This window comes from Sus scrofa, chromosome 10 (genome assembly GCF_054392235.1).
Source record: "Sus scrofa isolate SSC_HxYL_T2T_F1_AM1 chromosome 10, Sscrofa_HxYL_maternal_Yorkshire_Landrace_v2.0, whole genome shotgun sequence".
Classification (NCBI taxonomy): domain Eukaryota; kingdom Metazoa; phylum Chordata; class Mammalia; order Artiodactyla; family Suidae; genus Sus; species Sus scrofa.
This window is the reverse complement of record NC_139392.1, coordinates 67015803-67087891: the sequence shown is the minus strand read 5'-3', so window position 1 is coordinate 67087891 and position 72089 is coordinate 67015803. Positions and strand designations below refer to the sequence as shown.

The 72089-nt window shown below is 43.3% G+C and overlaps 1 long non-coding RNA gene across 2 annotated transcripts; it reads right to left on the bottom strand.

Moving 5' to 3' along the window:
* Positions 1-16082: 16082 nt before the first annotated feature.
* LOC110255682 (uncharacterized) lies at positions 16083-64892 on the bottom strand. Of its 2 annotated transcripts, none has more exons than XR_014818347.1 (3): positions 64441-64892; positions 23681-23836; positions 16083-23022 (listed from the first exon to the last, which is right to left on the bottom strand). It is a non-coding gene; the product is annotated as an uncharacterized LOC110255682 (long non-coding RNA). The 2 variants fall into 2 exon arrangements; XR_014818348.1 differs by having other exon boundaries at positions 20930-23019.
* Positions 64893-72089: the final 7197 nt, after the last annotated feature.

The window sequence follows — 72089 nt, the reverse complement described above, 5'->3', positions numbered from 1 at the left end:
GAAGCTGCAGCCACAGTGGCTGCAGCTCTGCTCTGAGACCAGGGCCCTGCAACCAATTCTGGATCCAACTCTGTGCTGGGCGGCCAGCCTGACTCTCCAAACATCCAATCCCAGTGTTCTGCCGTCAGAGACATCCTGAACCTGTCGCAGCATGCAGACGCATAGGAAACCACATGAAAAGAAGCTCCCTTTACCCGGGTGAGGCTGGGCTGTCTTATTTGTTTGTTTTGTGTGTTGTTTTCTTTTAATGCTTTTCAGGATCAAAGCCTTTTGCTGGATTTTTTTTTTTTTTTCCTTGCAGTGGTGAGAAATGTAGTCTCCAAGCAAAGGTCATTGGACCAGACTTTTGGATTTAGTGACAGCGGAGGCTATAATTTCTCTTTCTTGGCAGCCTTGGGCCACTGGAGAAAATTATAAAAGAGACATTGTGCCTCCCTGGTGCATAGGCTGACAGCAAGGAGATAGAATGAATAGGAAGTGAGGCTGAGCTTACTTGGAGTCAGAGCTGTTTGCCCAAAAGAGGGCAAAACAACTTCCAAGGCCAAAGAGGATGATCGAGCCATGAATCAACGGTGCTGGAATTTTTCACCATATTCATAGAATGTTTTCTCATATCTGAATGCTAAAAATCCCTCCTATGTTCATGTTTTACATGCAAATGTGTTTCAGGAGTTCCCACTGTGGCTCAGCAGTAATGAACCTGACTAGTATCCATGAGGACGTGGGTTCGATCCCTGGCCTCGCTCAGTGGGTTAAGGATCTGGCATTGCTGTGAGCTGTGGTGTAGGTTACAGACGTGACTCAGATCCTGTGTTGCTGTAACTGTGGCATAGGCTGGCAGCAGTAGCTCTGATTCAACTCCTAGCCTGGGAACCTCCATGTACCATGAGCGCAGCCCTAAAAAAGAAAAAAAAAAATTTCCTGGGAGATCACCACTGCGCTTCCAGGGTCCATCCTGGCTTCCTGCCTTCCTGCCTTCTCCCTTGGGCGCTGGTGGGAGCCTAGAAAGAAACAGGCAGAAGCCCTGCCAGACAACCTAAGAAACAAAGAGCATACTTTGTCATTGAGCATCCTTTGTCATTGAGCATCCTTAGGATGGGATATCGTGCACTGGGCCACCCAAGACTCAGCAGTGTCAGCTCTTTCCGTAGAAGACAATGCTTAGGGTCTGCTGCCACCTGATTTATAAGTTATAAACAGATCTGGTGCCATGGGGACTAGCGAAACTCCTTTCACACTTGCTACCCAGCATCCACAGAGGCATGGAAGCTTCTCCAGCAACAGCTGGGAAGGACTTTCAAAGGCTGCAAGCCATCACTGGAGCCTCTCCTGGGTGCCCAGGAGGATAAAATTGCTTTCTTTCTTGATGGAGCGCTGCTTTACCTCCCATTACCAATGCAGTGTTGATGCTAGCTTCCTGATGATGAAACACAAGCCGTGGGAACTTCACACCCTCGAGCAGTCGTGCCAGTGATGCTTTACATTGGGCTGGAAAGACATCCTGGCCCTGGTCTTGGCCACAAAGCCAGAACTTGGCTCCACAGAACTTTGAGTGTGTGCCTTCACCTTGCTGGGCTGGCAGGTGACCCTGAACCCCAAGGAGCTGGTGGATGGGCTGCAGGCTCCATGTCACATCTGGTAATGACAGTGAAGGGAGGGGCTCAGGTTGACTGTATAGGAGTCTGGGCTCACACCGCTTACTCTCAGGAATGCTGGTCCCACCTGGTCCATGAACATGGTGGGGATTTTGTGTTTGCTTTGGCTCAAGGGCCATGATGTGGGACTCAGATGAGATACCATGTTCTCCAACTCCAAATGGGAATCCTCCTGAGATTATTGTTACTAGTAATAGTAACATTCACCTTGGACCATGGGTCCCGGAAGACTGGGCTTCTGCATATGCCTAGGAGTTCCCCATTGTCACAACCTGCTGTTCCCATTGTTGGAGTGAGTGGTCACAGCTCCCCCTTTCCCTCCCAGGGTGCTGAGGCTTGTTCAACAAGAAGGGTGATAAAAACAGCCACGCTTCTTGACTCTTGATGGAAAATGTGCGCTTTAACCCTCCTTTGCCCTCTGGGTTATTTATATCATCCAACAGCCTTATTTGACGAGCACAAAACAAACACCCTGAGATTTGTCCAAGGCCAAGCTTTGGGGAACCCCAGGTCTGAGGCCAACTGCCTGTCTTCTGGTTCACAGCTCTTTCTCCTCCCGACCCCCCACATCCACTCATCACCAGAGGCTTTGCCTATAGAACATCAAACATACAGACTTTCCCAAATGCCCAGAAGATGGAAGAGATTTTTCACTTTTTTGTTTCCCCACTCACATCTTTCATGCTAGGAACCCACAGCCAGAAACTGAGTATCATGAAACAGTCTGTTTCTCTTCCCAAACTTATATGTTTGTGCATGTGTGATGGGAAATTTACTCTTAAGTTCAAAATTGAATCATCTCCTGGACTATATTATTGCTAGATCTTTCCTTTTTCCTTTTTCAGCCACACGCACAGCATATGGAAATTTCTGGGGCAAGGGGTCGAATCCAAGCTGCAGCTGTAACCTATGCCACAGCTGAGGCAATGCCAGATGCTTAACCCACCACACTAGAACTGGTGCCTCCACAGAGACAAGCCAGATCATTGACCCACTGAACCACAGCAGGAACTCCCAATAATAGGTCCTAGATTCTGGTATTCTGCCCTTATGGTTACAGACCTCTTGCTTCCCTAATTAGACACATTTAAAAATTAAGAAGTGGGAGTTCCTATTGTGGTTCAATGGTAACAAACCCGACTAGTATCCATGAGGATGTGGGTTCGATCCCAGGCCTTGCTCAGTGGGTCAGGGATCTGTTGTTACCATGAGTTGTGGTGCAGGTCACAGACACAGCTCAGATCCCCTGTTGCTGTGGCTATGGTGGAGGCTGGCAGCTGTTAGCTCTAATTCAACCCTAGCCTGCAAATTTTCATATACCACAGGTTTAGGCCTGACAGCAAAAAAAAAAAAAAAAAAAAAAAAATCCAGAATAAACAAAATAAGTCAGTAATCCAGTATGAATACCATTTAAAGGGATAAATAGGAAAGAATATGTATTTTGAGGAGTTTGATGTCACCATCTATGGAAGTACGAGGTGCTCACCATAGCAGCAGGGTGGTGACACAGGCCACCAGTGTCACACGATGATGACTGCAGGTGTTGCCTGAACCTCACCCAGACTCCAGGAGCAGAAGTGGCTCCCTTCTGCCTCCCATTTTTTGGAAGAGCATCCAAAGACCATACACACAAGGGTTACCATTCTTCTAGTTTATTTCCAGAGCTTTAGGTAGAGAAAAGAAGAAAAGACTTTTATGCATAAATCGCTCTATGACATCCAGAGTCTGGCCTAATAGATGCAACTGGATGTGTCTGATCCCTGTCCATCTGCGGGTATAAATCCCTCACTGTCTCCAGAGCAGGACGGACAAAGAGAAGCGAGAATGTATTTCACTCTGTAGGAAGACGTGCACTCTTAAAGTTTCTATTCAGCTTGTCACAACCCAATCCCATTTTCCTGAACGGCTTGTTTAACTTTCGGAGGGTATCAGATGTGCTGTGGTGTAAATAATATTTGCACAAGAGGGAGATTATTAAGTTGCCAACAAAAAAGGCACTTTACAGATACCCCCATTACCCTGTTTAAATACCCCGAGCATTAGGGCGCTTGGAAACCTCTTCATATTAAGTAATCATTTTAAAACAACACACATTGTTCAGCGGGAGGCACTCAATTCCAACTCGACAGTTAGCACTTAAAGGAGTTTAGAGCTTCCAGACGGCCTTATCAACTCGCAGACAGGGGCACTAAACGTCAGGTGGGCAGCCTCTGCCTAGAAACCACAGGCTGCAGCTGGGATGAACACAGGCTCCAGTTAAGTGCTTAAAGTATTAAGAGAATCTGAAAACAAAGTGCGCGCCATTAGCCAAATTGGTGCTGGCTTTTGATGATCTACAATGTGTATTTGCGGCTGGGTCTTTGTCAACGTTTCTTTAAAAGCAAAGGGGTTGGGGATGGAAATGATGTGACATGCTTATAACTCATCCACGGGATACAATGGGATAAGAAGCTCCCATTCATGAGGGAGGCCCAGTGGGCATTTCTAAACATCTGAGTTTCCCCCTCAAAAACCATTCATCATAAGAAGCCACCAGAAGGAAAAAAAAAAAAAAAGCAAAAACAAAAAGCAGCTTTAATGCAAAGAAATGGCTGGCATGTATTCATTAGACAATCAGAAAATGAAAATCAAAAAAGCACTAGATGCCGTGGGTGTGGCCCTAAAAAAGAAAAAAAAAAAAGCATTAGATGAGAAAGTGACTTTTGTTCACATTTAAAACTGTAGAAGCCAACCTTTGATCTGTAAGAACAATAGAGGGAAATGTAATTATGTTTGTCTTCCCTTAGAAAATTATTTTATTTTATTTTATTTTATCTTATTTGTGTATTTATTTATTTTATGTTTTGCCTTTTTGTCTTTTGTAGAGCCACTCTTGCTGCATGTGGAGGTTCCCAGGCTAGGGGTCTAATCGGAGCTGTAGCCGCCGGCCTACATCAGAGCCACAGCAACACCAGATTCGAGCTGCATCTGCGACCTACACCACAGCTCAAGGCAATGTTGGATCCTTAACTCACTGAGCAAGGCCAGGGATTGAACCCACATCCTCACAGACATTACATTAGGTTCTTAACCCCTGAGCCACCATGGGAATTCATGTTCCTACTGTCTTAATTTGAGCTGGGAACTGGGTATAATTGTGCCCATTTTACAGGTTGAAAAATAAAGAGAAACTAAATCTGCAATGCTCTCTGGATGCTCCATTTCAAATTTGGTTTTTGGGGGGATAGCACAGTAAGAACTAGATCTGGAATGAAAATACATGCCACTTGGCTCCTAGTAGAACTTCAGAAATTCAAATCCAAACCAAAGCAAACATCTGAGATGGTCTATGAAGATTCTCTTTTCCTTGGTGACCTCCAACACCCAGGAAAGAGGGCCACTTTTTAGGGCTTTGTCCCAAATTCAAGTCAAAGGTCTGTAATCAGAGAACCATCACTTCACCCCCAAGAGACCTTCGACAGGTGGCAATGACCCTGAGTGTTGCCCTTGCGAAGTCCTCTATGCCTGGTCGTGAAGATTAATTATGATATGGGGGTGAAGTGATGATTCTCTGATTACAGACCTTTGACTTGAATTTGGGACAAAGCCCTAAAAAGATATATGTGTGTATCTATATATGTATATATACCCATATATATATATGTATGTATGTATGTATGTATATTCTTCTTTTCAGATTATTTCCATTATAAGTTATTACAAGATATTGAATATAGTTCCCTGTGCTATAGCGTAGGTCTCTGTTTATCTCTTTTATATATGGTAGTATGTATCAGTCAATCCCAGGCTCTTAATTTATCACCCCCTCACCTCCTCTTCCCCTTTGACAACTAAAAGTTTGTTTTCTTTGAGTCTATTTTTGTCTTACATAATCAGTTCATTTGTACAATTGTTTTAGATTCCACATGCGAATGATAGCCTATTATATTTGTCTTTGTCTGATTTACTTCCCTTAGCATGATAATCTCTAGGTCCATCCATGTTGCTGTAAAAGGCATTATTTCATTCTTTTTGATGACTGAGTGGTATTCCATTGTATATATGTACCACATCTTCTTTATCCATTCCTCTGTCCATGAACATGGAGGTGGCTTCCACGTCTTGGCCATTGTGAAGAGTGCTGCTGTGAACATTGGGGTGCATGTGTCTTTTTGAATTAGAACAACAGAAGTCTGATCTCTTACTTGGGTGGGGTGGGTATGTACCACAGTCATGCCACACCCCTCCTTTCTGACTGGTACCCCGCATGGCCTGGGTTCAGTCTGCACTTTCCCTAGATGCCTGTGACCTTTCTAAAGGCTCCACTTCCATCCGTAAGACATAATATGAGGACTTCACCCCCCACATTAGCCCTATATTCCAAACTATCAAATTTCAAATTTAAAAAATGTGCTATACTGAGGTTTCACCCCTTGTGGCTGATTCGATCTGCTCCTGAGTTTAGAAGTTAGTTTATCTAGTACTTTTCATGTTCAGTTTTCAAATCATGCTATGATGGAGGCACGTTTTTTTGTGTCCCTCCACAAAGAGTCAGCCCCATTTGGACCAGTAACTCAACAAATATTTAGTGGGCACCTATCATGTATGGAGCAGGTGTTCTGCTCAGTATTGAGAAGAACACTCTGAACAAGACTGCCTGCAATTCCTGTTTTCAGAGGGTCTTCTTACATTCTAGAGTGGGAACCAATTAAGGAGACAAATGAAATAAATACAGGCTCTGATCTGCAATGACAAAAAAGCATCAGGTTGAAAGAGAACTAGTTAAAATGTTACGAGCGGTACCATATCCCAAACAGTCGGCTTCTGATAAAGCCCCCTTAATCCAGAGAGGATCTGACTATTATTTCATCTTGTTACACACATGTGCACAGACCCTTTAAGTACACACTATTTCAGGAGTTCCCACTGTGGCTCAGTGGGTTAAGAACTCAACATAGTGTGGGATGGAAATCCTGTGAAATTGGATTGTGATGGTCATTATACAACTACAGATGTGATAAATTTATTGAATATTAATAAAAAAAAGAACCCGATACAGTATCTGTGAGGATGTAGTTCACTCCCTGGCCTCATTCAATGGGTTAAGGATTCAGCATTGCCACAAGCTGCAGCATCGCCCTCAGATGTGCTCAGAGACCACGTTGCCGTGGCTGTGGTGAAGACCCCAGCTGTAACTCGGATTCAACCCCTAGCCTGGGAACTTCCAGAGGCTGCAGGTATGGCCCTAAAAAGAAAAAAAAAAAAAAAAAAAAACAACCTCTATTTCTCTGTGAAGTAATGAAATGGTGTGACTATGAGAAAATATTTCATAATGCAAGTCAAATGTTGGTTAGGACCCAAGACTGCTGAAGCTCCAATCTTTCCAAAAAGCCCTTTCTGGAAAATGAAAACCATCCCATTCGCTTTGATGATGCATGCTAACATGGCAAATGTTCATTCTTTACCTCATGGTCAATAATTCTCAGAAGCATCTTCACCGCCCTTAGATCTTCTATGAGTCTGGGGAGAGTCTTAAGAGACTCTGGAAAGTGCCCTAAATCACGGAGATGCTCCTTTCCTGCTCAAAAAGGATTTGTCAGGGATTTTCCCCCAGATGGATGGGCCAGAGAGCGAGAATCTCCCGGCTCCCTGTGGTTCCCAGCATGGAGCCACAAGGCAGTCCTCTAGAAGCTGTTTCCCTCTATAGGACACTGTCTAACTAGACTGACTGCACTGGGGAGGGGGTATCCTCAGGTTACAGATAAGACCACAGAGCCGACTCTGTCAAACAGAGGTTTTCACCAGGAGCTGTGCTGTGAGATCCAGCAGATAGCTGTCTATCGAGGCCGTGAGCAAAGAGCCAATAAAAATTATATCACCAGGGCGTCTCCTTTCCCTGTTGCATTGCTATTCATTCATTTAGCCCATGGAAAGTGTTAACTTTGGGGAGATTGTGCACACACCCTAACAGGATGATGGCCACACCTATGGATGAAATATTATCCCCTTATACGCATGCTTTGAAAAGACCAGCCAAGTTTGTGGAAGGCTCTTGCGTACGAAGAAACCGATAGCTTTGGGAATTAAAAGAAAAAAAAATCCCTTGACTCTTCCATAGGGAAAAGAGAAGCTTGACTTCCGTGCTTGTCTGAAAGGAAAAGATACAGCTAATTTTATGGCTCTATTAGATTATCGGGGGATTGTTTATTTTCCATGGCTTCTCTGACGAGTCCAAAAGGATCTGGAATCCTGGTTTGCATCCAGTGTGTCCGTTTTCAATCCTGAGGCTCTCCGTCGTATGTGAATGGTGTCTTTGCAGAAGGGTGCATGGGAAGCGGTGGTGTATGTTGCCTTAAATGCACTCAGGACATTCCAAACGAGGATTGCGATCTTTCCCAGGACTGTTTTTGGGGGGATTTGGTGCTTGTGACGTCATCAATGACCTGAGCATTTCACTTGATCCTCCTCACTCTCTCTGGCCCCAAAATACCCATTCCAGTTCTTGACAATGCACAGGGAGAGTCAAGTTTTAACGGGCTTGTCCCGGTGCCATATCTAAGCCTGGAATCAAGTGTGACATTCAAAACAAAGTTTAAGTCACCCTAACCCCCTATAGAAGGACTAAGACCATTAAAAGCTGCACCAGGATTTCTGTCGCCACAAAGGGCAGGCAGGGTTTTTCGGTCTCTCTCTTTTTTTTTTTTTTTTTTCCAGACAACACACTGGTCTCATGGTAACTGGAACATGGTTTGCTTGGCCAGAGATGGTCATCCCTTCAAAGAAAAAAAAAAAAAAAAACCCTGAGGAAAGGCTGGTACCAGGAACCTGACACTTGGTGGCTTTTTAACACTGGAGTTATGTCTGCTTAGACCTCGAAGGCAAATTTCCCGTGGGGACATGCACAGCTCCACATCTCCCATGATGCCAAATCGCCGTGGGGGTTATGTGGTGGCAGGGATTTGATCAAAGCCGAGATGATCCCTCGAGGAATCAGACAGTGTTTGAGGTTGGGAAGCTGAGCAATTCGTTATTCTCTTTTTCTCTGGATCTTGGCAGCCTCCTGTGTACATTCGAGATGATAAAAACGCCTGCACAGGTAGGTGGCAATCGTTAGATCAGATCCTTCCAATTAGTGGATCCTTTTCTCCCCTTCCTCCCTCTCTGCCTCCCCCCTCCTTTCCTGACCCCTCCCTCCCTCCCTTCTTCGCCCCCTCCCCCCTTCCTTCTTCCCTCCCCACCCCCCACCCCCCAACCCCACTAGCCGTTTGCATGTCTTCCGGCCTCTGGAACTCCTCACAAGGGTGATGTAACTGTTTCCCATGACTCTTCAGTTCTCTGAATAACCTGCTACAGCTATAATTGTCTTTGAGGACTTCAAAATGGTAAGATGTTTAGAAAATGTTTGGCTACCAGTACGCCAGAAATTTCCTACTCCCAGACCAGGTGATAGGTAGCTCGTTGGGTCCTGGGCATAATGAGCATTTTCTGCTAATGCTGTCTTCTTACATGAAAAAAAGGAGTATGAACTGTGATCAGACCGTCTATAAAAATCTTGTCTTTTCAATCCTTTGGGTCCCTTCTTTGAAATGTCATGAAGTGGCCATTGGTGGAGCAGATGGTCTTGTTGTTTGAACCCTGTGTGGACAGGCCACACTTCCTACACTCTTGTACATATTTAGGCAAGGTTCAGAAGCTGGAAAATGAGTAAAGTGAGAGTTGGCATTCTGGGTCGCATAAAACAACCCTCTATCCCCATTGCAGGCAGAGATCCATGGACATTATGTGTGTAGGTAAATATTCTCTTAGTTTGCAAACAGATTGTCCCTTAGAATTAACAATTGTCCAGAAGAAAGGAGTGTATATATGCATGTTTATTCCAACACTTTAACCATTAGGATTCTTTTGTTTCTAAGTGACAGAAACCACTCTTTCCCATTGAAACTGTATTAAGAAGAAAAAAAAAGGGTATTTGCTTGTGTTACTTTATAACTCATAAGTATCCTGACTTTGTAGTTCCTGCTGTGGCTCAGCGGTGACAGACCGGACTAGTATCCATGAGAACTCGGGTTTGATCCCTGGTCCCGCTCAGTGGGTTAAGGATCTGGGGTTGCTGTGGCTGTGGTGTAGGACAGCAGCTGCAGCTCTGATTCGCCTCTTAGCCTGGAAACTTCCCTACACTGTAGGTGCGGCCCTTAAAAGAAGAAAAACAAAAGGTATTCTGGCTTCAGGAGCAGCTTGCTCCAGAATTCACATGAAGCCATCAGCGCCATGTTTCTCTCTTCCTTTCTTGACCCTACTTCACTGTTGGAAATACCAAGTAATCTCTGAGTATAATTGTTGTGATCAGATGCCCACCTCTTAACCAAGCACTGTGGCCAAAGATGTTGAGTTACATGCTCCCGCAGACCACGTGATCTGAGTTAGGTTCTAGTGAACATTAGAGCCTTCCCTGGAAGAAGAGCAATGCGTAGAATAATGCAAGGAGTAGCTACATAAAGGGACAACAATGAGTGATCAGAAAAGATGTGGAGATGGGGAAGCTTCAACAGGAATTGGACTTGAGGAACCCAAAGTACTCTGGACTAGCAGGCTTCCACTCCTCTGGCCTTATTGTGGAACAAAAGTTTTAGCCTTTGATAAAGGTGAGCCATTTTGTCTCATGATTTTGTTGCCAGATAGAAGTAAGTGGGTAATATATGACCCAGCAATCCCACTTCTAGGCATCCAACCAGAGAAAACCATAATTTGAAAAGATCTATGCACCCCCATGTGCATTGCAGCACTATTTATAATAGCCATGACATGGAAACAACCTCACTGTCCACTGACAGAGGATTTGATAACCAAGATGTGAGATATATACATATGATGGAATACTACGCAGGCATAAAAAGGAATGAAGTGATGGCATATGCAGCAACATGGATGGACCTAGAGATTATCATACTAAGTGAAGTCAGACAGTGAAAGACAAATATCACATGATATCACTTATACGTGCAATTAAAAAAAAAAGATAGAAATGAACTTATTTGCAGAACAGAGGCAGATTCACAGACTTTGAAAACAAACTTATGACCAAAGGGGACAGGTTGGGGGTGGGGAGGGATGGACACATGCACAGTGAGGTATATGGAATGACTGGGTAACGGGGACCTGCTATAGAGTGCAGAGAACTCTACCCGTATTCTGTGATAATCTACATGGGAAAAGAATCTGAAAAAGAATGGATGCGTGTACATGTATAACTGAATCACTTTGTTGTGCAGCAGACATTATCACAACCTTGTAAATCAACTCTACCTCAATAAAACTAAGAGAAAAAAAAAAGAAAGCATTCCCGTCGTAGCTCAGTGGTTAACGAATCTGACTAGGAACCATGAGGATGTGGCTTTGATCCCTGGTCTTGCTCAGTGGGTTGAGTATCCGGCATTACCATGAGCCATAGCATAGATCGAAGATGTGGCTTGGATCCAGCGTTGCTGTGGCTGTGGTGTAGGCTGGAGGCTACAGCTCCAATTAGACCCCTAGCCTGGGAGCCTCTGTATGCTGGGGGTGTGGCCCTAGAAAAGACAAAAAAAAAAAAAAAAGGAAAGAAAGAAATGTAAGTGGCTAAGCAGTGAAGGCCACATTTCATGGCCTTATCTTTATAGAGTTAGGATCTGCAAAGCAGATTTCCTCTTGCCACTTCTATCTTAGGCAGTGAGATAACGTTCCCTGCTCTCTTAACATCGTTTTCTCAAGGAAGATCAGATTTGTGTTGTCCTTTTTCCTTGGTTACAGCCCTGATCATGAGATCCTACCACTTCCTTAGCTTGTGACCTTCATGAAGTCATTTAAACTTTCTGGACCTCAGATTGCTTGCCTGTAAAATGAAGAAGTTGGTTAAGTGGTCTGAAGGTCTCCTGCTAAGTAAATAAATGTAGCGGGAATCCCAGCGTCAGCTTAAATGGCATTCACTCTTGGGATTCAGACGTGACCAGCCACGGCTGGGAAACTAGGAAAACCAGCCCTGGAGAATCCTAAGGGAAGAGAGAGCTTGCCAGAATCAGCCAGAATCATGGTCTCTGTCACCCAGACTTCCTCTCAGACCCCAGCTTCCAGGGACACATCTGAGCATCTTTGGAAACAGAGAGCGATATGAAACAAAAGAGACGCCTCACTAAATATCTATGAAAACGTCTCACTCAGGATGGAGGGGGGTCTTTCTTCTTTCCCGCTCTAACACACATGCTCCTGGGGACACTGAAGGCTCTGGAACATCTGATCCAACTAGGCATGCAAATGGACACAGGGAAATCCCTTTCACCGAAGGCAAGCAGCCTCGTCCGAACAACATCTCAAAAATCTTAAGATGCGGGAGTTCCCGTCATGGCTCAGTGGTTAACGAATCCGACTAGGAACCATGAAGTTGCGGGTTCAATCCCTGGTCTTACTCAGTGGGTTAAGGATCTGACGTTGCCATGAGCTGTGGTGTAGGTTGCAGATGCTGCTCGGATCCCACGTTGCTGAGGCTCTGGCATAGGCAGGCAGCTACAGCTCCGATTAGACCCCTAGCCTGGGAACCTCCATATGCCATGGGTGCGGCCCAAGAAAATACAAAAAGACAAAAAAAAAAAATCTTAAGATGTGAATGTCCGGTTATACATAATGGATTGAAAAGTACACATGTAACTCTGCTCCCCCTCCCACAGACACCACTAAAATGTCAGGAAGGAATTTTCTAAAAGGCCCACAGGGAAAAAAAAAAAAAAAACGAATGGAAATGACAATAACAACTGGGTTTTGCAAGCTGGAAAGTAAAGAAACGACTTGGTCACTGACGTAGAAAATTGAAGAACCCAGAACTCTGAGCTCCCACTGAGCAAAGACAAAACTAACCACATTTGCACCAAGGGGCTCCAACAACTCAGATAATGAGGGCAGGTAGTGCCCCTGCAAGTGGGATAAAGGTGAGACTGAATGCTTTGTGCTTGGCATTTGCTTCCATCCCCTGGATATACCATAACTTATTTATTTATTTATTTTTATTAAAGTATAGTTGATTTACAATGTTGTGCTAGTGTCTGCTGTACAACATAGTGACCCAGTCATTCGCATATATTTTATTCTTTTTCTCCTACTATCTTCCATCATGTTCTATCCCAGGAGATTAGATAGAGTCTCCTGTGCTATACAGCAGGACCTCATGGCTCATCCATTCTAGTTGGCATCTACCAACCCCAAACTCCTTGTGTATTATTTATTTTATATGATTTATTCAATATTTTAACCTTATGCAGTTAGGGATTCCATTCTTTTAATGTTCTCCTAGATATACAAATAACTCATACAACTCAACAACAAAAAAACAAAGAACCCAGTTGAAAAACAGGCAGATGGCCAACAGGCACATGAAAAGATGCTCAACATCACTAATTATTAGAGAAATGCAAATCAAAACTACAGTGAGGTACCACCTCACACTGGTCAGAATGCCCGTCAGTAACAAGTCAACAAACAACAAAGGCTGCAGAGGGCATGGAGAAAAGGGAACCCTCCTACACTATTAGTGGAATGTAAATTGGTAGACCCTCCATGGAAAACAGTATGGCGGTTCCTCAGCAAACTAGCTATAGAACTACTATATGATCCAGCAATCCCACTCCTGGGCATCTATCCAGACAAAACATTCATTCGAAAAGATACATGTACCCCTATGTTCATCACAGCACTATTCACAAAAGCCAAGACATAGAAACAGCCTAAATGTCCATTGGTAGATGAATGGATTAAGAAGATGGGATATATAATATATATATATATATATATATATATATATATATATGTATATATAATGGAATATTACTCAGCTATAAAAAAGACAAACTAATGCCATTTGCAGCAACATGGATGGAAATAGAGTTTCTCATACTCAGTGAGGTAAGCCAGAAAGAAAAAGATAATACCATGTAGTATCAGTTACATGTGGAGTCTAAAATGTGGCACAAATGAACCTATCTACAAAACAGAAATAGACTCACAGACTTGGAGAACAGACATCTGGCTGCCAAGGGGGAAGGGGGAGAGAATGGAATGGATGGGGAGTTTGGGGGTTTTGGATACAAACTGTTACATTTGGAATGGATGGGCAATGGGGTCCTACTGTACAGCACAGGGACCCCTGTGTGACTGGGTCACCTTGCTGTACAACAGAAATTGAGGAAACATTGTAAATCAACTATACCTTAATTTTAAAAAAGGATACAGGAGAGGGAGTTCCCTGGTGGCTCGGTGGGTTAAGGAGCTAGTGTTATCATTACTATGACTGCGGTCACTACTGTAGCATGGGGTTGATCCATCGCCCAAGAACTTCCACATGCTGTGGGAGAGGCCAAAAATAGTAGGATACAGGAGAGCTGAAGGCCTCTGATCTTGATGACAGTGTTGAGACATCCAGACTTTGAGTTATGTGAAGAGAAATGTCCTTATAATTTAAGATATATTCCTTTAGGCTTCCTATTACTTTCAGCTGCAAATATCCTGCTACCGTTAGTGTTTAATTTAGACCTTGGCAGTAGATAGACTCCTCATCTATTTTAAATGTTCATTTGCAGCAGAAAAGAAGTTATTCGAGTGTATCCTTGAACATAATGAGGTTTTCAGTGATCTAATTAACAACAGAAAACAGTTCAGTGCCTGTTTCTAATCAGACAGTCCCTTCATTTCGGAGGAGCGCAATTTATTCTCTTTTGCATGTGGAGTCCAAATTTACATGTTAGTTTCATTTTTAACTCTGAAGTTGTTAGGACATTGGGATCTAGCATTGCTAGACTGACCCAGCTGATTAAAAAATATTGGGAAAATATTAGCAACATCTGACATATTCATCACATATGTAAGAACTATTTCAGAAATGAGACTTCATTATTGGTCAAAGCGTTTCCACATGGAATTCACATCATCATCTTTCTATGAACAACCCATGAATATCCACATTAGTAATTAGATTGAGCCATATGATTATTATTGAAAATAGTCATAGGTCTTCAATTTCATGTGAGTTATGAAATCATCAACCTACAAAAGCTGGAACTGCTCCTCTCTTCCTCTCATTAGAGATCACTCTGAAAAATCTGAAGGCTAAAGATCAGGCCTTAATAAAATTGATCATTTCTGCAGCATTAGTCGACAGTTTCCAACGTATCAACAAATAACCAGAGAAGCTCATTGTGTTCACTGGTTATCAAAGCCAATATTCCTGTGTGATTTTTTTTTTTCCCAACAACGTTTGGGGGCTGCCAATATAAAAGCTACCTTTTCTGCCTACATTTGTAATGTTTTACAAGTCATACAAACTTTAACAAACCTCAAAAGACTTTCCGTGGCGGATGCCAGCTGTTTTACAATGTGATAATTTGCTCATATTTGCCTGACTGACCATGTCATAAGTAATACACAATAATATCCCCAACTTTTATTCTCTCAAACAGACTCATTATCTCAGGCTTTGAATACATTTATCAAGGGTGTTTCTTGTTCGTTCTCAGCGTCTTCTCTGAACTGTATTTTCGGAAGAGTATGAATTATCTTTTCAACAGACACTGAACAAATTTAATGATCCTTCCCCAGGTAGTAGGTAGCCTGTACCCTTGTAAAGATGCAATGTACATCCTGCTTCAGGAACATTGAACCCATCAGACTTAAATGTGGCTTGCCAAAACATCTTTCAAGAAGACAGCAAGCTCTGTGTGGTTCTCTTCTGAGGCAATGTTTTTCACTAGGTTGTGTCTGTGAAACCCAGCACAGGGCTTGACCCCAGTGTGGAGAGTCTATAAATATTTATTAAAATCAAAACAATGGTAACTTAAAAATCACTGGTCCGTTCAACCCATTTTTTTCATCTTAAGTTGAACCATATGAAATTTCTGCTTTTGTAAGACCAAAGAACTGAACACTGCTATTTCATATGGTTCGACGTAATAAGAAATAGAGACCCAGAAAGTTTAAGGCTATAAGTTTACAAATATATTACATTATTACCAACTGCATTCCCCAAGCTGAACAAATCTTTATATAGCGACGGATGGTAACTAGACTTATGTGGTCATTTTTTAAAAATGTTTTTGCTTTTTAGGGCTGTACCTGCGGCACATGGAAGTTCCCAGGCTAGGGGTTAAATCAGAGATGTAGCTTCCAGCCTACACCACAGTCACAACAACACAAGATCCAAGCCATGCCTGCAACCTACACTGCAGCTCACGGCAACGCCGGATCCTTAACCCACTGACCAAGGCCAGGGGTCGGACCCGCGTCCTCATGGATAGTAGTTGGGTTGGTTACACTGAGCCACGACGGGAACTCCTCTTTTATTTTGTATCTATGTGAGATGACTGATGGTCACAAAATTTATTGTGACAATCATTTCTTGATGTTTGTAAGTCAAATCATGATGCTGTACAGCTTAAATTTATATAGAGTGCTTTATTAGGTCCATTATCTCTCAATACTGGAAGGAAAAATAAAGATTCTAGGTTCTCAAAGCTGAAATTGAGATCCATGCTTCTTCCAAGTGGCCTATATACCAAGAAAGTTGAACCCTGCCGTTGCCATGACAGCCCACAGGTGACCATCTACATGCACAGGACAGCGTGCAAGACGGCAGGACAGGAAATCAACAGTCCAACCCTGGCTCCCCAAGGAACAGGCCATGTGACTTTCAGGGAGGGGCCAACTCACTGCCTTTGCTCAGCATGGCTGGAGGCCACTGTCCAACTTGAGTGTTGAGAAAACCCTGGCAGAGCAGGCATTGTAAGTGCTGCCTGGGGTTCTGAAGGCCGTCCTTCTCAAGCCTTCCTCTTGAAGATGGAGACTTTGAACTTGGAGAGATGAAGCAGTTTGCTCGAGCACATGCAGCTGCCTCAAGGTCACAAGACTTGCTTACCCAGGGGTAGCAACACCAGGCAATGGCCCGTTTGGCTGAGGAACTCAGATTCTTCACAAATTGTTCAGGATGTGGGTTTCCAGAGGCCAGAAGTGATAGCAGATGTGGTGCCTGTCCAGCCTGTGGGCACTTTCTCGTGACCTGGACCTTCCCCGTCAGACCCTTCCCCGGCCCAGCCCTCTGGGTGTAGGGAGGGAAGCCTAGTCCTGCTATTCTGGGCGGTTCCCCTGTTTGCTTGTCGTGGACCTCCAGCTTCTGTGCATCACCTGTGGGTCTCCTGGCACCTGACTGCCAGGTCTGGGTCGCCCCACTCACTCTCCCATCTGACAAGTGGCCACAGGTCTTTTCCCACCTGCCCGGCTGCTGTCCAGTTTCTTTTTCTGATTGACGTTCCTCATCTTTGCCCCAGGTCTGAGTTGGCATCTCCCTCTTGCCCCATGCCTGTGGAACCTGGCAAGCTGTGCTTCTGTTTCCTGTCTCTATATCCATAGCAATCTATACATCCCTGACACACCAGCTTTACCGCTCACAGGAATGCCTGTTTTAGAGATTATCTTGAGTCCTCCTTCTGGGTTGTAAGCCAGCCCCACATAGACACATGGTAAAATCTAGGTGGGGGGGTGGGGTTGATGATGACGAGCAATGCCTTACATTATACTCTCTAGTTTATGAAGCACTTCATATATAAATATACATTTTCTAGGACATGCTTCATATATGTATATATATGAATCATAGAAGCTGGGGAATGTTCCTAGATCTATAGTCCTTAAGGCTGGAGAACAGATTAGTAGTGGTTTTGAAGTCATTGGAACAAATATTCCAATTTATTTCTACCATCTTAAAATCTGAGTCAGTAGTTCTTTAGGCTACAAGAATCAGATTTCTAGTACTCCATGCCGTTCTGATGAATGGAAGGTTTAGAAACCACAGATACAATCTACCTTTATCTCAGAAGAATTAACTTCCACGTATAATTGATATCATAGGATATTTGTCTTTCTCTGAGTTACTTCAGGTAGCGTGAGAATCTCTAGTTGCTGCCATGTTGCTGCAAATGGAATTATTTCAGTCTTTTTTATGGCTGAGTAATATTCCATTGTGTATATGTGCCACATCTTCTTTATCCAGTCCTCTGTTGATGGACATTTTGCCTCCATGTCTTGGCTATTGTGAAGAGTGCTACAATGAACATTTGGGTGCATGTATCTATTTGAATTACGGTTTCCTCTGGATAGATGTCTAGGAGTGGGATTGCTGGGTCATATGGTAGTTTTATATTTAGTTTTTTAAGGAACATCCATACTGTTTTCCATAGTGGTTGCACCAATTTGCTTTCCCATCAACAGTGTAGGAGGGTTCCTTTTTCTCTGTACATTCTCCAAAGCCTGTATTTCTGGACTTTTTGATGATGGCCATTCTGACTGGTGTAAGACGGTACCTCATGGTAGTTTCGACTTGCATTTCTCTAATAATTAGTGATGTCGAGCATCTTTTCGTGCATTTTTGGGCCATCTACCTGTCCTCTTTGGAGAAATGTCTATTTAGATCTTCTAATAAAAATGATACAAATGAACTTATTTATAAAACAGAAACAAACTCACAGATTACAAAACCAATCTTATGGTTACCGCAGGGGAAGCTGGTAGCAGGAGGGAAGCAGTGGAAGAGTGGAAATAACAGGCACGCACTACTGTATAAAGTAGATGATTAACAAGAACCTACTACTGTATAAGACAGGAAAATCTACTCAATAGTTAGTAATAACCTATATGGGAAAAGAAGAATGGATATATTTGTATGTATGACTGAGTCACTTTGCTGTACACCTGAAACTAATACAACACTGTAAGCCAACTATACTCCAATAAAATTTTAAAAAGAAAAAAAAAGAAACATACAAAAAGGAAAAATTGTTAGCCAGCTTCCAAGTAAGATCACCCAAGTAAAAAAGCCTCCTGTTTGAAAGACTACAGCTATACTGTGTTGAGGCTCTCTCCTTATTGGGATGGTTATCTTGGTCTGAATCAAAGCAAAATTGGAGCTATCAGGTTATAAATAGAATCCAAGTAAATGTAAGATTAAACAGTAGGACAGTCCCGTGCTCTTGTCAGTACCTTGGAAAATCTCAGCAAATGTCAGTGGTTCTTTCCTGGAGGAAAAATCATATTTTTATCCTCTGGGGAAATTCTAATACTATAACTAATCAGAAGACAATAAGTCTGTAAGTTTATTATTTGTCTCCGGCAAGAAAACTCATGATGGTTGGAAATGGGACATGAGGAGATGTTTCTGAGACTTACTGTTTTTGATTCTTCTTCTCTTTTTGCCTTAAGATGCATGACTTTAGAGGAGCTCCCTGGCAGCTCAATGGGTTAAGGATCAGGCATGGTCACTGCTGTGGTGCGGGTTTGATCCAGGTCTGGGAAATTTCACTTGTCATCGGTGCAGCCACACACAAAAAAGACTAAGGGATTTAGAGATAACAGTGGCTTCATTCACTGAATGGAGGGAATCACTGTTTCCACAAAGCCTAAACCCAGTTGACTTCACTGGAAAGAAATGTTCAATGGGGTGCATTTTGATCATGTTCTAAAGCCATCCGATTGGAAGGCCCTCAGCCAGACAGCTGAGTGTCATCTATTCCTGAGGTCACAATGGGTTAGAAATTCATGCAGACCCAATTGTTCACATACAATCAGATTTTTCATAGCAAAAGACATTGAGACAAGACCAACACTTTGCAGGCAACATGGGGCTTCTAACACCTTTATATAAATAAACAAAGGGGGGAAAATTGGAAACTACACAGGCAAATGCACTGACTGATATGGAAGCCACTACTTTTTCTTCTAGTAAAGCTTCTGTAGAAGTTCCCATGGTGGCTCACTGAGTTAAGAACACAACGTTGCCCCTGTGAAGATGCAAGTTGGATCCCTGGTCTCGCTCAGTGGGTGAAGGATCCAGCATTGCTGCCAGCTGTAGTGTGGGTCAAAGATGCAGCTGGGATCTGGGGTTGCCTTGGCTGTGGGGGAGGCTGGCCACTCTGATTCGACCCCTAGCCTGGGAACTTCCATATGCCACAGTGTGACCATAAAAACAAAAAACAAAACAAAACAAAATAAAATCTTCAGTGGAACAGTTGTCCAGGAGAAGATAGTCTTGAAGAACAGAGGCTGAAGCACACCTTCCCTGTCACAGAATGTGGTAATTTGCAGTAACAAGGTCAATTGTGCTCCAGGTGCCAACTTTTTCCATATCTGCAGCCTCTGCTAACCCTCTGCGCCACCCCAGACATTCCTGTGCCCAACACAAGCAGCCCTATTGCCACCTTGACAGTTGTTCAACCTTTGGTGACTCAGAAATGACCTCTAGATCTTTAAAGCATGGCCCATGACCCTCCACCTGGAACATCAGATGGGCCTTGCAGTGTGGAAGGGCTCATCAGAGCAACACAGTGATTTTTAGTGAACACCCCAAGTCCCAAAGCACTGCTAAATTCTAGTATTTCCAAGAGGTCCTTAACCAGCTGAGCCACAGCAGAAACTCCTTGCTTGTTTGATAATAATGCAAAGGCCCAGGTCAGAGGGGGTGCCTGGACAGAGTTTTTTGTTGCTGTTGTTTTTCAAGTTATACTAATGTGAGGTCAGACCTAGGCAACCACACATCAAGGGAAGCTGCGTATGACACAACTCGACACCCAGTGGAGTCCACAAGTGTGAACAGCCCGGCCTCTTCCTCCAGCTGCCACTTCTGCATCCACACCCCATCAGTTCCTCTCCAGTTTACTGTGCACCTGTTCTGTGTGACACGGACTTAGGCGCTGCAGGGTACGCAGACCCAGAAGGGACACAACTTGGGATTGGTCCAGGAATGCTGAGCCCAACAAAAATGGTCTATAAGAGAGAAAGCGATAAATGCCAGGAGGGTTTTGTGCAAGTTCAAATGTAGACACACACACACAGACACACGCACACAAACTTTTTTTTTCCTATAGGGAGGGAGCAAGAAGATTCATGGAGGTTCTTGTTTTAATCACAAATCAAAGAATATATAGGATCTGGACAGGTGGAGATGGGGAAATAGTTGCTCAGCACATCAACTAAAGATGAAAACAATAATAAACTCCTGACAGTCAAGGGTTCTTCACCTCAAAGTCCTCTGTGAGTTTTTCTTTTTTTTTTATTTTCTTTACACATACACACACACACACACACACACACACACACACGCGCGCACACACACATGCACACACATGCATGTGCATGTGCACATATATACATACACACATATATATACACATATGTAGTATATATAAATATTTATGTATTTATAGATATAATTTATATCTATATAGTATGCATAATAGTCATTTTTCATTTTTTGAATTTTTCATTAAGGCATAATTGATTTACAATGTTGTGCCAATTTTTGCTATACAGCAAACTGACTCAGTCATACATACACATTTTATATATATATATATATTCTTTTTTTATGTTATTTTTCATCATGGTCTATCCCAGGCGATTGGATAGAGTTCCCTGCGCTGTACAGCAGGACCTCATTGCCTATCCATTCTAAATGGAATAGTTTGCATCTACTAACCCCAAACTCCACTCCCTCCCACCCATGGCAACCACAAGTCTGTTCTCTATGTCTCTGAGTCTGATTCTGTTTTGTAGATAGATTCATCTGTGCTATATTTTAGATTTCACACATAAGTGACTTTATATATTTGTATATAATTCAATGATAAATATAAAAAAGTGATGTATAATTTATGCATACATAAATTTACATACAATATACAAATCTGCAATATTGAAGATGCTGACAGTGTAGAAAGGATAGTTTTCTTGTCTCTCCCGGACAGTGGGAAATGATGTGCATTCAGGCTCCCTTTCTGAGCCTGGCTGCCTCTTGTGCCAGAAATTTATTGAATAGGATCGAATTGTCAGCCCTCCACCCATCGTGACTCCAGCAGAATAGTCAATAGTGAGCTGGCAGTTAGATGCTACCCCAGGCAAACCTGTTTCGACCCAGCGATTTCCTGACGAGAGGACAGGATCAATGTGAAATCAAATGTATTCACTTAAGCCACAAAGGTTGGGATGTACAGGAAAGATTCGCCTTGTCAGGTGTCCCTTGAAAGAAGGCATGATGGAACACAGGAAAGGAAGAAGCCTCGTGTCCCCCAGAGGAGGAAAAAGTTTGAAGGAGCCAAGCCATCTCCTGCTACCCCAGAGCCCATGGCAGCCCTAAACGTGGGTGAAACCAGAGCGAACCGAGCTTGTCTCAGACACAGGAAGTCAGGATGGTTCGCAGCCCTTCAAAGGCAATTTCTGAAGCAGTCTGGCCCCAAGCCCTTGTGTTTCCTGTGCGGGTTGGAATTTGGAAGGGCAAGGAGTTTCAAAAGTAAGAGAACAAAGTTTTAAGTAGGTCACTCCGAGTCCCGGACCTTGAGTCATTCTGGCTGCTGGCTGGAGCCAGAGGCCACATCACGCTGCACTGGATCTGAATCGGGTTGTCTTTCTGTCTCATCAATGAAGCGATGGCAGGGGTTCACCCTCTGACACAGACAGAAGCATCACCCAAGTGCTCCATTCAGCCGTCTACACTCGCCAGCAAAGATGGGATCACAGCTGGCTCAAGCACCAGGTTTCCAATCCGATTTGCAGTAACTATACACATGCTTTTTAAATTTTTCAGTTGAGGGTATAAATACAGCTCAGACCTATTTTCCAAGTCTCTTTTCCCGTCGCTTCTCACAGCAGGAGTGCTACACCAGCTTCAATGGAATCAGTTCCCAGGTGGGATGTGCGGAATGGGATGGGAGGCAGGTACTTGGTAGCTTGTTTTCCTAAGAAGGGAGAGACCCACCTCTCCCCATCACAGTCAGCACCCATCCTATGTAATCCCTCCTTTTTCTCACAGGCTACATTTGCTATAATTCAACCTTCAGATTTATTGACTCTTTAGGTTCCAATCTGTTCCGCCCTTCAACAGTAATTGACTTCCGCAGTAATTGACTTCTTTTTGCACCCCTGCCTCCTGGGTGAACTTTGAGGAAAAGTGAGATGAAGTGGCTTGGAAAATGAAAAGTCATGGTAGAGGCAGTTACAGGTAGAGACTGTGATTTTCCCCCCCCAGGGCTACACTCAAGGCATATGGAGGTTCCCAGGCTAGGGGTTGGATCCCTTGTTGCTATGGCCGTGGCGTAGGCCGGTAGCGACAGCTCTGATTGCAGCCACTAGCCATAGCCACAGCCACGCCAGATCTGAGCTATGTCTGCAACCTACACCACAGCCCCCGGCAATGCCAGATTCTTAACCTACTGTGCGAGGCCAGGGATCGAACCCTCATCCTCAGAGACATTGCGTCGGGTTCTTAACCCACTGAGCCACAAAATGAACGTAGCATCTCCTTGCGCTGCTTCCTGGGGCACCTCAACGAGGGTACCTGCTAAGAAGGAACAATAAAATAGTTAATATTTATTGAGCTTTTTGTATTAAGATACAGGATAAAGGGTCCCGTACCAGGGGCTTTACAAACATGTCATTTAATGTTAACAACTGAGTCCTGTGAGGCCGTCATTATGATTTTCCTCTATGTACAGGGGAGGAAAAGGAACACAGAAATCTGGAGTTCCCGTCCTGGTGCAGTGGTTAACGAATCCGACTAGGAACCATGAGGTTGCAGTTTCGATCCCTGGCCTTACTCAGTGGGTTAAGGATCCAGCGTTGCCATGAGCTGTGGTGTGGGTTGCAGACGCGGCTCAGATTCCTCGTTGCTGTGGCCGTGGTGTAGGCCGGCGGCGACAGCTCCGATTGGACCCCTGGCCTGGGAACTTCCACATGCCACAGGAGCGGCCCCAGAAAAGGCAAAAAAAAAAAAGGGGGGGGGGGGAGACACAGAAAGCTTAATTCATTTCTCCAAAGTAACACAGCTAAGAAATGGTAGTGCTGGGGTTTTAAGGGACTTTGTACTATTCATTGATTCCAAGCTCCTGTGGGAAACTCAGTGCTGAGGCTCAGATTCCACTCCCCATTTGAAAAGAATAGGAAAAATGATCTCCAATCTATGGTAATATGGGGAAGCCATTTACATTTTCTATACTTGCCTTTACATCTCCATCTTTCCAAGTTTTCAAATAGTCCTGAAACTGCAGTGACATGAAGACATGTTGAATGCATGTTGGCCCCCATCTTTGGGACACTCTCATGGGCAAAGCAGTTTCACCGTTGCCAGTTGTTAGGCCCCTGTTATCTTTTATGTCCTAAAAAGAAAAGATTCTTTTTCAGGCATCACTTGGCTTCTCGCATTCTGGTTAGCCAAACGGTATTGTTATTCTATGAGTTGTGAGTGAACTGAAAGAGTTCTAATAAAAGAACAAAAAAAAGCCCCCCAAAGCCACATGTATACACTGATAGGGTCTGAGACCAAGGAAAGCTCTCAGCGTCATTCACCGTGTTGCCTGAGAGCAGGGTCTTGGCTCTCCCTGACGAAGCCCCATCAAAGAAACATAACCACGCAGATAAGCTGTCCCTCTGCCTGTGCCGACACCCAAAGTCAATGAAAGAGTAGCAGGCCTGCTCTCTGGCACTGGTGGGAAAGGAAAAAACGCACCCTAGATTATCATGAAATTATACTTGAGGCTGCTCACATGCCCCCCTGAGCCAAGTGATGCAGCGAACAAAGAGGATTTGTTCAGCTGGGACCTGTGCCATCCGTCTGGGTTTAGAATAATTTTGAGAAGTCGGTGGGGTGTGGTGGACCTGGCAGGAATGTTTGCAGAGGCGAAAGAATGAAGAAGTGTTATGTTCCTTGCAGCTTTCCATCATATTCTGGATGGGTTTGAATACTCTTTTTTGTTTGTTTTGGTTGGGTTTTTGGTCTTTTTATAGTGGCATATGGAAGTTCCCAGGCCAGGGGTCAAATTGGAACTAGAGCTCCACAGCCTACACCACAGCCACAGCAACACCAAATCTGAGCCGCCTCTTTGACCTACACTACAGCTCACGGCAATGTTAGATCCTTAACCCATTGAGCGAGGCCAGGGATCGAACCTGCCTCATGGGTACTAGTAGGGTTCATTACTGCTGAGCCATGATGGGAACTCCAGGTTTTAATACTCTCGACATAATTTGAGGCTTGGCTGTCTCTTCGTATACTTATTTTACCTTGGATTTTCTGTTGTATGTGTGGCTGAAACACTGAGGTCCTCTGACAATAAAATGTTTCAAGGCCATGCATGTGAATACGGTTTTGTTTGTGCGGGGAAAAAAAAAGTCCCAACCTGAGCCCAGCTGATTGTTCTTTTCCATTGTCTGAAATTTTCTTATTTATCTCATAGCAATAGATCTTCCCCCTATGCTGCTTAAAAAAAAAAGAAAAAAAGAAAAAAAGGTGGGTTGGTCTCATTAGCTGGTTCTGCTTTCTAAATCTTAGAAATTTCCACAGTTAGTTCTCCTTGAATACACAGTCCTAGAAGCTGTTTAAGGACCCCTCTGTTGGAAGAATATTCAAAGGCCACTGTTTTGCTGTCGCCCTCTCTTCCCATTCTCTTCCTTGTCCCACCAGGCAGCTCCTAGAGAGAAAGCCAGCTGCCTCTGGTCTCCTGTGCTCCATATCACCCTTCGGCCCACTGCAAGTCAAGCTGACACTCCACTCACCCCGGAAGAAACAGTCTGGCAAAACACAACCCCGGTAGCACCAAAGAGTCTAAGAATTTGTCTTTAATTCGGAGAGAAATATTCCCACGAACTTTGGGTTCTGCTACCAAGAAAAATGAAAACAGCATTGGAAAGCAAAGTGAAAGTCCCTGCCACAGTGGTCATGATAGTTTTCTTTTCTTTTCCTTTTTTTAGGGCCGAGCTGTGGCATATGCAAGTTCCCAGGCTAGGGGTTGAATTGCAGCTGCAGCTGCTGGCCTACACCACAGCTCATGGCAACACTGGATCCTTAACCCACTGAGCAAGGCCAGGGATCGAACCCGCGTCTTCATGGATACTAGTCAGGTAAGTTACCACTGAGCCACAACAACAGGAACTCCTAGTTTTCTTTATAGTGGTGGACATTATAATATTGAGAACAATCTAAATGGCCTGAAGAATAAAAGGTTAAATAAGATGCAGTCTCTTCATATATTACATACTGTCTTGTTATTTAAAATATGTGTATATGACTATTTTTGACATAGAACACTATCTGCCATACATTTGAGTTAAAAAAAAAAAACCCACCATCTAAAAAGTGATCCTATGTGTAAAATCATATCTGAAAAGATTTCTTTAATATTAAGAGTGGTTAGGAGTTCCCTCTGTAGCTCAGGGGTAATGAACCTGCCTAGTATCCATGAGTCCTTCAGAGGGTTAAGGATCCTGCGTTGCCATGAGCTGTGGTGCAGATCACAGACTCGGCTCAGATCTGGTGTTGCTGTGGCTGTGGTGTAAGCCTGCAGCTGCAGCTCCGATTTGACCCCTAGCCCAGGAACTTCCAGATGCTGTGAGTGTGGCCCTAAAAAGACGGCAAAAAAAAAAAAAAAAGAGTGGTTAGATAATCACTGAGGTTGGTAAATTTTTGTGTAATTGTCCTTTGTTCTTTATACTTTCCTGTACGTTTTGAACTTTTTACAGTGTACACTCTTTATGGATTACTATAGAGATAAAAAGGCACTGAATGAAAAAAAAAAAAAAGGAAGAAAGAAAGAGTCTGGCAGAGATCCCCAGACACTAATGCCACCCGACCATATGTCCTTGTTTGCCTGAGAACACATGCTGTTCTGCTGTAATTATTAATAGCACCTCTGTTCACTCTCAAATATGTTTGAAGATAAATCCTGTGATCTCGCTACCAATGATCTCCTAGCTGCCAAATCCATAAGACTGTCTCCCGTTTCTACCTGACAGGACCACTGGGGGGGATTTGGCGGCATAATTGACCCCCATAATAATGAAACGCTCTGGCTTACACGATGCTATCTTTCCCTGTATCTCTGTCCCATTGAGGCTCACGCTGTGAGCTTTTCTTCCTTTGCACATCTCTTAAATATTGGTGCCCCTAAGCTTTTAGAGGAAAGCCTTTCGTCTTTTGTCACTTTATGTGAGCACCTTGGGCAGTCATCTAGGTCCATGCCCTTGGTCCCAGTTTATGTTCTTATCATCCAATAACTAACTCTTTCTCTCTCTTTCCCTCACTCTATCTCTTTCTCTATCTCTACCTCTTTCTCTGCCTCTTTCTCTCTCTCTTTATCTCTTTCTCTATTTCTTGATCTCTCTCTTTTTCTTCTCTTTATCTATTTTTCTCTATCTCTTCTCTTTAATCTTTTCTTTTTATCTTTTTCTCTCTCTCTCTTTTCTATCTCTTTTTCTTTATCTCTCTGTCTTTATCTCTTTCTTGATCTCTCTCTTTTTCATCTCTTTATCTATCTCTTCTCTATCTTTTCTCTCTTTATCTTTTTCTCTCTTTCTCTTTCTTTTTCTTTTTCTCTCTATCTTTATCTCTTCTCTCTCTTTTTTCTATCTCTTTCTCTTTCTTTATCTCTCTGTCTCTTTCTCTCTTTCTTTTGCTCTATCTCTTTTTCTTTCCCTGTCTCAATCTCTCTCTCTTTTCCCATCTCTCTCTCTGTCTCTCTCCTCAGCCAACACCAGTCTCCAAGCTCCCATCCCATGTCTTTTTCACTTACATATCCCACCAGCATCACAAGATCAGCGTACCCAAAACTGCGCTTTTGCCTTTCCCCTCAAATCCATTCCTCCCCTTCCTCCCAAATCACAGTGAACAGCACGCATCCTCTGGCCACATCTTTGAAATGATGTCGTTGTTGCTAGCCAAGGGCAGCCCATCAGCCGGACACCAGCCAACTCTCAGATCTACAGGGATAAATGATTGTTGTTTTAAGCCACTGGGTTTTGGAGGGATGTTTTCTTAGCCAAAGCTAACCAGTATAGAAATTACTTCTAGAAGAGAAGCACTCCTGTAGACAAACTCATTATGAGTTCTATTGCCTTTAGGGCTGGGAAGCAGGAGTAAGAAACGGTAACAGGAGGCTAAAACAATGCTACCTCTTACATGCAATGGTAAAACTTTGGGTAAAGTTCGTTACCCCTGGTAATTTGGAAGATAACCAAGGTACTCAATGAACTTCTGGACTTGGGTAGTTCTTTGAAGTCTTAAAGGCATGAGATGATTTCTTTTAGCTGCATGTGAATAAAGATCTGCCAGGATTAAAAGAGACTGAGATATATCAAAACGCATAGAGACATCTGGGTCCCTAGCCTTCTGCAGGAAATGCAGCAGTCTTCAAAGGCTGCTGAGCTGCCAAAATGGGCATATTTCCAATGTTCTTTTCAGAAATTGTCAAGAAAATCCAAGAACAGGGAACCAAGATCCATGAAGAATTCAAAAACTAAGACATCACTCTCAGGGAGCAAACCCCAAGTCTAATCAAGGAACATTCCCTACTCAGGGGCAGAAGGACCTGACATTTGCTAGGTAAGTTTTCAGTATTTCCAGAGACCAGTGCTATATGTCTCAGTTTCTTCCCTTTTTCTTTTTTCTTTTTCTTTTTTGGGCTATACCTGTGGCATATGGAAGTTTTTAGGCCAGGGGTCGAATCAGAGCTGCGTCTGTAGGCTTATGCCGCAGCCATGGCAGCACTGGATCCAAGCTGCATCTGTGACCTGCGCCTCAATTTGTGGCAACACTGGATCTTTAACCCACTGAGGGAGGCCAGGGATTGAGTCTGCATCTTCACAGACACTACATCGAGTTCTTAACCTGCTGAGCCACATGGGAACTCCCTTCCCTTTTTCTAATGGGAGTATCTGTTATGATTATCATGTTCCCATCTCACCTTTATATGGTGGGCATGTTTTGGGGGCAGATAATTCATCTTAATAGTTCATAGATTTCTGAATTAAGAAGAATTATATCTGGACCTGACACAGGTGATGAAATCTTGACTTTGAGCCTAATGGTGTGATTGGATAAGCTTTGGGGGTCCTGGGAGGCTAGCAAGTGAATTTTGCATGTGGGATGGATGCAAATAATTGTAGCCAGATAACAAACTATTGTAAATTAAGTTCCCACCCTCAATTCTTCACACCCCCTGCAGCCACATCATTACCATATCCTTATGGTGGGAGGGGTTCACCTTCCTGCCCCTTGACCTTGGACATAGTTTGACGATGCTTTGACCAGTGGTGGAGCAGACAGGGGGCCTGTTTGTTTGTTGCTTCTTGCCCTCTGGCATCTGCCATCAGAAGGATGTCCTTCCAGCTTGCTAAAGTCACCAGAATGAGGGACACATGAGGCAGCATGGTTTCATCCAGTGAGAAGCAGAGCCATCCAGCTAAGCCCAGCCTCAATCAGCCAAGCCATAGCCAACCTTTGGATCCATGAGCATAAGCAGCAGTTGTTTTTAGACACTGAGTTCTGAAGTGTTTCTCCCACAGCATAATCATGGCAATAGCTAATTTGTTCATACTGCCATCCATTCAGGGGCCCCCACCCAGCTCCCCCACTCCTTTACTTTGAGAAAAACCACTTACTCTTGATCCTATAGCCTATCCTCTCTCTACCCACTGTCTTGTCTGTACTGTCTCACCTGGCTCACACAAAATTCTCCTTGAATTCCTCCTCCTCCTCCTCCTGGCCACAGAGCAACGTCTCTGCCGTGCACACCTAAGATCATCCTTCTGCTTAAAACCCTTTGGATTCTTCTCATTTTGTCGTAAGAGTCCCACTTCCAGGAGCTCATGGGCCTAACTTGGCTCACAGATTTTTTTTTTTTTTCTGTTTGCTGAAGACCAGACATTTAAGACATGTTAATATGAAGATGAGCACAATCTCCGCAGTTTGCCACAATCGCCTCTACTCCCTATTGTGTCACACTTGGCCCACTTCACCCATTTATGTAACTATCCCAGTTTCTACAGAAGCTTATGGAAGTACATTAGTGCCCGAGAACAGCCATCACAAAGTACTGCAAACTACGTGGTTGGAAACAATAGAAACGTATTTCCTCCCAGTTCTAATGACTCTGGGTCCTCAGCAGCCCTTCCTTCTAGCTTCTAGTGGTAACCTTGAATCCTCAGCAGTCCTTGGCTTGTAGCTGCATCAGTCAAGTCTTTGCCTTTGTCTGTACAGGGTTTTTTTTCTTCTTTATAAGGACACCTGTCATACTGGACCAGGACCCATCCTAATGACCTCATCTTAACTTGATTATATCCGCAAAGACTATTTCCAAACAGGGTCACATTCCCAGAAAGCAAGAGCTAGAACTTCATCATATTGTTTTGGGGGGTATTGAACTCAACTCAGAATAGTAAGTCCTTGGTTTCTAGGATGAAGTACAAAGTCCTTAGCCTGAGGTATATAGACCTTTCTGGCCTGTTCTCCAGCTACATCCTTACCTTGAACTCTGTAACAGACCCATTCTTCTTGTTGACCCTGAATGGACAAATAAGTCCTCCTGCACCTCAATGCATTTGCTTGTACATCTCTTTTTGCTTTAAAAACATTTTCTTCCTCCCTGAGTTGGCCTGTGAATTTTTACCCCACCTTTAAGACCTAATCAAGTCTTTTGGGGAAGGGAGCTTTTTGGTTTTTAGGGCCGCACTCGCAGCATATGGAGATTCCCAGGCTTGGGGTCGAATCAGAGCTACAGCTGCCAGCCACAGCCACAGCCACAGCCATAGCAATGCAGGATCCAAGCCACATCTGTGACCTACGCCACAGCTTACTGCAACACCAGACCCTTAACCTCCTGAGAGGGGCCAGAGATCGAACCCGCAACCTCATGGCTCCTCGTTGGATTCTTTTCTGCTGTGCCACAATGGGAACTCCATAATCAAATCTTATGTACTAGGCAAACAAGGAAATTTCTCCTGTTCTTTTGGAGAATTAGTTGCTAATTCTGCTTTTAATCTTCCTGCAGAAGAGATCTCAACATGATAAAGTTCTAGGGGATCTTCAGAATCTTCTCTGTGTCACTTGTCCTTAGATTTTTTTCCAGGGCCATAGAGTTGGACTATGGTGAGTTCCACCAGATTTCTTTTGGAGAGAATATGCCATGAACGTGCCAATTTTCGACATGCTATCAGTCAGCTGGTCAACCACACTGCAGAGTTCCCAGTCCCCTAATATAGACTGGGGGTATTTCTATTTCTTAGAAAATATAGTCTCTGTCTTCCAAGGAGAGGAATCTAACTAAAGAAATTAGACTCATGTAAACCAGCTAAAATGCACTTTTATAAACAGACGTGTCATCAACCCTAATCTCCCCAGGACCTGCCAATGAATCCAGAAACCATTGCCACTGCAATGTTTAAGAAAGACAAAACATTAGTCAAAATTGTCTGTTTACTCTGTGACAGAACTGTCAGGATTTCGAAACTTTGATCGGATTCCCATGCAAATCTACTTCTGTCACAGTTTTTAATAAGTTCCTGTTTGTGTTGAATGTCTAAATCAGCTTAATTAAAAAAAAAAAAAAACCTCCAGCTGGACAAATACACAGAACTATGCTTTCCCTAGCTGTGTAGATAGAGTCTACTAGCTGTGTAGACAGAGTCCACCTCTTTTTCGAAATGGGAAAAGGTGAAAGCAAGTGTAATAAATGCCCTCTTCACAAAGATGAGGCTAGGATGTGGAGACACCAACAACAAGAAATGTGAAGCCCCCAAGGAGGAGCCAGTACTGCTCTTAGACAAGAAGAAGCAATTCCCTGAGCTGGAGTCAGGGCAGAGGCCCCGACAGGAACTATGGCCTTCACTCCTGCCCCATGAGACCCCAGGAGAGACCAGGGGAGGCTAACAAAACCCCCAACCTCTCCCACCTTCCCATCCCCTCTTGGTGCCTTCCAGGGGTTGAATCTCACCAAAAGCCAGAGGGCAATGGAGCCTGGTGATACAATCTTTAAAGGTCAGCTTCTGGGGACAAAAAAAAAAAAAATAGGGTGGAAAAAAGTTGGAAGAGATGTCACGTGCCTACAGAGAAATCCAGGGCATAGACTTTAATCCAAAAGGATTGCTTCTCATTAGACTGTCAGGCTCAACAGTGCTGTGCCTGCTGGAAAGAGGAAATGAACTAGGTTAAAGATTTATAGATTGTGAGTTGAAGGAGTGCTTAAGGGTCATCTAACCGGGGCCTCTCACTTTACACACTGATGAAATGCAGGTCCTCGGAGATTAAATGACATGCTTAAGATCACCTTTGAGTTAATAACGGAACGAAGGCTAAAACCCAAGTTCTTGTTCCCTGGTCCAGTGCTGGTTGCCCTATCCATGTAGCTCAAATTCTGTCTCGTCCTGTGAATTTCTAGTCTTCAGTTTCATCTGGAAGCACCCAGCAAAAGACAAAGGGGAATTTTAGAGAAGAAACTCTCAAAGGACCCCAAAAGACATGAGCCACCAACAGTGTCCTAAAGACTCCTATTTTTCCTACCATTGGCCAAATGAGTTGGTCAGAAAAATACCCGGTCTTTTATATTTCATAATGAATGTAAAGCGAATGATTCAGCTTTTAAATAAATCCTTGCTCTGGGTACCTTGAACAGGCACAAGCTTTGGGTTCTTTGTGGGTGTTTTGGGGGTTTGTTTTCTACTCTTCCCTCTAATGAGGTGCAAGAAAATAGCTAGAGCTGTGTATCGTTTAACTACAGAATTAAAATAAAATTCTGAGAATTATGGTGCAAGGCTCTTGTTCACTATTTTCAGATTAAACGGATGGGGAAATGATTCAGGGTATTGTATGTAGGCATATGACTTTCTGAAACGTCCTGTTTTCTTTGATCTGGTTAGATCTTCATTGGCCAATATTCAGATACACTCTAAAGCCAGCTGTACATCTAGATAACTCAGTAGTTTCAAAGGCTACTCCCCTTTCATGTACAACTAGGGAGGGAAGTAAAATACATTCATTCATTCAGCGAATATGAATTTAAACCTTACCACAGGTAGAGCTTCATTGCTAAGGGCCAAGGGTGTAGTGAAATGTTAAGATACAGCCTCCGAACTGAAGCGATTTCTAGTCCAGGAGCAGAAATAGACCCATAAATCTCTTTAATAAAGTGGGGTGAACAGATTTAATGAGAACACGTATAAGATGGAGAGAGAGATTAAGTAAGACACTAGTTTCGGTTGAAATCATTGTTTATTTTCCCAACGTGTAAGAAATTTCACGAGTTAAATCTTGAAATGTTAATCTGAAATCAAGCTGTGCTTGGGGCATATGGCACCGCATGGCAATTAAGAGAGAGTGGAATCTGGATTTGGACTCCCTGAGCCTAGACTCCAGCTTGACCTTGCAGAAAAGAACCATTCTGTGCCTCCGTTTTCTCTTCGAGGACGTGAGGATAATAATTAAAAAGAAGCACTGGAAATTCCATAGGATCTCACTTATATATGGAATCTGAAACAAACAAAACAAGCTCATGGATACAGATTGGTGGTCTCCAGAGGTGGGGGATGGGCAAAATGGGTGAAGGGGGTCAAAACCTACAAACTTCCAGTTATCAAGTAAGCAAGTCACGAGGATGTAATATATAGCATGGTGACTATAGCTAATAGCATGATATTATATATTTGAAAGTTGCCAAGAGAGTAAATCTTTTCCCATCACAAGGAAAAAAAAAAAAAAAACTTTTTTTTTTTTTTTTTTTTTGCCTTTTTTCTAGGGCCACACCTGTGGCATATGGAGGTTCCGAGGCTTGGGGTTGAATCGGAGCTGTAGCCACCAGCCTACATCACAGCCACAGCAACGCTGGATCTGAGCCACATCTGTGACCTACACCACAGCTCATGGCAACGCCGGATCCTTAACCCACTGAGTGAGGCCAGGGATCGAACCCGCAACCTCATGGTTCCTAGTCAGATTCGTTAACCACTGAACCACGACAGGAACTCCAAAAAAACTTTTCTTTATACTACGTATGGTGACAGATGTTAACTAGACATTGTGGTGATCATTTCACAATGTATACAAATATCAAATCATTAAGTCGTAAACCTGAAGCAGTATCAGGTTATATGTCAATTGCACCTCCGTAAAGACTAATAAAAGTGCTTGGTGTATTGAGATAAAAGTAGAAACGTTCAGTTATCAAAGAGTGGCTGGTTTGGTTTGTGCAGACGCCACATTCAGACAGATGGCTGAAATGTTTAGATTCCACCCTGAGGTTGGTATTACGTACTTGACCTTAATCTGATTGTACAGCCAAGGACCACTTTGAAACTCTGAGAGGCTTAAGATTCTCTTCCCCAAAACATACATATTTCTGGAGGCTTCTAATCCTTAAAGCTAGAATAAGACCTCTGTTTTAAAATAAGAACTCTGTTCCAGATTTCCCATTGTGGGGCAGCGGAAACAAATCCGACGAGTATCCGTGAGGAGGCGGGTTCGATTCCTGCCCTCACTCAGTGGGCCAGGGATCCAGTGCTGCCAAGAACTGCTGTGTAGGACGCAGACCCAGTCTGGATCCCATGTTGCTGTGGCTGTGGTGTAGGCTGGCAGCTGTAGTTCCCACTTGACCCCTAGCCTGGGAGTTTCCATATGCCACAGAACATGTGGAAACAAAACAAAAAATAAACAAGTCAAATGGCTCTTCCTTGTCACCATAACATCCAAGAACATCTTCTGGAACGTTTGTTTGGTTTGGTTGTCTCTGTAGCTTTACTAAATTCATACTTACTACTAGGTCTACCTGATATTATTGTTCTCTATCTATCACTCAACAAATTATGAGAACACACAACTTATAAATAAAAAGGAATAGTACTAGGGCACGTGGGTAAAGGCAGAAAAGTATTTGAAAAGTTTTTTTTTTCTTTTCTTTTTAGGGCTGCACCTGCAGCATATGGACGTTCCTGGGCTCGGGGTCAAATCAGAGCTGCAGCGGAGGCCTATGCCTCAGCCACAGCACTGCGAGATCCAAGCCACATCTGCAATCCATGCCACAGCTTGTGGCAATGCTGCATCCTTAACCCACTGAGCAAGGTCAGGGATCAAACCCAAATCCTCACAGACGCTATGTCAGGCGCTTAACACAAGGAGCCACAATGGGAACTCCCTGAAATGGTGTCTGTACAGAAACTTCCACAATGAGACCACAGAAAGAAAACATGGAATACTTACTCCCTAAGAATGACTTGGTTTTCAAATCTTCAGGTGCAACTTGCCAAATTTTATTTCTCTTACAGTGGATTCACTTACAAAGGGTTTGATTTTTCAGTGGTGTACTGAAATGACCTACTGTAGAGTATGCACTACTTAACAGTTTTTATATCAGTTTGACAGCCTAACAACAACTTATTCAGAGTCACCAGAGAAATCTATGAAGTCATTTCTTAGTACGTAAAGAATAGCAGCAAAGTCCTGTGCTACATGACATTCCTGAATAACTTCCTAATTTGTCATATTCATTTATTTATTTATTTTGCTTTTTGGGGTCACCCCCATGGCATATGGAGGTTCCCAGGCTAGGGGGCAAATTAGAGCTGCAGCTGCCAGCCTACCCCACAGCCACAGCAATGTGAGATCCGAGCCTCATCTGCGACCTACACCACAGCTCATGGCAACGCCGGATCCTTAACCCACTGATCAAGGCTTGGAATCGAACCTGCATCCTCATGGATCCTAGTCAGGTTCGTGAACCCGCTGAGCCACAAAGGGAACTCCCAATTTGTCATATTTAAACTCTTCACAGTTTGATAACAGACAGGTGATACGGACCCCTGAACAAGTATACTAAATTTTAACTTTGATAAAAAGGAGTTTTTTGAAAACTGCCTTTATACTTCTGTCTTGAATAAAGTAATCCAAGCATTGCCCACATCATGTATTTTTTTATATATCTTACCTTCTTTTTTTGAGGTCTCAAATGAAAAGTACTGCTCAGATCGTACAACAATTCTTTTGTTCCAACATTTATCCATGCCCTCTGCAAATTACAAATCTCACTCCCAGTCACACATCACCATTGTGTTTTGACACATGCTTTTTTTATTCACTCAGTATGAAAATTACAAATGGATCAGCTATACTCCCATAAAGTTTATTTTTAAAAATGTTGTTCCCAGAGTTCCCATCGTGGCTCAGCAGTTAACGAATCTGACTAGCATTCATGAGGACGAAGGTTCGATCCCTGGCCTTGCTCAATGGGTTAAGGATCCCACGTTGCTGTGAGCTGTGGTATAAGTCACAGAGGTGGCTCGGGTCCTGTGTTGCTGTGGCTGTGGTGTAGGCCGGTAGCTGCAGCTCCGGGAATCTCCATCTGCCGCAGGTGCGGCCCTTGGGCCATATACTTTCTTCAAGTTTCCTATTGATGGACATTGGATATTTCCTGTCATTGGATATTACAAATTATGTTGCAATGTACATAAATATGGCTTCATATTTTCCCAGTGTAGCTTTGGGACATAGTTCTAAAAATGAGTTTTTAGGTCTGAGTAAATATATATATATATATATATATGCATTTACTCTTAGACTTAAAAACGCATCTATATAGCTAATTTCTCTATATTATGATTGTATGAGTTGTTTTCTCAGCAGCAATTATGAAGTGACTATTTCCCCAGTCATACCAATAAAATGTATTGCCAGACTTTTGGAGGTTTGCCAGTCTTATTAGCGAAAGTGTTATTCCTTTGTAGCTTTGATTTGCATTTCTCTTTTTACGATCAAGGCCGTGTACCATCTGTATGTGTTTAAAAGAAATTTGTGTTTCTTTTCCAGTGAGCTGTTTGTTTCCATTTTTATCATTTTTCTTTTGTGTTATTGGTGTTTTGTCAGTTTTTAGAAGCTCTCCTTGTTAGAAACAGGAGCCCTTTTCTGTAACATATATTGCAAATATTTTTCCTGGTTGATATTTTGTCGTGTTTCTTTATTTTTGCTTTTGTCGTTGCCATTTCATCTATTTGCTTTCTGCTGTGCAGTGTTTTTAACTATTTGAAGTCGAGTGTTTTAATCTTCTCTCTTATTGTTGCTTGATTTTGAGTATAGCTAGAAAGGTATTCTTCTCAGGCTTACAAAGGAATCCACCCACATTAACTCCAGTATTCAAATGGTATTACTTTTCGCATTTAGATCTTGATCCATTTTGAATTTATTTTAGTGTGTATGGTATGAGAAAATGTCTACATTGTATGTTTCCCCATTTGATTATCCAATTAGGTATATATTAAAAAGTCCTTCTTTCCCTCCACTATTGAGATTAGTGTATCTCTTTATCGTGTACTAAATGTCCTTATACTCTTGTGCCTACTTCTGAAACTTCCTATCTGATTATATCAATCTGTCTCTTCACGCACCAAATATACCAACTGTTGTAATTACAGAGGCTTTAAAATATCAGCATATCTTGGAGGACTTGTCCCCATACCTCTCTTCTTCTTATTTCTTAATCCTTCTGAGTGGGTTTTAAAATAAATTCATCTAGTTCCAGAAAGAAAAGAAATCAATAGGAATATTTTTTGGATGGCATTACATACATAAAGTGACATTGGGAGACGTGACATCTACGAGCCCTTGCTATGTATGAACACAGTGTGTCTTTCTGTTTATTCCAGTTTATAGGCATGACTTTCAGCACTATTTTATCATTTTCCTCATATAAGGTGCACATTTCTCACTTAGGTTAAGCCTAGGTATTTGGTATTTTGCTACCGCTTTGCTGCATTAACGTGATTTCTCTTGCATTATTTTTTCTTACTCCTTCATGTGCTTGTATGATTTTGATTTCTATAGGTGAATTTTACATCCAGCCTATGTACTAAAATTTATTTATTTTCTTTTATTTTATTGTCTTTTTGGGGCCGCACCCACAGCATATGGAGGTTCCCTGGCTAGAAGTCCTTTCGGAGCTGTTGCTGCCGGCCTACGCCAGAGCCACAGCAACGCCAGATCTGAGCCACATCTGCGACCTACACCACAGCTCACAGCAACACTGGATCCTTAACCCACTGAGCGAGGCCAGGGATCAAACCCGCAACCTCATGGTTCCTAGTCAGATTCGTTTCTGCTGCGCCGTGACAGGAACCGCCCTCCCCCACCACCCCCCGCTTTTTTTTTGTACTAAAATTTAAAGTAAATTTTCCCACTGATTATTTTGAGTTTTCCAAATATATAACATATCCTCTGCAAAGAGAGATGGTTTTGCCTCTTCTTCTCTAATTCTTCTTCCCCTAAATACTTGCTCCTGTCCAGTTGCATTGGCTAATACCTCAACTACAGAGTTCACTACTAGTGGTGAGTAATTGCCATTCTGTCTAATTTCTGACTTAGTGGAAAATCTTCTAATGTTTTCTCACTAAGCAGATGAAGGGTTTGGGCTGATATGCATATTTTATCGTGTCATGTCTCAATGCTTACAGTTTAACATGGATGGTTGATAAATTTTGTCATATATGCCTTTTGACCATTATTGGAAATGATCATATGACTCTTATGCTTAGCTCTGTCCATATGATGAATTTTATTAATTCACACCAAGAATTCTGAGTCCTCTAGAAACAGCCACCTCTGAGTATAAATCCCCTAGTCTCCAACTGGCAGAAAGAGAAACTAAGAGAGAGAAGACATTTGTGAGCTGTTCAGCATCAGTAATCATGCTGAGTCTTTGCTAAGTTTCTGGCTTATTTCCTAGATATGTAAGCAAAGAGAGAACTGCCTGGCTAAATGTAACTCTATTTTATGACTCTCTGTAAAACACCATGCCCCCCTTCACTGCCCCTCCTCTCCCTTTGGCACAGGCACAATCAGACTCAACTTCTGAAAAGCAATGGCTTAAAATCCTCATGTCTTAGGAGACCCATAACAAGTTAAAATACTCCTCAGCCAGGACCACAGAGAGCCAAAATTAAGCACCATTTCTTATTGGATAACACAGACCCAGAATACACGAGAACATCCAAATTAAATGCAGACATGCTTCGGCTTGGGAGCACAATCCAATTCCAGAAGTGGGAGATCAGCTTTATTAACTAAGCCACCCACCATCCCAGGAAGAGGGTGGGAATTAAAACCAGATTTTCCTGGTGCTATAAATTTGATTTCTGTCAGCCACAGCAACTATACTCTGAAAAGTCAACGTTCTTATTGTTTTCTCCATCCCTAATATCCCAATCGAGAAGAACTGAGTCTAACAAGGTGTTGCAAGCCCTCTTTAAGGTGAGAAAATGAAATAGAAGGTTAAGGTTTCCAATGTCTGAGATTTCACATCTTCATCATTATGGGGGCAAAGCCTCTGAAAATTCTAGAAGAGGGAAGTGATGCCACCATGTTAAGACTCCACCCCAATCACTGTCTCAGAAAAGACATTCAGGGCAGGTCCCATTGATTATAAGCTTCTGCCTTAAAGCATCATCAAAGAGTGGAGATTAAGCAGTCAAATACATGCTAAATATCTCTCTTGTTTATATTGTGACATTAACTAAGACGACGCTTGTGAAATGAGCAACCAGTTTTGCAAATACCTTCCTTTAACACACTCACACCCACACATCCACACCCCCCACACACACACCCATCGGAGGCAGAGATGAGAAGAAATGATGTCAGCCTGAAGCCAACCCTGAAGTTCTCCCCATATCTTTTGTCAGAATGATGCTCCTCCATTTAACGGACTCTCGTTGTAGCTGAGGACGGGGTCCTAGATATATTTTAGTTCATTCATTCGCATACCCCAAAGTACCATCCTTCAAAGTGAGATTGGGGAAGAGAAGATAGTAGTTCAAGTCTTCTGAGTTCTCAAGTCCCTAATCAGCTTTGCAGGACCAGAGGCCTCTCCCCCATCAGCATCTCCGTATCCATCATTATCACCTCCACCGTCTCCATTAGCACCACCCCCACCGCCTGCACCCTCCCCTGTGCTTTCTCTTACGCTGGTCTCCAGAAACAGAGAACATGACTTGGCCTCTGGTACTGAGTGCAATGACGGCCCAGAGGTCCAAATTGTCAGAAGTGGGCAGAGAAATCATGGTTGGGAGTATCAGTGTGATACCATTTGACATTTCAAGAGACACAAAGGTTTTTTTCAGGATAAACTATATCTTTCTTTCTTCCTTCCTTCCTTCCTTCCTTCCTTCCTTCCTTCCTTCTTTTCCTTCCTTCTTTCTTTCTTTCTTTCTTTCTTTCTTTCTTTCTTTCTTTCTTTCTTTCTTCCTTGTCTTTTGAGGGCTGCACTCATGGCATATGAAGGTTCCCAGGCTAGGGGTCGAATGGGAGCTGTAGTCTCTGGCCTACGCCATAGCACAGCAATACCAGAGCCAAGCCACGTCCGCAACCTGCACCATAGCTCACAGCAATGCCAGATCCTTCACCCACTGAGCGAGGCCAGGGGTTGAGCTTGCATCCTCATGGATGCTAGTCAGGTTCGTTAACCATTGAGCCAGGATGGGAACTACAGGATACACTTAAAAAAAAAATTTCCCAGGCTTCCTGCCCTGGAGTCTGAGTGAAATGTCAGATTCTTCCCTCCACACTGGCTTTGCTTTTGCTGCCTATTTATATTATGCTTAACACATGCCCTTCATGTTACCATGTGAACTTGCTTCCTCTCACTGTGTCTTCTCTGGTAGAGATGGAGCCCAGCTGGTGACCTATACGCTTTACAGAGATCTCTGTATTAAACATGCTTTTTTCTCAGCACACACAAACTGCCTGCAAGCCTATACACCCTCTCTAAGGATGGTGATGAACATGGCTTTTCCACAGTATTTTAGGCATGTAATGTTTTTTTCGTTTGGGGTACGGCGTCCTCCACTAGGATGGGGGTCGCATCCTCCATTGGGATAAGAGCCACGTCCTCCGCTGCTGGGATTCGGACCACAGAGATTGGAGGAGAAAAGCAAGTAGCAGAAAGATGACCTCACTGCTCTTTAATAAGTGATCAAGCAGGTCCAAGTCATGGCAGAACCCTTTAAACCTAGCTTGCTTCGGTGATTTTACAGAGACGAGGTCACACTGAGGCTGCCCCCAGTGGACAGCATAGTAGCTCCTAGCGCCATAGGAGGGTGGAGACATCCTGATTATTGAAATGCTTTCCTCCTAACCTTTCTCTTCTCCTCACCCCATCTCCCTGTCTTCACACCCTATTGCCCTGCTCTGTCACGACCCCTCACTCCACCCATCTTTTCCTTATTTTGCCATCGAGGCTGTCATGGGCCAGCTGGGAGCTGGACCAGGCAGGATTATGCCTGTTCCCAAGGGAAACAGATTCTGGATTAAGTACCAAACTTCAGTACATTCTCCGAGGAATCCCATCTGAACCATCTCACCTTTGGGAATGCTTCCATCTGTAGGATTAACCATCATCCCTGATTTGAAACTTCTCCACAAATGAAAAGCCCATTTTAAACACAGAACAGCTGGGAAGGCTCTCAAAGTCTGGTCAGCTAGAATTTCAGGTTCACTCATGGCGTATAAATGTCATCTTCTGAAGGTTCACCCAGTAGGCTGATGAAAGGAAGGGGCGTTCCCTGTTCTGCTCCCTCCTTCTGGGCTTTGTACCATTCGATGGCCTTATCCGCATTGTCAATGACATTACAGTCTAGTGGGGAAGTGTGACTCCCAGAGCACAAGGGAAACCAGGACCCTGGAGCGAGAGAGCAGCGACCATAGGGCCCAGAGGGCAGGTGGCAGGTGGACTTGCAGAATCTCTTGAGGATCTTATTCTGATGTAACTGGGTTTCTGGCTGTGCCTGTTTAAAACTTAGATTTGTAGGGACTGGGCTGAAAGAAGAAATGCTCTGTGTCTCTTCATCTGGAGAGGCAATCCTCTGACACTCAACTGGGTAGCCCTCTTAGCTTAAATGCTGGGGGCCTCAGTTTTCTCATCTATAAAATGGGGATAATGAGTACAAGATTTACTAAGGCTAAGAAGACAGCTATTAGGAGGGTTCATACATACCAAGCACTTAGGACAGTGCCTGGACAAAAACACTGGCTAAACAAACAAATATCTCCAACTTGAACCTCTTTGGAGAATGAATTTTTTTTTTTTTGATGCATTTTCAACTTCCAGCATTTAACTTCTCAAAATTAATTTTTTTCAGAAAAATGAAATAAATTGATACCAAATCCTTAGGCTATATTATAGAAGAGGAGAGAAAAGGGGAAATGCTGAATAACAGAAATGTAGGAAAATTGCAAAAATAACATGAGCATTTCTTTAAGGTAAAAATGTGGGACAGAAAAGTTTGAGGTTAAGAAAATGGAAATCAGTAAAATACAGCCCTAAATGTTGCCTCTCCGGGAGTATCTTTTCAACATTTGATTTTGTTCACCACTGTCCCCTCCAGTGGTTTAGACAGTCCCTGAAACTGTGTGCAGTAAACCAGCATTGACGTTTGAGGATTTTCCCTTCTTGCCCCTCTTGTGATCAGTTTCCATTTCAAGAATGAGCAGTAAGGAGTTCCCACTGTGATGTAGCGGGTTAAGGATCCAGTGTTGTCTCTGCAACAGTGAGGGTCCGATCCCTGGCCCTGCCCAGTGGGTTAAGTATCCCAAGTTGCCCCAGATGTGCCGTAGGTCAAAGCTGTGGCTTGAATTCAACCTCTGTCCCAGGAACTTCCATATACTGCAGATATGGCAATAATAAAAAGGAAAGAAAGACTGAGCAGTGAGCTGTGTAGTGAGTGAGGTTGGAGGGCAGAGAACCCTGTTTACTGTCCCCAAGCTCCAGCCCTTATGCAAAACCACCAGCCCTCCCCCCTGGACTCTGCAGTGGCCTCCTGACTGCTCCATGTCCGTTGTCTTTCCTTCCCATAAAACCTCCACAGGATGGCCAAGTCATCTGTTAAAAATCCATATCTGAATACTACTCAGCCATCAAAAAGGATGAAATGATGCCATTTGCAGCAACATGGATTCCACGAGAGACTCTCATCCTAAGTGAAGTAAGTCAGAAAGAGAAAGACAAATACCATATGATACTACTTATATGTGGAATCTGTAATACGACACAAATGAATCTATCTACAAAACAGAAACAGACTCACAGACAAGGAAAGACTTGTGGTTGCCAAGGGGGACTGGTAATGGGGGAGGGAAGGATTGGGAGTTTGGATCAGCAGATGCAAACTATTACATACAGGACGGATAAACAACAAGATCCTACAGTGCAGCACAGGAAACCATATTGAATATCCTGGTATAAAATATAATGGAAATGAATACACACACACACCACCCCATAAACCATATATATATAAATAATAACCTATATATAAAAACCATAAACCATTACGGTTTTTAATCTGGTTTGACAAGCAATATTCCGATCAGACTTGGCCTCTATGGCTCTGCTTCCTGGCTCCTCCTGGTCTGAGAGGCTGTGTCCCGTAACCTCCGTTTCCATACTTGACCTTGAAGGGAAGGTGCGGATAACACATAAATGGACCCCGTGTTCTGAAGGAGGAATTCTACCAACAACTCCGGAATCTGACATTGAAATAGACTTAGCAGCAGAGTCCCCCGTCTCCTGCACTTTCTTTGTTTACATCGTGCCGTCCTAGGGTTGACCTCAAGCACCAGCACTGTGGAAATGGGATGGCCTTCTGAGTCATCATGTGAGCACAAAATTGTTTCCAGTAGACGTTATCAAGTTTTTCATGTACTTGAAATTTTTTGAACTTGGTACATACTCTATGGCATGGCTAGGCATTCCCAATGGGGTGAAATCTTTGAATATTTGAATAACCAAAACATTCCATTACTGGACCATTTTAGAGAAACAGGTGTCTGTCCATCTGTAGAGAGCACACCATGCACAGAGGAAAAAAAAAAAAGAATGAAAGTATTGATTTATTTGAGACAGAAGAGTAGTATCACCAATTCTGATGTATAGCAAATCGATTTGTCATTTTGGCCATGCAACACCCCAAAGTTCTAGCAGAGGTAGGAGAGTTGCGTTCTTATATTTCCTCAATAAAATTGCCCTTGAGGTTCTGGAATGAGGTTTCTCCAAATCTAATAGATTGCTCCCAAAATAGCCTATTAAAAATGATGACTTGTTCTAATCTACTGCACTTTCTGGCTGGAAACGTGATTACAATCAGCAGAGCAAAGGTCACTAGGAATGAATGGCATCTGTTCGTAAGGCGTCTATGAGAAGGTTTTCAAAACCAGATGAGAATGTAATATAGGAATTTTTTGGTCTGCCTAATCAAATTTAGATGCCTCCATGCTGCCTGGAATTTGTGCTGTAGATTGTAATCTGCAGGTGGCTATACATGAGTCAGGGGTCTTGGAAAGACATTCCTGAAATAGGAAAACTTTTTTTTTTTTTTTTTTTTTTTTTTGGATAGTTCAAAGGTTCTTATCAGTGACCTGCTTCTTGAAAGAGATTGTATTTATCCTCATGATCTCTGGGTCAGCTCAACTAGGCTTTTCTTTTTCTCTGCATGGCTTTGATATGATAGAGGAGGGGGGGGGGTTGGTGGCAGCAGAGCAGGACTGGAGAGTCCAAGAGGGCTTCACACAGATGCCTGACATTTTGGCGAGAAATTTAGGAAGGCAGGGCTCAGCTGGGCTCAGCTCCCCTTCTCTGTCTGGAGTCCAAGCCTCTCCATCTAGTCTCTCTCCTACTACTTGGACTTCTGATAGTACAGGCCAGGCCTGCAAGAAACAGGGTGCAAGCTGCCAGACCTGGATCTGAAAATCAGACCTTTAAGACCTGGATCTGAAAATCAGCACCCCTCTGCTCTATTTGTCAGGGTAGCCACAGAGCCTGGCCAGGCTCAAGGGAGAGGAACACAGAATCCACCTGTCATTAGCCATGTTGGGAAATATTCCGCCATCTTTAACCTGCCCTAAAGTGATGGGATGAAAATACTAGAATTAGAGTTTGAGAATCCCTTCAGGCAACTGATGAACCCTGTCCACAACAGCAAAGTCCCTGTTTAAATAAATGCTTTCTTTTACTGCTGTTTGCAACGTGATTACCCAAAGCAGCTCTTTCATCTAGCAGGAGACGTTGCCCAGAGTTTGAGCTCCCAAACGCAACCTGGGAAAATAAACACCACGTCTGATGTCCTCATAGGCTTTGCCCTCTGAGAAAAGAACTTACACAGACATTTCTCATGCCTTTGACTCTTGCTTCCTTAATTGTGTTTAAAGTGCTCAGAAAGGTCCCCTGAGAAAAACATAATGTCTAGAGGCATTCGTGTTGGATCCAAGCTGAAACCATCTTTTGTTTACCTCCTGTGCTGATTGCCTCTCGGCTGGGGCCAGTTTTCTTTTCTGGGTACAAAGGAAAAGGAACTCACCCACGGTTTGCAGCCACCACTCCCACCACGGTTGGAAGGCTCCACCGTACTTCATGGTTGCACCCACAGCATTGCCAAGGCATGAAATGGTGAATTTGGACTCAGGGTTCAATTTAACTTTGCTGCTTCCTCCTCTATTTCCCTTTGACTCTCTTCCAATGTTTGTGATGATAATAGAGGGTGTGTGTGTCTTTGAGAATTTCCTTTTATAAATTCCAGCGTTAAGTCTGGGCCTAGAAAGAACCTTGGTGGATAAAGGCATCAAAGCAGGAGAAAAGTCCTATTCCTACTCTGCATCAGGAACATCCCTGGGCCCTGAAGTCAGAGGCCCTTGGCTTCAACATGTCTGTGTCCGGAACATTGACCTCTAGCACCAGCTGGACCTCAGGGCCTCCTTGGAGCCAGTGTTTAATAGGTTTGCCAAAGGATTTTTCTCCCTATGGTAACTTCCTATTGGCTTTGCTCTTAGATCATTCAATTCTGGACAGAAAAATTGGGATGGGGAAGAGAGGAGAAAGAAGGAACAAAGAAAGTAACTTTGGGCCCCAAGTGTGAAGACACATCGGCATTTGAAAAGTAAAGCAGGGTAAATCATCTCTGAAATGAGACTATAAGGTCTCTCAAAGATACTTTAAATTCAATGTGTGTAAAATCAAACTCCCACATCTTCCCCTAAAGCTAGAACTCTTTCACGGGCTCCTATCTCTCTAAATGAAGCCATTGTGTAGGCAGAAAGTTTAGAGGCAATTTTGAAACCCTCCTCCCTCTCTCCCAAATCCAAAACCTCACTTAGTAGGTCTACTTTTCCTCCTAAATGTCTCTTGGATTTTGCCTTGTCTCTAGCTCTGCCCTAGCCCCCTCACCACTCATGCTGGCCTATTCTCTTCTCCATGGATAATCAACGATTGTTTGGAAACTCAATCTGATTGTATAACTCCTTTGATGAAACATTTCTTTAGCTTCATGTTGGTCTGACAACAAAACTCTAACCCTTCACCTGACCTCTAAGGTTTTGCATGGTCTGCACCACAACCTGGACATGCTCATGTCAAGACTGTGTTTCCTTAGCAACCTAAATGTCCATTGACAGAGAAATGGATAAAGAAGACGTGGTCCATATATATATACAATGGAATATTACTCAGTCATAAAAAAGAATGTATTAGTGCCATTTGCAGCAACATGGGTGGACCTAGAGATTATCATACTAAGTCAGAGAAAGAAATATTATAAGATGTCCCTTATATGTAGAATCTAAAAAAAGAATACAAATGAATCTATTTACAAAACAGAAACAGACTCACAAACATAGAAAACAAACGTATGGTTCCCAAAGGGGAAAGAGGAGGAATAAATTAGGAATCTGAGATGAGCAGATACACGATATTATATATAAAATAGATAACCAACAAAGACACTATAGCACAGGACCTCTCCTCAATATTCTGTAATAACCTATATGGGAAAAGAATCTGAAATAAATTATATGTATAATATAGTGTGTAATATATATAAATTATATGTATATAAACAGCATAATCACTTTGCTATATATTTGAAACTAAAACAAACTTGTGAGTCAGTTATACTTCAATTTTTAAAAATTAATTATCTTATAAAAAGACTATACTTCCTTGATCCCATGCTCCAAGCACACTAGACTTTCAGCCCCTGCAATGCTCTATGCTTGTTGCTGTGATAGGACCTTTGTCCTCTGCTTGAAATATTCTCTCACTCTTGGCTAGTTCCTATTCCTACAGATCTCAACCCGCTGTCACTTCTTCAGGGAAGACTCCCTGACCTTCTTGACCAGGTCAAGTTTCCTAGTATTAGGGTGGCCTTATGGTTTCTCTTCCAAACCAGGACCCTTTTGAGAGTGAAATTAGATGCAATGATTAATTATGTTGGGATGTGCTTATAAATTGGGATCTCGGAGTTCCCGCCATGGCCTAGTGGAAATGAATCTGCCTAGCATCCATGAGAATGAAGTTTCGATCCCTGGCCTCGCTCAGTGGGTTAAGGATATGGCATTGCCCTGAATTGTGGCGTAGATCACAGACTCAGCTCGCATCCTGTGTTGCTGTGGCTATGGTGCAGGCCGGCAGTTCCAGCTCTGATTCAACCCCTAGCCTGGGAACCTCCATATGCCACAGGTGTGGCCCGAAAAAGTTTAAAGTAAATAAATAAGTAAACAAATAAGCTGGGACTCTCCCTGGCAAACCAGATCATGTGTTCACCCACCTACATGGGTCTTGCACTGCACTGTACCCCCTCTTTTCAGTGATTACAACTGTACACGTGTTTGTGTAATTTGGGGGAGGGGTGAGGTCTGCTGGACCAGAACAGTGGTGAGCTTCATGATGTCAGGAAATCTTATTTGTTTTGTTTTAGGAACTCCACTTTACAGGCATACCTTGTTTTACTCCACTTCCCAGATACCACATGTTTCATTAAAGATTTGTGTCAACCTTGCATTGTCAGATGATGGTTGGCATTTTTCAGCAATAAAGCCTTTTTTTAATTAAGGTGTGCACAGTGTTTTCTAGACTTAATGTTTTTGCACACTTAAGAGCCTACAATAGATTGTAAACTTAGCTTTTCCATGGCAGGGGAATCAAAAAATTCATGTGACTCACTTTATTGCAATATGCACTTCATTGCGATGGCCTGCAACCAGCAATATCCCCAAGACTTAGCCTGTTGTCTGGCCTACGTTAGATGGTCCAAAAGTACTTCATCCTTAAACATCATTTTTACTCTCTGCACTTTTTCATCTTGACCATTTATCTCCCTCCAGTAGATCCTCAGTAAGTGGCCCCAGGCCGAACAAGTGGCCCTCACCCACTTTTCTGGGAAGCTCGTCTGACCCCATTACATCTTGCATGAGTGTGAAAGAGGCCTAATCCCTGAAACAAACCCTCTCTGATCAACACACGGGCAGGCAGGAAAACGGAGCAAAAAAAGACAGCAAATCTGCAACTTTACAAAACCCTCTTTATAGAGAAAGATCCTCTTTAGAAAGTATTTTACATTGAGAAAGTACTTGCCCCACCACTCCGTTGCACGCACACGCACACATGTGCACACACACACACACATGCACACACTCACACTCAGAGCTAGGGAGAGGAAGAAGGAAATATGAGGTGAGGAGCCCAGTCTCCCCAGGTCAGGCCCCTCTGCTACTCTGAAATCAGTTTGCACTTTCAAATAATAATGGTTATTTGTTTGGAGACCAGGAAATATTTTAGGGACAATCAGGGCCATACCCCTATGACAGGAAAGCACATAGGACTGCAAATTAAACCCAATAGCCAGCAAGGGCCCTTTGGGCTAGGGACATGGCATCTTGGGGCCCTCACAGCCTCCCGTCAGTAGACACACAAGACTGGGCATCCAGGAGAGGGGACGGTGGCTCACAGACTGAGAGGATATATGATGCCTCATTATGAGTGACAGGGCCAGGAGGCAAGATGGAGGGGGACACCTGTCACTGCCTATGACACCTCCTCCCTTCAGAGCCAACACCAGGTGGAAGACTGAACCACCCAGTGTCTTGTCATCAGCTGCTGTCTGTTTGCCACCTTAGAGGAGCCACTGCTGCTGTGGAGGAATAATAACCCCTAAGGTTAGGGGTTAATGTCTTACTAGGCAAAGATAATTAATACACTGTCACTGGGATTTAAACTAAGCAAACTAAGGGCAGAGTCCACTCTCCTAACCCTGCTGCTAAATTATCTGTCCTATTCTAAACCTCTTTAGTTTATTTTTTATTTATTTTTTCTTCTTAGGGCTGCACCTGCAGCATATGGAAGTTCCCAGGCTAGGAGTTAAATCAGAGCTGTAGCCTCCAACCTGTACTAGAGCCACAGCAACACAGGATCCAAACCTGTCTCTGACCTACACCACAGCTCACAGCAACACCGGATCCTTAACCCACTGAGCAAGGCCAGGGATCGAACCCACATCCAGATAGATGCTGGTCAGGTTCATTAACCACTGAGCCATGCCAGGAACTCCTAAACCTCTTTAGTTTATTTTAGCTTTTGTTTAAGTCCCAGTCTCCTTTCTCCTCCACGGGCTCCTTGATTCCCTCCACCTTGACTGTGGGTCCAAGGTCAAATAATCTCAATCTCCTTTCCAGTCAGTGTCTTCACTGTAATTAGTATAAACTTCCCAGTTTGGGGCTGCCCACAGATAAATTGCTGCTTCTACCACCACGGTCGCCAATGCCACACCCCAGCACCTGTGAATCATGACCTAAGTGCCTTACCTGTATTTACTCATTTGATTCTTGCAACAGCTTTATAAGGTGATGCAATGCCAAAAAGAAGACTCATTTTACGGATGGGGGCATTGGGCTTAAAGTTGTTAAGTAAATCATCCAAATTGACACGGTTATAATGGTGGGTGTGGAATCTTGTCCCCAAGATGGTCCCCAATAACCCCGCTCTGTGCCCATGGCCGAGGTGGTCCTATCACACACTGTGTTGGGTTTGTCCCTGTGGCCAGCCGTGCATGGCAAGAGTGCAGTGGAGAGGGTTGCCTGGCAAGGAACAGCCAAGGAGAGCCACCCTGAGAAGCAGGGCTTCTGGCCCCGGTCGAGCCTTCCAGTGGCTGCAGCCCTGATACTTGACTGCAGCCTCATGAGAGACCCCTGTGCAATAACAAGGTTTATTGCCACACTAAGTTTTGGGGTTAATTTGTTACTTAGCAAAGATAATTAATACAGTGGCACTTCAAACTAAGCAAGCTGAGGGCAGAGTCCACATTCCTGACCCTGCTGCTAAATCATCTGTCCTATACGAAAGCTCTTCTGTTTTATTTAGCCTTTATTTAAGCCTCAGCCCCCTTTAATATGATCTTCCTTTACCATTGAAGGGAGAAAATGGCTTTTAATTAAGTGTGTATGTTTTTTCCAGACATAATGCTATTTATACACTTAATAGACTATAGTAGAGTGTAAACTTTTACATGATAGGGGAATTTAAAAAATGTATGTGAGCAATAGGGATTAGGGAAGAGGACTTTGATTAATGGATCAAGGCCCAGTACTAGGCATCCGAGATTGCCACTGCCTCTTAGAAGTTCGTGACCTAATTGGGGGACAAAGTTTTCCTCAATATAAAAGGATATGATACCTCGTAAATGTGGAATCTAAAAAATGATACAAATGAACCTAAGTACAAAACAGAAATAAACTAACAAGACATGGAAAACAAACATATGGTTACCAAAGTGGGAAGAATGGGGATAAATTAGAAGTTTGGGGAGTTCCCGTCGTGGCGCAGTGGTTAACGAATCCAACCAGGAACCATGAGGTTGCGGGTTCAATCCCTGGCCTTGCTCAGTGGGTTAAGGATCCAGCGTTGGCATGAGCTGTGGTGTAGGTCGCAGACGTGGCTCGGATCCCACGTTGCGGTGGCTCTGGTGTAGGCCGGTGGCTACAGTTCTGATTCGACCCCTAACCTGGGAACCTCCATATACTGAGGGAGTGGCCCTAGAAAAGGCAAAAAGACAAAAAAAAAAATTAGAAGTTTGGGATTAACATATACTACTTTTATATTACACTACTGTATATAAAATAGACAAACAACAAAGTCCTATTGTACAGCACAGGGAACTATATTCAGTATCTTGTAATAACCTATAAGGAAAAAGAATCTAAAATGGTGTGTGTGTGTGTGTTTGTGTAACTGAATCACTTTGTTGAACACCTGAAACTTATACAGTATTGTAAATTAACTATACTTCAATAAAAATAAATTTTTTAAAAAAGAGAGAGACTCAATCTGGCCAGTGTTGAAGGCATGATGCAGGCGCATGGTGTTGGGGAGATCCCTGAAGGCAGCCAAGGCTTGAGGCAAAGTGGGGCTTCAACTGTGCATTAAAAGATGAATGGGCTTTAACAGGCACCAGCAAGAAAGAGGGTAAAGAAAAAATTGGGGGAAACAGCAGTACCCGTTGGGGGAATCGGTGGCGCTCAAAGAAGGAACATGCCAGCATGGGATGATGTTACACTGGGACCAGCCTTTCTGGGTCATGAGGTTCCTGGAGCAGGTAGAGGAAAAGCAAGACTGCACCTCACAGTGGCCAGTACCCTAAGCTTTGTCACTTACAGCCAGTCCTCCTTCCACCGGCTCCTCCACCTCCTAGTCACGTGACCCTGGGACAATCCCTTAGCATCTCAGTCTCCAAATTCTTCATCCATAAGCTCCCTTCCTCAGAGGGCTGCAGTGAGGGAGGGTTATTCATGACCAATTACGCATTGAGCGCCAGCTCTCTGCTCAGCTCTGTTCTAGGTCCTTGGGATACACGTGCAAACAAAGACAGACCAATATCCTATGGCGTCCGCAAGTGTTAGCATGACTCAACCCACAGAAAGCACTTAGAGCACAGCCTGGGACAAAAGAAACACTCAAAACATCTCATAAAGCTCAGCTGTTATGAAGACTGAAAGGAGAATGGGGCTGCATGGTGGAGTGCATTCATAAGACACATTTTCTAAATGAGTGAAATCATGGGTTTGTTACCTGAGTCACCCAAGATAGAAAATCAAACCAAACGCCTGGATCTTTTGCCCAGAGGCCTCCTTGCTTCCTGACAAGCAGGGCAAGTGAAACCTTAGCAGTGAACCACTTGGAGGGTAAGTAGGAAAGAAAATGTCCCAGCAGACCCAGGAGAGCCCCGTGGGAAGCTTTGCCATCTGACACACATGAGGAGAAACTCCATCATTTTAGCAAATTACTGTTTTGTTTTTATTTAAGGGAAAAAAAAGCCTTGTGCCCTGGCTGTGAATGAATCACAGATTTTAAGCGGAACCAGATTTCCCAAGTTCCAGTATCTTTTCGCTCAATAGCTTTACCCCAAATAGCTCTTTGCTTTCACAGGAACGTCTGCCAAGTTTTTAAACCCTTCTCTCGAAGAAATCTCTCTCTAAAGGATACAGCTTCTCCATTCTAGTCCAAGAGAGGGGAAGCGTGCCTCTGAGAGACCGAGAGCAGATGGGCAGGTGAAGATCTCCTGCAAAGCATGGATGTAGGGACATCCTTGTATTTATCTATATTGAAATGAATCCAAAATTGTGAATCTGATTTGGGAAACTTTAATCCTGGTATGTTCCTTGAAACTTTCTCCCTTCCTTCTCTCCTTCCTTCCTTTCTTCCTTCCTTCCCTCCCTCTTTCCTTCAGTCTTTCTTGCTTGCTCACTCTTTCCTTTTTTCTTCCTTCCTTCCTTCTTTCCTTCCTTCCTCTCTCTTTTTTTTCTTCTTTCTAAATGAAATAAATCATTCTTCCTGCTCACCACCCCCTTTCCCACATCCTCCCAACTGTAAGGGCAGAGAAAGGACAGAGTAAGAATGCAGCCAGATATCGAAAAGAATTAGCCAAGAACACTACTGGGAGATGGCAGAAATATTTCGAAGCCTGAGTGGGTTCACTTGCAAGCCTGTACAAAATTCAGGGGCCCACATGAACACACCCCTGTCTGTGTACCACAGCACCTACTGCAAAGAAATACATCCCTAAAATGGGAGTGGAAATGTCAAACACAGGAGATCCTGTTTTTCCCCATGGCACCGTAGTTCTGATCATGGCAGTGTTAAGAGAAAACGGAGGAGGGGGAGGAAGAGAAGGAAGGAAGCCAGCTAGGATGTCGTCGTGGGAGCGGGCTGGTTAGGGTTCTGAATGAACACCTGCCGAGCTGGTTCTTAGAGCTGGTTCAGCTGACGGCACAATGGCTTCTCCAGCAGGTGGCACTAGACGAATCTTGTTGCCAGTAGATGTGACTTCCTGGGACCTGGGGGTAATAAACGCCTTGAATTCTTTTCCTGTGTCCACTTTTCCATTAAGGGCTATATAAGAATAGAACACCGATAGCCATTCTAAGGCAAGAAAGGGGCTCTCACTCTTGGACATTCGCTAAATTCCAGACCCAGACTTTCAATCCTCCAACAGAATCCCAAGGGCAGTATTTTCTGTTTACAAAGGAAGAGCCCAGACTTAGAGAGGGTAAGTACATCGCCCAAAGTCAGACACTGTGTTGGTGCTGATTCAAGACTGGACACCAAGCCCGCAATCTTTCTGCTCACCACCGCGGTGTGATCAGCAGACAGGTCCTCCTTCTCCCGCCAAGTTCTCCTGGAGCAGAACTCAGTGAACTTGAGTGATTCTGTACCAAAGGCTGTCCTATGAGCCAGAAACCCGTTTTTATCCTCATTTTATGGATAAGGAAACAGAGGCTCAGATCAGGTAAGAGATTCACCTGAATCCCACAGCTCAGAGGTGATGGGTCACTTGCTGACTATCCTGAAGCCATGCTTGTCCAGCTTTGCCTGGAGGTGGACAATAGCACAGGCCACCTAGATGATTTTGTTACCATCACAGACCAGGGAATTAAGGTTTGGGGCCTGACTTCACCTCTAATCATAGGAACTACTGGGAGAGACTCATTTACCCAACTATCTTTAGACAACTGTTCACTTGGCTTTTCCATCACCAAACCATCCTCAAAGCAACTTTGCTTCCCTCCCACTGTGAGGAAATGAAAGAAGACTGCAGTGGAAAAGCAAAATAAAAGCCACGCAGAACGGACTTGAAACTTTTAAAAATTCATTTGCTTCGCTTTTTTTGCTCTTTCTTGCTCCTCTCAAGAAAAAGAAAATTGTAACTGTGTTACCTGGACTTACTGTCATGATTGTTTCACAATATAAATATATATTAAATCATTATACTGCACATCCAAAGCTTATATAATGTTACATGCCAGTTAGATCTTAGTTAAAAGTTTTTAAGAAGAGAAAAAATAACAACAGCAAAAAAAATTGATTTCTACGTTCATTCATTCATTGCCCTTTGTAACCCAAGATGCTTTCATTTCAATCCATTCAATGCTGTTTCTTCAGCCTTTCCTTCAATGCTGTGAGCTCCCCAATATGTGTCTAATAATATCCCTGGCCTCACTCATTGGGTTAAGGATCTGGCATTGCCATGAGCTGTGGTGTAGGCCACAGATGCAGCTGGATCCCACGTTGCTGTGGCTGTGGCGCAGGCCCCAGCTGAAGCTCTGATTTGACCCCTAGCCTGGGAACCTCCATATGCCTCAGGCGTGCCTCTAAAAAGCAAAAAAAAACAAAAACAAAAAACCCACAATGCTTTATATATTAAATATGTAAATGTAAACCATCAACTTACACTTACCCAGAATCCACTTTAGTATAAAATTAAATAACCCAACTCTCATAATTTTTAAAAGAAAAAGACAAAGAATAGGAAATCAAAGACTGGTTTTGGTTTTGCTTTTGTTGTCTGTTCATTTATTTTTATGTCTTGGGAAATAGAACAACAGTACATTTTTGCATCTCCCTACAATTCAAATCTTTTTGTTATAACATCCCTTGTGCTTATCATGCCACATGCCCTAAATCTTTGTGTAGAAATAAATCTACAGCCATTATGGTAAAAGGGTCTCTGCAGATATCACCTCAACCCCCTATACTGTCCTGATCTCCATGCCTGGACAAAGACATTTAATTTTCAGAAAAATTACTCTGATTAAAATTCTAAAGTAATTGTAGAATCCAAGACAGACTGCATTGAGTTGACTATTTTATTGGTAATCTAGAGCCATAATAATGCAAGGTAACAAACACCCTAAAACAGTGGTGCAAAATATTAAGGCTCTGTTAAACTCATGAGGCTCAGGGTCAGCTGGCACTTTTTCTGCACGTGGCTGCAGGGGATGAGCTGGCAATCGGGTGGTCTGCCTTGGTCAAAGCTGGGACAATTGGGGTGAATTGTCTCCTTTCCAGCCTGGGCCTGTCCTCATTCCTAAGGCAGAGGACCAAAAGGAGAAGTGGCAATGTTGTCATGTCTGTGACCTACACCACAGCTCATGGCAATGCCAGATCCTTAACCCACTGAGCCACCAGGGAACTCCAAGGATCCTCTTTTTCAAGCAAATATCTAACACCTAGGAGAATTCAATAATGGATAAGATTTAGTGGGCAAGCAGTAAAGATTTGTTCTGAAACACATGGGCCTGGAAAATCTAAGACTCTTAAGAAGAAGCTTAACCTGCTGAGCCACCAGGGAACTCCCCCAACAATATTAAATGTAGCATCTGCTATGCACTCAGCACTACGAAAGGGATTCTCGACAACCTTGAAAATGTGTGAGGCAGAGAAATAAATAGCAGTACAAACTCCTTGAATATTGCATTGCTTCCGATTTCATCATGTTAACAAAACTATGGTTTTTTGGAACGGTTTCTGTTCTTTCAGAGGCAGGATCTAAAGTCATTCAATATTTCAATGGTATCTCACAAAGGCGGGTTTGGCACTAATTAGCACTTTAGGACGGTACGTGGCTAAGAGGGGCACATCACTGACCAGGTGACCCTGGGGCAGCACGACTTCTCGGCCCCCATGTGGGGATCGAGAACCGAGGCTTGGAGAATGACCTCCACGTTTAGACAGGCTTTTTTTTTTTTTTTTTTTTTTTTTTGGCTGCACTTGCAGCCTATGGAAGTTTCCAGGCTCCAAGTCAAATCGGAGCTGCTGCTGCCGGCCTATGCCACAGCCATAGCAACACAGGATCTGAGGCATGTCTGCAACCTACATCACAGCTCATGGCAACGCCAGATCCTTAACCTATTGAGCGAGGCCAAGGATCGAACCCACATCCTCATGGATACTAGTCGGGTTCGTTACAACTAAGCCATGACAGGAACTCCAAGACAAGCCCTTCGGACTTCTCAAATGGACAGGTCCCTGGAGACTGAGCTCCTCCTCACAACTGCACCTGGTCCCAGGGAGCCTCGAGATGGGACATGCAGATTCGGGGCCCAGGCAGTTCCAGATCCTTCCTGTGCAGATAGTCAGGTCCTAAAGAACAGCAGACCAAGCTCAAGGCCAGGGTCCAAAGGGGGCTCAGGCATGCATGTGCGCCTTCTGCCACAGGGGTTAGAGGAGACAGCAAATTAAATGAAGAGCTGTGGAATTATTTACATGTTCTAGAAAGCAAAAGGAATCACGCCACCATATTCACCATCTTTCTGTCCCAAGAAAATTCTTTTCTAAGCAGTTTGGTGAGTGACAGTGCCGTTAGGAGAGGGGATTTGTCCTAAGTGCGTGGCCGAGATGACAGTGGGGGCAAAACAAACCTTTCAAAGACTTGAGGCCTCCCAAACACTTGGTTTTGACAATGACTCACTGGCAGCAGGCCTTCTTAAAAGCATTCAAAACGCTTTTGAGGAGTTCCCATCGTGGCACAGTGGAAACAAATCTGACTAGGAACCATGAGGTTGCGGGTTTGATCCCTGGCCTTGCTCAGAGGGTTAAGGATCCGGTGTTGCCATGAGCTGTGGTGTGGGTCGCTTGGTCTCTAGTTGCTGTGGCTCTGGCATAGGCCAACGGCTACAGCTCTGATTAGACCCCTAGCCTGGGAATCTCCCTATGCAGAGGGTGCAGCCCTAAAAAGATAAAAGGCAAAAAATAAAATAAATAAATAAATAAATAAAGCTTTTGAAAGTGGAAGCTTAAATGTTATGGTCTCTAGCATAACTGTTGAGTTAGAATATGCATTTTTGCTACTAAAAAACAGGAGTCAGGAGTTCCCTTTGCGGTTCATCAGGTTAAGAATCAGACTGGTATTCGTGAGAATGTAGGTTTCATCCCGGGCCTGGCTCAGTGGGTAAAGGATCTGGCATTGCTGCAAGCTATGGCATAGGTCACAGATGTGCCTCGGATCCAGTGTTGCCTAGGCTGTGGTACAGGCCTGCAGCTGTGGCTCTGATTCAACCCCTCGTCCAGAAACTTCCAAATACCATAGATGCAGTAGGAAAAGCAAAGCAAAGAAGAGAAGAGAAAAGAAAAGAAAGGAAAGGAAAGGAAACGAGTCAAATTAATTTTTTTAAATAGTTTGCCATTTATAAATTCCCAGAGGCCTCAGCACTTTTGCATCCTAACATAAGATACATTACCGGAGTTCCCGTCATGGCTCAGTGGTTAACGAATCCGACTGGGAACCATGAGGTATCAGGTTCAATCCCTGGCCTCGCTCAGTGGATTAAGGATCCGGCGTTGCCGTGAGCTGTGGTGTAGGTCACAGACGCGGTTTAGATCCTGAGTTGCTGTGGCTCTGGCGTGGGCAGGCGGCCCCAGCTCTGATGAGACTCCTAGCCTGGGAAACTCCATATGCCGTGGGTTTGGCCCTAGAAAAGGCAAAAAGACCAAAAAAAAAAAAAAAAAAAAAAAAAAGATACATTACCTAAAGTCTATGGGGGATGCTTGTGAGTCTCTGTTTGGTTATTTGCAGCTATGATTCAGTCCCTGGCTTGGAAACTTCCATATGCCGCAGGTGCAGCTCTAAAGAAAAAAAGAAAAAAAAAGAGAGAGAGAGATGGAGGCTCTGTAGGTTCACACTGGGAGCACCTGGGATCTGGGTTCCTCCTCTGTACAACTCTCACATGCAAATGCTTCTTTGTTAATATTTTTGAAGTTTGCACCAGAAAACCTTTAGAGCCAACCGAATGTAATTAAGTGTATTTTTCCAACTTATAATGTTGCAACAAAGAGGCGAATAAAAGAACCATTTTTTCCCCCAACCATTTAACAGCCTCCGGGGAGGCACAATTTCCTTTCAAAGTAAACTATATTTCACTTCATAGAATGTTTTTATTACCCAAATTGGACTAAGTAATTGACAGTTTTGGAATCGACTCCTTCATTGTCTCGATAACAATTAGCTAATGAAACATTACAGAGTAAAATGATAACCTGAAAAGATCCAGGTAAGATTTCCTGTAATCATTTGCTATAAATCCTATCTTGCCTTCACCAATTTCTCTTTGACTACTTGAGATATGATCATGACATTTAAATCAATCCTATAACTTGGCACTTAAACCAGCTTCTAAGTATACAACAGTGTTCACCCTATGAAAGGGAGCAGAGGTGATAGCTTTACACTGCTTTATGGAGCATTCTAGAACACAGTCCACAGTGGGACAGAATGTAAGCAGCATTATAAAGCCGACACTTGGCATTTCTTAATTATTCCATTTCATAAATAATGAAGTCGAGTTCATAAATGAGAACTTTCCTAAAGTTCTCATCTTTGTCTCCACTCATTTTTATTCCAATCACCATCAATCAAAACAGAAGAAAGAAAGAAAAGAAAGAGAGAGAGAGGGAAGGAGGGAGGGAGGAAGGAAGGAAATTTAAAGAGAGGGCAAAAGTCCCGTAATGTTTATATAACCTGAATTGTTCAATTTGCTAATAAAAACACATATCTTAGAGGGGAATTTTCACAACTTGGTAAAGAGCACCTAAAAAATTTATATGTAATTTACTTAATTTCAAAAGACTGTCCCTCCTGACATCAGGAGCAAGACATGTATTGTCACCACTTTCATCAACACAGTGCCAGAAGCTCTAACCATAACAATAAGTCAAGAAAAAGAAATAAAAGCCATACAGATTAGAAAGGAAAAAAAAATAAGACTTTATTTGAAGACGACAAGATTGTTTGATGGAAAATCCTAAAGAATTTATAAAAACAACAATGAAAGATTTCTAGAACTTATAGATAAGATTAGCAAAGCACAGGATACAAAAGAAACCTGAAAAATTGTATTTCTATAAATGAGCAATGAATACGTGGACACAGAAATTTAAACTATAACACCACTCAAAAAAAATTACTTAGGTATAAATCTAACCAAAGCTTGTACAAGACTTTGTTGCTGAACACTACACAGTGCTGATGAGAGAAATCAAACAAGATCTAAATACATGGAGAGATATTATGTGTTTGTGGCTTAGAAGTCTCAGCCTAGCAAAGATGCCAATTCTCCTCAAACTGATATACAATTTAATATCATTTTTAGCAAATCCCAGCAGGATTTTTCGTCAATATAGACAAAGTTATTCTAAAATGAATATGAGAAGGCAAAGAAAATAGAATAGCCAAAACAAGTTTGAACAAGAAGAAAAAGCTAGGCAGGATTAGTCTACTCAATTTCAAGGCTTACCTTATAGCTACAGCAATCAAGACCTTGTGGTATTGTCAAGAGAGACAGACACACAGGTCAAGGGAACAGAATAGAGAGCCCAGAAATAGATCCACACCAATATTCCTAATCTATTTTGACAGAAGTGCAAAAATAAGGCAATGCAGGAAGGATAAACTTCTCAACAGATGAGGTCGGCTCTGTAGGACATCCCTAGGGGAACATGAACCTCAAACCTAAGTCTAATATTTTGTACAAAAATCAGCTCAAAATGGACTTAAATGTAAAACTATAAAACTTTCACCAAAAAAAAAAAAAAAAAAAACCACAGGAAAAAATCTTCAGGGTCTAGGGCTAGACAAAGAGTTCTTGGACTCGACAGCAAATGCATGAGTCATAACAAAATGTCAATAAATTGCATTTCGTCAAAACTAAAAACTTCTTTGCAAAGACTCTGTTAAGAAGATGGAAAAACAAGCTAGAGAGTAGGAGATGATATTTTCAAACCACATATCAAACAAAAGACAAGTATTTAAAATACACACAGAACTTCTAAGCCTCAACAGTAAAATAGAAAACAATCCAATTAGAACATGGCCAAAACACATACACAGACATGTCAATGAAGATACACAGCTGGCAGACAGGCCTATGGGAGGATTTCAATGTCAGCAGCCACTGGGGAAATGCAAATTTAAACCATAAGGAGATATCACCACCCCTCCATCAGTATGGCTAAAATAAAAAATAGTCACCACCCTAAATGCTGGCAAGGATGCAGGGAAACGGACATGCACTGCTGGTGGAAATGTGAAATGGTCCAGCCACTCTGAAAATTAGGGTTTTTTTGTTTTGTTTTGTTTTCATGGACATATAAGCGATTTACAATGCTGTATTAGTTTCAATTTACAATGTACAATTTTTTGTTGCACGATTTTGTACAACATTGTAAATTTACAATATCGTATGGGTTTCAGGTTTATAGCAAAGCAGTTCAGTTATACACGCATATGTATCTATTTTTCAGATTTTTTTCCTTATAGGTTATTATAAAATATTAAATATAGTTCCCTGTGCTATATATACAGTAGGTCCTTATTGCTTATCTCTTTTATATAGGGTAGTCAGTATCTGTTAATCCCAAACTCCTAATTTACCCCTCTCCCCCCCAAAAACCATTTTGCAGTTTCTTGAAAATCTAAATGTGCAGCTACGAGATGACCCAGCCACCGTACTCCTAGGCATTTATCCCAGAAAATGAAGACTTGTATGCACAAGTGTTTACTGCAACCTTATTCATGATGGCCCCAAACTAGAAATCATCCAGATGACCTTCGATGGGTAAATGGATAAATAAACTATGGTCCATCCATACCATGGACCATTACGTGGCTATAAAAAGGAATAAACTATGAATTCACAAAACACCCTGGAGAATTATACTGAGAGCCAATAGCCTGGTTATGATAATATACATACAGTTTATAAAACTATAATGTACAGGAGTTCCCGTCGTGGCCCAGTGGTTAACGAATCCGACTAGGAACCATGAGGTTGCGGGTTCGATCCTTGGCCTTGCTCAGTGGGTTAAGGATCCGGCGTTGCCATGAGCTGTGGTGTAGGTCGAAGATGAAGCTCGGATCCCGCGTTGCTGTGGCTGTGGCATAGGCCGGTGGCTACAGCTCCGATTCAACCCCTAGCCTGGGAACCAACGTATGCTGTGGGAGCAGCCCAAGAAATGGCAAAAAGACGAAAAAAAAAAAAAAAACTATAATGTACATATACTTTTATAAGATGTTGACATTGAGAATAATAGGATACAACATCTGTGATCACTTTGTATTATTGCTGTCAACTGCATGTGAGTCTATAATTATCTCAAAATAAAAAGTTTAACCATAGGAGTTTCCATTGTGGCTCAGTCGCCTTGACGATGCATGTTCAATCCCTGGCCTTGCTGAGTGGTGAGGTAAGGATCCCGTGTTGCTGTGGCTGTGGTGTAGGCTGGCAGCTGCAGCTCTGATTTGACCCTTAGCCTGGGAACTTCCCTATGTCTGCAGCTGCTGTCTTCAAAAAAATATTTAATAATAAGAAAAAAACTGTCATGTAAGGGAAACCATGGCACCATCTCTTCTGATCACTTTCAAAATGCAAAGTTTCACCCTGGGAAGATAGAGTTCATTAAAATGAACTAATTGATAGCATCCTCATAATCATATTTATGTAAAGGTATGCTTTTTTTTTTTTTTTTTTTTTAAGGTCACACTTGTGGCATAAGGAGGTTCCTAGGCTAAGGCTCAAATCAGAGCTGTAGCTGTCAGCCTACACCACAGTCACAGCAATGCCATATCCAAGCCATGTCTGTGACCTACACCACAGCTTACAGCAAAGCCAGATCCTTAAGCCACTGAGCAAGACCAGGGATCGAACCTGTGCCTTCATGGATAGTAGTCAGATCGTTTCCACGGAGCCACGATGGGAACTCCAGGAATGCTCTTTATTGACTGCAAATACATCATCTTTGCACCTAAACATTTTTCTAGGGGAATTTTGAAGTGATGTATATATGGTTCTCATCCTGTATCGCATTTATATACAGGACGGGAACTTCCTGAGTGACATTTTGAAATGAGTTGTATCTTCCAATTATTGAGAGAATCTTTCTGAATCATGGGGGGTGGGGCAGTGTCATTATCCCTCAAAACAAGTTTAGTTCTAATTGAAAATACACATATATTTAAAAATGTGCTCTTGGCATGACATTTTAATTCTTCATTTTATGGATGTGGGAATATACATGCCACAGTTTTATACTGGAATCTCTGCCAGTGTTTCCTTTTTGTCTGAGGCCCAATGTTTCTGGTTGGAATTTCATAACAAGATATGCATTGTTTCCACTGGGGTTTATACCAGACATAATTAGATAAAATGATGGTATGGTAGAGACAATACAGCTTTTATAATTCATTATTGCATTGTTGCTAAACTTCACCACGTTCCGGGTTTGAAGGACTGTCCTAAGTTAACTACTGCGAATTCCCAGAAGGAATCACAACTCATTTGTAAGCATCCACATTTGGGTTGCTTATCACAGTTTTGGAAACCTGAGAGCCAAGATTCTGTTGATTTTCACCTACTTTCAATATTAACGAGGAAACTTCATGTCGATGCAGCAATGGAGGTGCAAAGTTCATTGCTTAACTTAAAAGCTGCACAGAGCTTAACTCACTCCCCCTAATGTTTCCAGATGGGGACAGACTTCTGTTCAACAAACTCCTCTTCCCGCTTTCTGCTCTGCCAGTGACTCGTACAGGGCACTGATTTCTCTGTATCTCAAGCCTCTACATTTAATTTTTTACTTTGCAGTTCTCCCTGGAGTCAATTTGAGGGTTAACAAAATGCTTGCAAAACACTTTCAGGTTATCAAAGCAAAGTCAAAGGGAAACTATCTTCAGCCAGAATAAGGACAAAGTTAAAAGAAAAAGATTTAAACGTCTGTATTATTTTTACAAACAAGTGATGTTTAAAAATTCTCTACGGCTTTGAAATCTGAAAAGTCTTCAGAGCTGCTGAATTATTTTTTTTTTTTAAGATTTAGTTTGGATTATTTTACGATGTTTTAATTCTTGGAACACTGGCTCCCTAAATACATGGTCTAACTTAGTGCTCCAGACTAGCCCACGGATCCGTACCAGCATTGCCTAGGAGTGACTTAGAAATGTAAACGCTGGAGTTCCCGTTGTGGCTCAGCGGTAATGCACCTGACAAGTATCTTGAGGATGCAGGTTCAATCCCTGGCCTTGCTCAGTGGGTTAAGGATCTGTTGTTGCCGTGAGCCTTGATGTAGGTCTCAGATGTGCGGCTCGGATCTGGCATTGCTGTGGCTGTGGCGTGGGCTAGTGGCTACAGGTCAGAATTCAGTCCTTAGCCTGAGAACCTCCATATGCTGCAGGTGAGGCCCGAAGAGAGAGAGAGAAAGAGAGAGAGACAGAAAGAAAGAAAGAAAGAAAGAAAGAAAGAAAGAAAGAAAGAAAGAAAGAAAGACAGACAGACAGACAGACAGGCATGCATGCAAATACTTGGGCGGACCTCTTAAATCAGATTTAGCATCAGCTCAACAAGAATCCCTGGGGGCCCAAGAATCTGGATTTCATCACATCCTGCTTCTGATTCCCACATGCGCTAAAGTTTGAGAATTACTAGTATGGGATCAATGATGCTCAAAGGCAAGGTCCGTGATGTGGATGAAATCAGGTCCCTCAAAAACACATATGTTGCAGCCTTAACCCCCAATGAGATTGTATCTGGAAATAGTCCTTAGGATGTAATTAAGGTTAAATGAGGTCATGAAACTGGGGTCCTGGAGTTCCCTGGCAGCCTAGAGGTTAAGGATCTGGGGTTGTCACTGCTGTGGCTCAGGTCACCGCTATGAGACGGGTTTGATGCCTGGCCTGGGAACTTCCACATGCCATGGGCACCACCAAAAAAAAAAAAAAAAAAGTTGAGGTCCTGACCCAATAGGATTGTGGACTTGTAAAAAGAGGAAGAGGGAGAGGTCTCTCTCTTCCTCTTTCCATCCACATGCGAGGTCAAGGCCATCTGCAAGCCAGGAAGAGGCTGTCATGAAAACCTGGCCGCATTGGCGCCCTGATCTCGGATTTCCAGCTTCCAGAACCGTGGGAGAAAATGCATTCATGTTGTTTAAGCCGCCCAGTCTCTGGTATTTTATGATGGCAGCCTGAGCAGACTAAATACAACCAGGGAATCTTATTAAAATACAGACGCTGATTAAGTCAGGAAGTGGAGAAGTCAGATCTCCCAGGCAATGCCCTTCTCCGTCCACTGTCCCACTCTGAGGACCAAGGATGAAGATGATTTTCCATTTTACCTGGAATGAAATCCATCCACCCTGCTCCCATGTTGACCTGCCCGGTCGTGCAAGATTGGGGACCCACCTACCCCTCTGATTTCATCTCACATCTTCCTCCCACCCCTTCTTTCCTTTTCCTTAAACATACTGAGCTACTTCCTTCTTCTTCCTGCATCAGGACCTTGGCATGTACTTTTTTTCTTTTTTTTTTTTAGGGTCACACCTGTGGCATATGGAAGTTCCCAGGCTAGGGGGTCTAATCAGAGCTACAGCTGCCGACCTACACCAGCCACAGCTACCAGATCGGAACCAAGTCTCCAATCTACACCACAGCTCACAGCAATGCCAGATCTTTAACCCACTGAGCAAGGCCAGGGATCGAACCAGCATCCTCATGGATCCTAGTCAGGTACCTTACCGCTGAGCCACAGCAGGAACTCCTTGGCATGAACTTCACCTTCTGCCTCTGCCCCCAGCTCTTGGAACAATGGCTCCCTTCCCATCCTTCAGGACCCAGTTCTAACATGATCATCTCCCTAAAGCATCGCCTTTCCTGAATCCACTTCTGTCCCAACTTAGCTTTTCACAGCCTCACCTCAATCTGAAGTGACTGTGTCCCTTTGTAAATGCTGTATCGTCTGTCTCCTCCACAAGAAGGCAGATCCCACAACATCTGTTTCCTCACGTTCCCCTAAAAATATTTGTTGATGGAATAAATGATGTAAAGTTACCCTCTTACTGTGGTCCAAAGAATAGGAATACTCTCTTGCTCTTATGCAGGTAGATGAAGATGTCAGATTCATTCACTGGGGGTTGACTGGAGTCCTTGATCCATCCAGTCCTGGCTTGGGAGTAGATAGTGATGTCCTGCAGCCAGTTCCCCCTTATTTGTGTCTGAGCCAGGTCTGACCAGGAGAGAAAAACCATCCATAGCATCCACGGCATCAATCCATGGGCATCACTCACCGGGTCTTGATGCTGGTTTTGAAGGAGATCTGAAATGAGGGCTGGCACCCCTGCAGCCTCTTTGTGCACAGTCTTCCTCCCACTCTTGGCTGAAATCTTGACTCAGCTCTATGACTTAGCACTGGGTCCTGCTGCCTCTAAGCCAGGCCAATCCAGTTTGTGGGACTGGAGCCCTGACACACTGTCTGCTTGTGCTCACTGCCTCCCTGTGGGTACTGGACTCTGCCCCCTCTGTGGCTCCTGCCTAAAGATGTGGTTGTGGTCCTGTCATGGATGGATGGATGGATGAATAGATGGCACAGAAACAAAACCCCATCAGCTCATCCCAGCTAACAAGGGTCTCTGGTGCACATTCTATCCTCTGATCAGTGAGTCCACCAGTGGCAGCTTGTAGTCAACCACAGTGAGGGTATTTACACCAGAGAAATCAAAAAATGCTTCACACTGGTGTTCTGTGAAATTCCCAGAAAGCTGGGAGTTAAACATTTACCAGCACCCCACTGGCTGAAGTCCACCTGGACTGGAAAAGCACAAACTCTTGCTCTCTCTCTCCTGTCACTTGGCTGCTTTGTCATACATCCAGAGAGACAGCCTTGCAGAGCCCCTCACCCCTTCCCCACACACAGGGTCTGAAGCTGCCTCTTCAGACATTTATTTGTTTGTTTGTTTGTTTATCTCATGGCTGCATCTGCAGCACATGGAAGTTCCTGAGCCAGGGCTTGAATCCAAGCCGAAACTGTTGGCCTATACCACAGCCACAGCAACACCAGATCTGAGCCACCTCTGTGACCAACACCACAGCTTGGGGCAACACCAGTCCCTTACCCCACTGAATGAGGCCAGGAATCAAACCTTTATCCTCATAGACCCTGTGTCACATTCTTAACCCTTGGAACCACAACGGGAGCTCCACCTTCAGATTTTTTGGTCTTGTTTTCTGCAACCAGCTCATTTCACCTGATCTCCTCTCCCTGTGCCCTCCCATGGTACACACACACACACACACACACACACACACACACACACACACACCCTGCAACACAGAGTGCGCTGTCATTGGCTTGGTCTCTTTAAGGCACATTGCAAATTCCCAGAGACGCAGTAAGTACTCTGAAAGGTACTGAGAGAGACAGAAGCAAGAAAACTCTTTGACTCTTACCCCCAACACAAAATCATTTGAAATTTTCCAAAAGAAGAAGCGTGAAAGCTGGTATTCATTCTCCTGAATTTTTTTTTTCAGACACTTTTCTAAGTTTTCACAGACCAGAGAGAAACAATTTATATCACTGCTGTTATCAAAGGCACTGGCACGCATACGCAGTCGAGTTGCCAGACGAGAGAGTCACTCAGCACTGTCAGGCCAAGAGCATGATCGCATAGCTGTGCCGTTGATCACACTCCACCTAGAAACACTCGTCATTCTTGTCCAGCCTAACGTTTATTTTTATGTTATTTTTCCTAGGGCTGCACCGGTGGCAGAGGGAGGCTCCCAGGCTCAGGGTCAAATTAAAACTGTAGCCACTGGCCACAGCCCATAGCAACACGGGATCCAAGCGACGTCTGCGACCTACACCACAGCTCACAGCAACACCGGATCCGTAACCCACTGAGTGAGGCCAGGGATCGAACCTGCATCCTCATGGATACTCATCAGATTTATTTCTGCTGAGCCACGACGGGAACTCCCAGCCTAACATTTAAATCTGTGCTTCTCATCCTAGGAGAAGGACCATGTCAAAGAACAGTATCTAAGGGGCTTTTTTCCAAACTCAGCAAGCAACGGCCTCATCTTCTGAGAGTTCCACATCTTCCCATAACAAGCCGCTGCTTTAAGCATTGTATCCTTTATTTTATACATGTGTACCTCTTAATTCCACAATTGGATTTTAGGTGTCTTCAGGACAGAGAAAGTAGCTGACATATTATTTTATTTATTTCTTCCAGGATACTGACACAGTTCAAACAACATTAGAGTTAAAATTTTCTATGTGTCCAAAAAAAAAAGAAAAAAGAAAAACCCACACTATCAATATAGTTTAAGGGTGAAGGAAAAAAGCCAGATTTATTCACGAGGACCCACTGCAAATTGTCACAATTCCATTTACTGTTTTGTGACAAAGGCTCAAAGAGGAGGGGAAAAAAACACTCCTGAGGGCACGTGAACTAGGCATCGACTCTAACACTGAATGTTGTAAGACCACAGCGTTAATTCTCTTGCAATCATTCCCCAAGATGTGATGGCCCATAAAAGGTGAATTTGTGCAAATATGGTTTTCCAACTTTTCCTCTTAAATAGTAGAAACATGATGGTTTATACATGTTCAGGTTGATTCATGAGTTATTAAAAAAGGTGTACATGTCAGAGAGCCTGTCGTGGCTCAGCAGTTAATGAACCCAACTTGTATCCATGGGGTCGCGGGTTCGATCCCTGGCCTCGATCATTGGGTTAAGGATCCGGCGTTGCTGTGAGCTATGGCGTAGGTCGAAGACAGCAGCTCGGATCCTGTGTTGCTGTGGCTGTGGTGTGGGCCAGTGGCTGCAGCTACAATTCAACCCCTAGTCTGGGAACATCCATATGCCACAGGTGGGGCTTAAAAAGACCAAAAAAAAAAAAAAAAGAGGTGTACATGTCTCCATTTCCCCTTTACAGTATCATGTTTATTCCTGAAAATAAAGGTGGACCTAAGAACTACCTACCCACATTCCACTTCTGAGACGCACAGGTGAAATAGGGAAAAACCCACAAATGCCAGACAAAGAGGCACTTCAGTGCGGTAAGAATCCAGCCAACATCTGTTGAGACCAAGAGGATGGGGGCCCTTCTTTCTCTGCGAGTTCCCTCTCGGTGACTTTTGATCTAAAGGTCAATGCACTTATCTCTGGATTTCTGACGAGTCTTCAAAACAAAACCATGTAGGAGCTAAGGAGCCTCTCACCATGACCAATAGCTCTATTTCTAGGGTTCATCACTCAGCTCCTTGAAAAGATTCAAGACCCACAGGGAAGCAAACCAGGCAGACCCTGGTCTTCTCAGACTGTGTCTTTATGGTTGCAAAAGCAACAAACAGAAAACTCACTTCTTTATTGAATGGAAAAGGCTCAGAGGTTTTTCTGAGTTTAGACTAGAGACGCTAAGGGCACTCCCATTTTTCTTATAAACCATGTAAACCATAAATGAATTTCTTCTAATCCAGCATGTTGTGCTAAAATCATTTATCCAGCCTCAGCTGGGGCCCAAAGCCTTCAGGGCTGGAAAGTTGTTTAACATTAACTTGAGGGGCGCTGTTATTAAATTTGCCCAAGTTGGTGCTTCTTAGTGTTTCTATGCAAATAGCCCCTCAATTACATTTTTCTTTTCTTGTTTTCCCCTTTGGTAACTTTGCAAGCTCTTTAAGGACACAAAACTTGAGTGTAGACATCTAAGCGCCCACGGCAAGCACCGTGATTCTCACAGAGAAGACCAGCAGTAAATATTTGTTGAGTGAACACATTCTTAAGGAAGGGAGCATTTACAAAATGCGAGTTATTTGGGGGGGGGGGGAGTTGCAAAGACTCTCAAGTGAAATATGTGCTTACAAATGCTCCTGGGGTGAAGAAACGCAGAGGGCTACAATGCTGCAGAGATACCCAACTCCTGAGGCCTCATCTCATAGATTATAAACTGTTTGGCCTTTGTTGTTTTTGCTAACCTTACTGGGATTCATAACAGGAAAATGTGGACATTTTCCCTCTTGCCGTAAAGAAGCCACTGCAGCTCTACCATCAATGCACTCGAGTTGCTCAACCTAGGTTTGCATGTAATGAAATATCAAAGCAAGTACACGGTTTAAAAAAAAAAAAAAAAAAATCTCCTCCTGGAGTTCCCTTCATGGAGTGAGAGAAAAGAATCCGACTAGAAACTATGAGGTTTCGGGTTTGATCCCTGGCCTCGCTCAGTGCGTTAAGGATCTGGCACTGCCGTGAGCTGTGGTATAGGTCACAGATGAGGCTCCGATCCTGTGTTGCTGTGGTTGTGGCATAGGCCGGCAGCCATAGCTCTGATTTGAACCCCTAGCCTGGGAACCTCCATGTGCCATGGGTGTGGCCCTAAAAAGCAAAAAAAAAAAAAAAACCTCCCCAGTTTACTTGGTAGACCAGATGACCCCCAAGAATGGCTAAACCATTGCTGCAATGAGCACAGTATGTCCATGGGTTGGCCATTGTCAATGCTTGAACATGTACATAGGCAGGAGATGTTTAAGAGACCCAGTCTTCAAGCCATTTATCTGGGAAACTGCTTTGAGCAAGTCCCTTTTAGAGTCAGTATGCAAACAGCGGATGGAAACCCTGCAGTAAGAATCAATGATGCACAGAGTTTCCAAGGACATATAAACAGAGGACACAGGCATGGAAGAAAAAAGCCCAAAGTGCAGGCAGACAACCTCAGCCAGGTTGCACAGACAGACTGGAACCAAGCACCACTGACCTGCTTCCAGAACGATAAGAGAACAGGCAGAGGCTCTCCCAAAGTGGACCTGGCTTAGCAAGTGACGTGAGCAGTGTGGACAAGCCTAAATACATACATGGTCACCTTTTACTCGAATAAAATAAGCATTTCAGGCTTCGAGGAGGCTTCTTAAAAATATCATGGAAATGGACACTCCAGCCAAATAAAGAAAAGTGAAAGAAATTCTAACAAGTACAAATACATATAATGCCACTTATAGAAAAGCAGGCATCTGAGAAAATTAACTTAGAAGAGAATGCAAAAACTCCAGTAGTTGCATGAGATGGCACAGTTGTACCTAACAGAATAATGTCTCAAGATTTCCATCAAAACTTTCTTAAAGATGTTGTACACTTTCCATTTAGGGACTTGAAAAAGTATCTGGTAAGACTTGCACGGAGTTTCTGCTGCAGAATTTCCTCAAGTCGTTAAAGCCAGGACCCGCTTGGGAGACATTCTTTACCAAACACTCCATGTGAAACATGTTCAACGTACAAGTTCAAAGGGAAGGGAAGAGAGCGTCCTTTTAAGAACCAGAAAAATCTTCATCAGCAAATTGATATTTCAACAAACCTCTAGGCTTTGGCTCAAAGTAAAGACGTCGATAGGAATGGTGCCACTGTGTATCTGATCCCATGACAAAGCCAGCACTATATTTAGCATCTTAGGCTTTTAAAGTGAAAGAAGCCTTAGAAAGCAACTTGGACGTGGTCGAAAAGACGTTTTCAAGTTCTGCAGAGAACAGAACGCTTCTGGTTATTCGTTCAAGGGTACAGTCTGTGATGCCCCAGACAAATCCTTCCTGCCACGGTGGAGGCAGAGCTTTGCAGCAGCACCTCTCACCTATCCCTCTGTGGCGTCTCCATCCTATAGAGCAGCGCTCGAAAGTGATCTGTCTATCCTTGCAATCTCACTCAACCAAAAAGTAAATGAACGTCTGGAAAGGTAGAGAAACTGATCTCAATCTCTCTGAAAGTTTTGTTTTCATTAAGCCCACGTCTATGATGAAAACTAAACAGAAGTCGAAACTACCAACCACAGCCGTGGTAACTGTGGAAACACTAATGAGAAGTAGTTTCCTACAACTGCATTTGTGTGTATGTATACAATGTGGGTATATATATATTGTATCCACATTGCGTATATAGCTATACACACCGTATGTGTGTATATGATGTATATATTGTTGCCATGGCTGTGGTGTAGACTGGCAGCTGCAGCTCTGCTTCAGTCCCTAGCCTGGGAACTTCCACATGCTGCAGGTACACTGTAAAAAAAAAAAAAGAAAAAGAAAAGTAGGTGTGAAAGGAAAAATTTAATTAGAATGAGAAAAACGATCACAGTAGATTATGTATCTACAGCTGACAAAAGTCACAAACAGGACACTATTTTTTGTAATAGTAATTGTCTACAAATTCTTTACTTCCCTCTGCCTTTTCGTTGCCTACTCTGATCTTTAAAAGACATTTTTAGGAGTTCCCGTCGTGGCTCAGTGGTTAACCACCCCAACTAACCTCCATGAGGGTGTGGGTTCGATCCCTGGCCTTGCTCAGTGGGTTAAGAATCTGGCGTTGCTGTGAGTTCAGATGTGGCTCAGATTCCATGTTGCTGTGGCTGTGGTGTAGGCCGGCGGCTACAGCTCTGATTCGACCCCTAGCCTGGGAGACTCCGTATGCCAAGGGTGTGGCCCTAAAAAGACAAAAGGGCAAAAAAAAAAAAGACATTTGTAGTCAACTTACACGTTGTGTTAATTTCTGCTGACAGCAAAAAGATTCCGTTTTATATATATATGTATAATAGATATGTATGTATTTTCATAGTCTTTCCTATTATGGCTTATCATAGGAGATTGAATACAGTTCCCTATGCTGTACAGTAGGGCCTCGTTGTTTCTCCAGCCTATATATAATAGTTGGCATCTGCTAACCCCAAAGTCCCACCACTTCCCTCCCCTGCCCCCCTCCCCCTTGGCAACCACACGTCTATTCTTTACAAGACATTTTTGTATATCTTCTATTTTGTATACAGAGGCTGGAAAAAAAGATCCAGTCACTTTCCTCTGCAGAGTTGATGGTAATTTGGTTTATATCACGGATTGTTAGAAACCATTTCTTTCGGCCTCCCAGCAGTGCCCTGGGAATGTTCTACAAAATTCTAAGAGGGCTGTCAAATCTGGTGAAAGCTCTCAAGATTTCCTGTAACCAAACCGTCTGCTTACACGCCACAGACAGTCTGATAACCTAAAAAGCCTTCCCCAGACCAGCTTCCGGGACCATCTGTTTAAACCACATTTCTCCTCTGTTACTCACACAATCCCGGTACTTGGAGCCTGGAGATGTGTTAAAATTGTCATAGAGGGAGTTCTCGGATGGCCTAGAGGGTTAAGGCTCCAGCTTTCTCTCCGCTATGGCTCTGGTTGCTGCTGTGCGGCATAGGTTCAGTCCCTGGCCCGGGAATTCCCAGGTACTGCCTGTGTGGCAAACAAACAAACAAACAAAAAACCAAGAGAGAACCAGAAATAAACGTTGCAACTCTCATTTAAAAAAATAAAAATAAATAAAATTGGGATAGAAGCTCTGATTGTGGAGCTGTACGTCACAGTGGAGTGAGTCACAACAGTGGCGACATGAGTATTTTTGGAAGCCATTCCTGCATGACGAGGGCTAAGAATAACTTAACTCTCAGCCCCATAAAAACATCTCACGAAGCCCAAATAAAAAGAATCCCAAACTCAGCCATCCCTTAGCCATTTCCAAAAATTCCCCTGGCTGCCTCCACGCGACCTAAGACAAGGAGAAATCTAACAGAGAGGAGGCTGATAGAGAAGAAATGTCTTTTTTTGTTGTTGTTTTGTTTGTTTTTTCTTTTTGTCTTTTTAGGGTGGAACATGCAGCATATGGAAGTTCCCAGGCTCGGGTCGAATCGGAG